This window comes from Esox lucius, chromosome 3 (genome assembly GCF_011004845.1).
Source record: "Esox lucius isolate fEsoLuc1 chromosome 3, fEsoLuc1.pri, whole genome shotgun sequence".
NCBI classification, from domain to species: Eukaryota; Metazoa; Chordata; class Actinopteri; order Esociformes; family Esocidae; genus Esox; species Esox lucius.
Genome location: NC_047571.1, coordinates 1,758,880 through 1,830,968, shown reverse-complemented (window position 1 = coordinate 1,830,968; position 72,089 = coordinate 1,758,880). Strand labels below are relative to the sequence as shown.

The following is a 72,089-nucleotide window of genomic DNA, read 5'->3' as shown; positions in this document are numbered from 1 at the left end:
TCCAGATGCAAGGCTTGTTAACCAAGCTTAGTAGCCCCCATTTTTCATAACATCTAGTTGACTTTCCTTCGAGCTCTCTGATGCAAACTCAGTGCAGTGATGGCGTGCAGTGATGAGTTATACAACGTAATGCGTTTGACAATGTTGAATTACGACAGTTGATAAATTTACAAAATACTGGTGAAGTTGGTGATTTTGGCACATTCTATGCATGTATTATGGCAGGCTTGGATACTTTGATTGTTAGAGCTTTAGACTTTGTACATGGGCCTGGTGATCGTCTGCAGATTGAGTTGATTGGTGAATCTCTGATATCCCCCGTACATGTGACCATGAGAGCGAATGAATATAATGAACACACGTTTGGTAGTTTACTTTAAAGTGTTATGCCGAGTAATGCTGAGATTATGATTGATGAATCACTAGAACTGGTGGTACAAATTGTCAAAAACCGTGAGGGTGGTGCCCCGAGACGTAAAGCTCAAACACTGTTGATAGAGCAGATTATCATTTAAAAAAAGAAGGCATTTATATGTGGCTGTGAATAACGATTCTACATGTTTTTCTGTTTGTTTGATGTTGAACCCACAGTACACACATCCTGAGTCCCTGGTTTGTGGTTGTGAGTTACATACGGATGCTGGTTTAGCGTTCGATGATTGTGTGGCATTCACAGATATTGTTCGGTTTGAACAAATGACAGGGTGTAAAATTGTTGTCTTTCACCGGACACGGGATGGTCACTTTACCAAGTTTCAAAACAGCGAGGACACCCACCCTAGAATCGTCTTCATGTACTTACACGATAAACATTTCTACGGCCTCATGAGTTGAAATATTCACACAACTGTAACCTGAGTGCAATTTACCTTGTCCAAAACATGTTTGTTAAAGGCAAATCTAGTAGAACTATTAGCTTGAACACAAACTACCTCATCTTGTTTAAAACCCCCCTTGACAATCAGCAGATTAGCATTTTAGACTGGGGTATATCTGTCTGCCTTTCTCGATTCTTCATGGAGAGTTTTAAAGATGCAACACATCCGCATTTTGGTTATTTACTTATTGACTTTAAAGCTACAACACCAGAAGACTACTGTCTGAGAACGGGGTTATTTTCAGGGGATTGGCCTGTCTTGTACGTTCCTAAGAAAGTTTGATCATGTCTAGACGCATTTGTAGAAAGTTACCACTTTTGAAGATGATATTTAAGGCACCGGCAAGTCAACAAAGTCATTTTAGAATCAGCATCCACCGACCTCATTCTATCACTATGAAATAGCGCTTAATCTAAGGCGTGGGAATATACCCTTAAAGCAGGGGTGTCAAACTGGTTCCACGGAGGGCCGAGTGTCTGCAGGTCTTTGGGTTTTCCTTTAAATTGGTTCCCAGGTCAGACCTGAACAACCAGGTGGGGGTAGAAATTAACCAATTAGTGAACTAATTAATCAATCAGGTACAAGGTGAGAGCGAAAACCTGCAGACACTCGGCCCTCCGTGGAACCGGTTTGACACCTGTGCCTTAAAGGAATCGCAGCTCCGAAAAGTAAAGAGACAAAAAGACAATTATATACATGTCTAGAAAGAACACTTCAGTCGCAAGGAAAATAAAAACCATTGACCAATCTGGAGGTTTTTTACTGCCGTTACTAAGCGTTCCAGTTCCCTTCTTAACCAGTCTAATTGCATCGAGACAGGGTTAAACAACATGGATCATGCTCAGAACATTTTTCTGATGCCACAACATCAGTTAGAAAAACTGCGAGAATCCAAAATGACTAGCACCGATGTAAGACAATCTGTAGAAAATTATCGATTTGCAGTATAGTGTTGATGCCTGATATGGATTTACATGATAAAGCTATAAGATACTCTGCCATTTTACTAAGATTTTGACAGGGATCTTGATACAAACACACTGACTTTAAGTCTACCTGGTACTGAGCCTGGGTCTGATGTATTAAACGTGACTGAGACTAAGCAAACTGTTGACCGAAATGCTGATCTTGTTAAAGACATTTTGGATAATGTGCCTGCGAGGCATAAAAAGAATGTTGAATATATTCATAATAGAATGCACCGGTCTAAAGATTTGACTTCATGGAATTTAAGTGGTGAATTTGTTTTCAAAGGAGCGATAATCAAGGGCTCGCACCTGTTGCATCTTGTTAAAAGTGTGACAGCAACCAATAAAACTGGAGTTTTTAGAGGCCATGGCATGTCTCAACATGCCTTTTACAACTATTCCAAATGCGCTTGTAAGACGTAAAATCAATTTGTATGAACAAACGTCTGGTGACACAATGGATGATTTAGCCACACCCCCAGAAACTGGTTTTCAACCAACCAAAGCTTTCTTTGAACCCCCTACCACGAACCCCACAAAATGGCTTCCATTTTAATGTGTCTTTATTTCATGCTTTTTTATCATTTGTGATCCATTGTCAAAGTGTATGTTTTACCTTGAATAAATGTTGTATGATAAATACTATGTAAACATTGATGTGGTTTTACAAATATTTTTATTTTTGAATAATAAAGTTTACATACACGTAAACTATTTACATTTCTTCAACAACTATGGCACAAATTAAACGGTTCACAAGATTGAGCATGTTGTATGCAATTAAACATTTTCTTATCACGCTTACTCAGGTACATCTTCGCTACAAACTTCGAGACTAGGGCATCATTTTCTCGTAAATCATCAACATAAAAAGTCACAACATCTTTATAACTCAGACCTTTTGTCATTAGATAAAGAACACACATTGTTGTCCACACGTGGTTGAAACCAGGTCCTGTACTTGTTTTGAACTGTATTCCACATTCTCACAGGTTTTCAGAAAGGCTTTGATTGACTTGGGAGAATATGCAAAATCCAGGGGGTTTCCAAAACTGTCATAAAACCTTCCAATGCCATCGTCCGTTATGTAAATAGCCAGCCAGTGCTCCCCGGGTTGAATGCTTGGGTATTAACAATCATCACTGATGCAACATCTCGGGCTGGCCCCCTAGGTAGTTGGTCGCTTGCCAGCACACCATAGAAATGGGTCCTAGATGAAAATTGGTTCACCACATCGGTCAACTCTGCGGTATTCATTTCCACACCGTTTTCCTAAGAGTAGTCAACCATGACTTGTTGCCGGTTTGACCCTTCGATAATGGAGTCAAAGACTGAATAAACGACCAAATTAATTGTGTGGGGTAGTGGTTGTCTGAACCTCATCTCAAGTCATACATTCCCTGACTTGATCAAGGATAGGTACTGACCGCATTCCTCGTCTGGCTTGCATAAAGGGCATAGCCGTGTAAGAAGTCCGACCTGTCAATAGCCAAGGCTTGGTCCTTTAGGTGTTTTCCTGAAGCTAAGGCCAATTGGTAAAATTCACACACTGCTGACCCTGTTGCGTAATTTGGTTGGAATGGTTTGCTAGGAAATTGCTGACCATCTACATACATAGCCATAAACTCCAAATTATAATGTTTGAAATTAACTTCCGGTAAAACTGTCATTGTCCACCAATCCGATTACAATACATTTTGGCAGAGGTCCTAAAAATAGATTTTCCTGGTTGCAAACGCGACCCCCAGCCGGTAAACTACATGTCTTCATACACACTCTATCAATTGGGTACTTGGCATTGGTTGAGAGTAACACTTGAGCGTGTCCAAGTTTCACGGCTGGCAAAACAGACACTTTCTTGACAAATAGTGATGCTGATAATATATGCAAACGATAACGCACATCCCCGGCCCCATAAGGCAGAACTCATCTTTACCGCACACCATCCTAACCTTTATGTGAACACCGTTTAACATGAGTTTCTCTTGAAAGAAGATATCGCTATGAACAGGGCCAATCATTTCAAATGTTGTGCTATCCGCTGAATAGGCAGCCCTTTTCGTAAGTCCTTTTCGTAAGCCTGCAGGGTCCGTAACATCCATGTGACCTGCGGCATCCTTGTAAAACAAATCTGCTGAAAACTGTCTTTAATGCATCAGATCCATAATTCAGAATGCTCTCTATAACGGCTCTGTAGGGGTATGTGTTGCTACTCTGACTAATTAAACGATCACCCATGGCTATCGGATAGTTGATAACCTCAATACTTGCTCCAGCATCAATATTAGTTCCGTCCGGTTTAGTGACTTTTACACGTAGGTACAACAAAGTATTGTTTAGATCAACGTAGTCGTCGCCATTCCCGGCAATAAAGAACTACAGAGGGGCTGCGTCTGATATTGCTGATACATTGAAATACCGAACCTATGTATTTTTCTCAATAGATGTCTGTGTGAAGGGAACTTTGAATAAATCCAACTCTGTTTTCATACATTCACCAGACATACGGTGTAGGAGTGCCATCTTTCTAAAATATATTCTTAATCAGCTTTGCTGTGTTCCCTTTGAGTGTCCTCTGGGGTGTATGTCCTCTTTTAACCGCAGCTCTTGTTTTTGTCTCATTCTTGCGTTTTTTACTCTTGGGTAGGCTCCTCCTACCAGGTGGTCTCTTTCTAACACCTCGAGTCATAACCATCCATCCAGAACCGTCCTGCTGTTTTGTTTGTCATGACATAAAACTGTTGACAACATCGCCAACTATATTCCTAGCCGCATTCTTCAGATGTGGTTTTGCTATTGAGAATCTGCGCTTCAACAAAGGTATTGCCATCCGGAAAAGCCCTCAGAAAAGGCCCCCTAGATCAGCCCCATACATTGCACCGCTACCATGATACCCTGGCAAACCGTTACGGCCTGTGTTTGAGGATCTTTGAGGATCATCGTAGAGTTTCTAAGGCTACATCTTAAATTCTAAAAGATTGTTTGACTGGTCTGAAGTGTAATTTTGCAATCATCTTCCCCACTAAGAATAAAACCAGCTGGTTTTGATCAGATTTTACTTCAATACAGATCTCATCAAATTGACTCTTACTAAGAGGTACGTAGTGTGGCTTGTCGTACGTCACTGTGAAAACTTCATTCTTTTTCCCTGCAATATGTATAGTTCGCAGCAGTGGGACATGACTGTCACCAACATGTTGATAATCAATTATATCTGTGTCGATGTATAGGGTGTTAAACCCAGCCAGAATATCTGTGGGGAATGTTCCATACCATGGGTGTTGTGGAAATTTCTCTAACCAATTTATTCTCACTGATTAAAGGACTGAGAGCCCCTTATTGAAATTAGAAAAGGAATGTGGGGGATCTGGTATTTGCCTAGGGGGCATCGATTGTCTGTCCAGATGCTGTAAGAATTCTTAGAATTGAAGAAGTTGCATACCACCGCTCGCCTGGTTTTAAGTCCAATATCTGTTCTAGTTTTATACTAAATTTCTAACTAAAATGGGGCTCACCTTTTAGGAACATTCTATTTTCATCATACCCCGCCCATACACGATGTGGTTTTATATAACTGTTGAGCTCTGTCACTAGTTTTACTATGCTGTTGTAATAACCGGTGTTGAGTATTTCCAAGTTTTGTCGTTATTCAAGTCATGTAGTTCAAATGCGTTTTCACCCTATGTAAAAGTCTTCCACGTATGCGGGTATTGGAACTCTCTCTAAGATACTTCCCAATCACCTTTCAAATCTATACTTTGGCATAGTTTATGGTATAGCACAAACTCGTATTGCTTGGATAGACATGTCTCAATGAGTTACTGGGCAGCGTTATGTAGAAGCCACCGTCACCCATGCTGATCACAGTCAATGTAAATGATGTGATCCTGTAAATCCTGGAGTTTTATCCAGTTTCTAGGTCAAGCACTTGTTCCAGTGGTATCCAGCTGTTGAATTTCTCAGGCCAACCAAGTAATTTCACAAGACACATTTTCTTCCCTTTCTGTACGTTCTCATCCAAAACTGCTTCCACTTTAAAAGTTTTATCCTTAGCCACGATTATTTTCAGCAATTCCTGTACATAAAAGGTCCCAACTATCACATCACCATCGTAATCTTTTATTCTTTATACAGGAGGTACCCGTGGAATGCATTCTGTTATTGTAAAATATTCATCTGTGTACCCTTTTTCATAGCTCTTTGTAAACGCACCTCTCAGCTTTGAGAGTCTCACAGTATCCCCAACCTGGAACTTGTAGCTTTGATTACCATTTCTCATTATTGCTGTACCATACAGGTTCTTGAGAACTAATCTAACATTTTCTTCACAAACGTCAGCAGGCTTCATCTTAATAGACCAATGGTTGCTATGGTTGTGTCCGTGAACTAAATCTTGAATAACTTCAACATAGCGATGAGTGTTGGCAGCTGTGAGATACCTACACATTCGTGACTTAATTGTTTTATTAAATCTCTCAACGGTACACACTTTGACAATTTCCTGTAGCAAAATGTTTTATGTTGTACTTCTTCATTAACATCTCAAAGTGTGAATTAAAAAACTCCTTTGCCTTGTCCGTTTGGACTTTTTGTGGTGTTCTTCCTTCTTTTAATATGTCTTCAAATGCTCGCTTTACCTCGATAGCGCTTTTATTTCTCAGCACGCGAATCCATGCGTATTTGCTTAATACATCTATGCATGTTAACATAAATTTCATGTTATCGTTTTCCACACTGTAAGCACTCATGTCAACCAAATCCAGCTGAAATTGTGAATTTATATCATGAACAATAACTCTATTTCTTTTAAAATGTATAGCTACCGGCCGGTGTAGCGTGTATGCATCCTGGGCGAGCAGCCAGTCATCGGCCTCGCCATTTTTGAGGATCTCCCTGGTTTTCTCCAAGTATGCTCTTTTCAAATTCTCTCTACCCACATAAGCACCAGGGTTTGCCGGGTCGTAGTAAATACTTTTCATAATCTGTTCAGACATCGTAGAGCATTCGAGCAATAATGAGAATTAATACATGTTTAACATCGTTTTATTTGATTTTTCAAAATTACACAACCAAGATATTCTGAGAAGTTACACAAACATTCAGATTTCTCATAATGTTTGTTTATATACACTCACCTAAAGGATTATTAGGAACACCTGTTCAATTTCTCATTAATGCAATTATCTAATCAACCAATAACATGGCAGTTGCTTCAATGCATTTAGGGGTGTGGTCCTGGTCAGGACAATCTCCTGAACTCAAAAGTGAATGTCAGAATGGGAAAGAAAGGTGATTTAAGCAATTTTGAGGCATGGTTGTTGGTGCCAGACAGGCCGGTCTGAGTATTTCACAATCTGCTCAGTTACTGGGATTTTCACGCACAACCATTTCTAGGGTTTACAAAGAATGGTGTGAAAAGGGAAAAACATCCAGTATGCGGCAGTCCTGTGGGCGAAAATGCCTTGTTGATGCTAGTGGTCAGAGGAGAATGGGCCGACTGATTCAAGCTGATAGAAGAGCAACTTTGACTGAAATAACCACTCGTTACAACCGAGGTATGCAGCAAAGCATTTGTGGAGCCACAACACACACAACCTTGAGGCGGATGGGCTACAACAGCAGAAGACCCCACCGGGTACCACTCATCTCCACTACAAATAGGAAAAAGAGGCTACAATTTGCACGAGCTCACCAAAATTGGACAGTTGAAGACTGGAAGAATGTTGCCTGGTCTGATGAGTCTCGATTTCTGTTGAGACATTCAGATGGTAGAGTCAGAATTTGGGGTAAACAGAATGAGAACATGGATCCATCATGCCTTGTTACCACTGTGCAGGCTGGTGGTGGTGGTGTAGTAATGGTGTGGGGGATGTTTTCTTGGCACACTTTAGGCCCCTTAGTGCCAATTGGGCATCGTTTAAATGCCACGGCCTACCTGAGCATTGTTTCTGACCATGTCCATCCCTTTATGACCACCATGTAAAAATCCTCTGATGGCTACTTTCAGCAGGATAATGCACCATGTCACAAAGCTTGAATCATTTCAAATTGGTTTCTTGAACATGACAATGAGTTCACTGTACTGAAATGGCTCCCACAGTCACCAGATCTCAACCCAATAGAGCATCTTTGGGATGTGGTGGAACGGGAGCTTCGTGCCCTGGATGTGCATCCCACAAATCTCCATCAACTGCAAGATGCTATCCTATCAATATGGGCCAACATTTCTAAAGAATGCTTTCAGCACCTTGTTGAATCAATGCCACGTAGAATTAAGGCAGTTCTGAACGCGAAAGGGGGTCAAACACAGTATTAGTATGGCGTTCCTAATAATCCTTTAGGTGAGTGTACATGTTAACATGAGAACTGAAATTACCCAGCCTTAGATAACAGACTGTTTGCTTTCGTCGCACCACGACACCACTGCGTCGCATACAGCATCCTCATTAAATTTGTCCATGTATTCATCCCTGTTCTCACTCAGTCTCTGTGTCATGTTCGGCTCCAACTTGAGCTCATGCAGACTTGAGCTCATGCAAGTTCTCAGTCATCGGTGCGTGAAAACCCGATGCGTTCAAAGCCTTGACCAACACATGTTTCAGTCGCGGTGTTAAAACTGTCTCCACAATATCTCAATAATGGGTCTCAAAAAAAGAATCAAGCGGTTCGCGACAAGTCTGGCTCGGGTGGTCCAGTTCACATTCAATGCATGCTTTGTGTAGAAAAGCCCCAACAACGTTTTCCAGAATCACTCATTGTTGCTTTGATGATCTTTAAAACTTTTGGTGCAAGGTGTTTGTCCATTTTGTGATAACTCTTGTTAGTATTTGAAAGGTATGACAGATTAAGAGGACCTAGCTGATCACCAATCCGGTCAATCCAGTGGTAGTTTCTTGCTGGGTATGCCGGTGGAATCGAGCTGTCGGGGTCAGGGGTTCCGTAGAAGGCTTCAGCATTGTCATCCCAGGCGTCACACAGCCAGTCCTCGGCCTTGGGTTCTTCAATCACCGTTTGGTTGTAATCTTGAGACGTTTCGTAAATTCTTCCGATTGCTTGATAGTCACAGGCGGTCTGTCTGTTTTTATGCTGTGTTGAGGACGGTGTTAACGTAAGGCGGGACTTCAGGGTCTTACGTCAGTAGAACTGTCTGCAGTCACAATCAACCCCGCTGACATTTTCCGGAAATAGTTCCAATCTAACAGAGTCATACTCTTTCAGCCCCTCGACAACTTTAAACAGTACATCTACTGTATTATGTGGGCCTTGTTTTGGACTTTTCGAAAGGTGCCTGTGGAATCTGAGCATTAACAATAGATTCTGTGCACCAGCGTAGTGGCGAACTTCCGCTTTTGTCTAGAAGTCGGTATTGCAGTTTCCGGTTTACTTACTAATACTCATCCCCATTAGTAAACACCTAAACTAACAACAAGATGAGTGATGCTGTTGTATGAAAAAAAAAAATGTATGTAATGTACGTGACTCATTTAAGTTTCAAGGTACAAGTGGGGCATCATTTTAATCAGGAGAATGTCCTCTTTTTAATAAAAGATGGCTTGCACCATTCAATGACTTCAAACACTAGACTAGAAATAGTCAGAAAAGGCAAATTCTTTTTTTGTATATACTTCCACATAACGCAGGTTTAAGCGCAATTCATACCATATAGGACCAGATGTTTACTTCCTATGCCAGTTATTTTTCAGTTTCGTTGTGAAGTGAGGTTACAGTAGTAAAATAAAAGAGGAGACCTGTTTTGGTGCTTTTTTGAGGCTATGGAATTTTAAGCTTCATTCACGTTAGAAGAGGCTGAACGAAGGTTTGTTTCAATTCACATGCTATGGGGACGCGCTAGCATTCCAGCTCAGCCAGCGTTCTTTTGCAGTTTTTGAGGCAAGGGTGAATTTATATGCGTTCTATTGTCCTGCCTAATACTACACTAAAAATGAACACATCGCTAACTAGCTTACACCACAGTAAACTACTTACCCTTGTAGTTGTGCAGATAACTCGATACGTAGAGTTTAAATCCCTTATTCAGCTTGCTTGTTGGAGCAGGGGACCAGGCATCAACAATTCGATGGACATCACTAATGCTTATTTTAGGCAGGTCTTGGAGACATCTCCTAAAAACTGAAATTTTGGGCTACGCGGGTGATCGCCTTCAGTAAACCGGAAAATGATATGCCGACATCTGGCTAAAGCGGAAGTTCGTCCATACGCTTGTGCACAGAGCCTATTACAATATGAATGTACGTTTCATTGGAAGTGCATGTGCCTAATAATGAGAACAACAGAAACATCTGTGTTTAGATTATCTCTCTGTAGGTTGTGCTCTAATGACCATAGGAATGTTTACGATGGCCATATGGCATGGGGGTTGACTTCTAAAAACATGGTCTTTGCTAGTTATAAACGCCCTTAATGTATAGGCTAGCTTGTAACCAACTTTACAGTGAGAAGATAATGGAATGTTCACCGAATGACATCTGTGCTGCAATTTTCCAATAAACGTGAGTGAACTTCTCCCTCGATTTGATATGGGTTCTACATTATTTGACCACTATACGAAACCGCCGATTTCTAACATGCCCCATAATCCGGCATTAAAAACCATTTGATCAGTCACACCAGCCTTAAACACACAGCCTTCAGGTAATTCATAAAATGCCACCTTCGGTAGCTCTGAAATTCGGTAGCGCTGCCCTTTGTCGCCGGTTCTGTTCGTAATTTTTATGGACAGAATTTCTAGGCGCAGCCAGGGGCCGGAGGGTGTCAGGTTTGGGGACCACACAATTTCGTTTCTGCTCTTTATGGATGATGTTGTTGTGTTGGCCCCTTCAAACCAGGACCTTCAGCATGCACTGGGACGGTTTGCAGCCGAGTGTGAAGCGGTGGGGATGAAAATCGGTACCTCCAAATCCGAGGCCATGGTCCTCAGTCGGAAAAGGGTGGCTTGCCCACTTCAGGTTGGTGGAGAGTGCCTGCCTCAAGTGGAGGAGTTTAAGTATCTAGGGGTCTTGTTCACGAGTGAGGGAAGGATGGAACGGGAGATTGACAGACGGATTGGTGCAGCTTCTGCAGTAATGTGGTCGATGTATCGGTCTGTCGTGGTGAAGCAAGAGCTGAGCCACAAGGCGAAGCTCTCGATTTACCGGTCAATCTACGTTCCTACTCTCACCTATGGTCATGAGCTTTGGGTCATGACCGAAAGGACAAGATCCCGGATACAGGCGGCCGAAATGAGCTTTCTCCGCAGGGTGGCTGGGCGATCCCTTAGAGATAGGGTGAGAAGCTTGGTCACCCGGGAGGAGCTCAGAGTAGAGCTGCTGCTCCTCCACATCGAGAGGGATCAGCTGAGGTGGCTTGGGCATCTGTTTCGGATGCCTCCGGAAAGCATTCCTGGGAAGGTGTTCCAGTCCCGTCCCACCGGGAGGAGACCCCGGGGAAGACCTAGGACACGCTGGAGGGACTCCCGGCTGGCCTAGGAACGCCTTGGTGTCCCCCAGGAAGAGCTAGAGGAAGTGTCTGGGGAGAGGGAAGTCTGGGCATCCCTGCTTAGACTGCTGCCCCCGCGACCCGGCCCCGGATAAGCGGAAGATGATTTAAAATGAGAGGTTCAAAATAAACCTAAGATGGAAATGTATAAAAAAACTAAATCTAGGAGAATGTGAGGCAATGTGAGGTACAGACGCGTGTCAGCAGAGCTCCCGACTGTTTCTGATAAAGTACACTTTAATAGCAGACTTTAAGCAGTCAAAACCGTTTTGATAAGCGTTGAAGTGGTCTTTACGACAATCATACTGATACAGCAAGATGAGTAAGACCAAAACGACAGCAAATGCCCCACCAACAACGAGAACCAGTTTAGCTAGCAAATTAGCCACGATGGCTAGCGCAGAAAAGTCTGAAGAAACTCTTCCAGATAATGACGGGGTCTCCATGAGCCAGCTAGTAACGGAGCTAACAAAGCAACAAGCTTCGATAAAGGAGGACATTTCAGCTCTGATCCAAGAATCGATGACGCCGCTTCAGGCGTCGGTGAATGCTTTAACGGACACTTTGTCAGGTTTCCAACTTCGCTGCGCTTGCTGTGGCCGAAACAACTATCAAAACCCTGAAAGAGCAAAACGCGACACTTCTGGATCGAGTGGATGACTTGGAAAATCGGTCGCGGAGAGCAAATCTCAGGATCTTAAACGTCCCGTAAAACAGTGAGAAAGACCAATCCACAATCAAGTTCGTGTCCGAGATGTTAATGGAAGTCATGGGTCCCGAAGTTTTTGAAAAACCTCCTGAATTGGAACGAGCACATCGATCTTTGGGGCCAAAACCACAGGAAGGACGCCCTCCCCGTCCACTGGTTGTATGCTTTCACAGATTCCAGGAGAAAGAAAAAGCGCTAAGATGGGCCAGACAACACGAGGCAAAGTATAAGGACTCTACTTTGAGGATCTATCCTGACATCTCCGCTGATCTAGTCAGAAAACGTGCCGCTTTTAAAAACGTCAAACAGATGCTGTATCAGAAGGATGTACAATTCCAGTTGCTTCATCCAGCACGACTACGAGTTCGTTTTGAAGACGAGACACTGCTTTTCAATACGCCTGATGAAGCTCAACAGTTCTACGAGCAGCGGATTGCCAGACGTGAATAAACTCTGATATGGCTGCAATATTGCGAATGTTTATTGGGTAGGTCTAAAATACTACAACAACTGGTACACCTATACAAGCACAGTCTTTCTAAAATGCATTTTTGTTTTCCAAGCACAGTCTTTCTAAAGTGCATTTTTGTTCTAAGGTGGTTTATGTTCTCCTCGGAGTTGAAAGTTTCAATGTCTTCTTTTTCACATTTAATATACCTAAATCATAGATCCTACATTCAATACTAGTTTTAAAACGCCTCAAGTGGTAGGTTTGTTTTAGGTCTATTACATAATGCACTTTATTTAACTGTGCTAACTACCAGGTTATTTAGTAGTAATGATGATGAATAACTTTATCGTTGATTGGCCCTGAAAAAAAAAAAAAGAGAAAAAAATAAAATATATGTATATTATTATTTTTTATTATTTAAATTTTTTTAAATTAATGCAGCACTGTGTTTGGTAGCGGGTCTGTGATCCCCTTATACACTTATTGGTAGGCTGTACTTTGCATGTTATGCTTACGTTTTTCTGGTTAGCTACATTATGTCGGGAGCTCTGGGGAAAAACGGGAAAAATGGACTTGGACCATCGGGAGTTGAGAGATAGTTGTGACCTGCGGTTTGTCTTCGTTCAACAGACGAATCTAGAATGTATTATAGGTAGGTTGGGTTTGTTAAAATGTATCTTTTGCCGTATGTTTTTTTTTTTTTTTTCTCCTTGTGGGGCTTTCTCACTCAGCCGAAGACAGAAGTTACATCTATGTGGGGGTATACGATATTGGGGTACACACAGCCAACTATTGATAAATAATGGTAGACACTAGTAATAAAATGGCAAGTACTGGAGGGTCATCTGTGCGCTTTGTTAGTTGGAATGTTAGATGTTTAAACGGGCCAGTGAAAAGAACTTGCATATTTACGCATTTGAAGAGATTGAATACTGAAATAGCCTTTCTACAGGAAACACATCTGCGTACTGAAGATCATAACCGACTGAGGAAAGCTTGGGTCGGCCAGGTCTACCACTCTAGTTTTAACCATAGAGCTAGGGGTGCAGCAATCATTATTCACAAAAGAATTTTTTGTGAACATGGAGAAAAGGCAGGTCGCCTCCTTGCCCAACAGTTAAAAACTAAATCAGCATCCCAGCTTATTCCCAAGATTAGGAAAACATGTCAAGAAATTACGGTGGATTCCCAAGAAATTAATTCTACATTTCAAAAATTCTATTCAGATTTGTATACTTCGGAATTTCCACATGATGACACTCTTATGTCAAAATTTCTGGATAATGTAAACCTACCCTTAGTTAAACAAGATCAAAAGAGTAATCTAGATAAACCTTTACAACTTCAAGTAATAGAAGATTCAATTAAAGCCATGCAGAGCGGGAAGCCCCGGGTCCAGACGGATTTCCCGTCGAGTTTTATAAAAAAATATCTTCAAAGCTGTCTCCCTTACTTCTAAGTATGTTCAATAATTCTCTCGAACAGTCGACATTGCCATCAAGTCTCACACAGGCTCATATTACAGTTCTCCTGAAGCCAGATAAAGACCCCCTGGATTGTTGTTCCTATAGACCGATTTCTTTATTAAATGTGGATGTAAAAATTGTATCTAAAGCATTGGCCTCTTTGAATAGAACATGTCATTCCAGATGTTATTTATTATATATTATATATAACTAAACCACTGTCATGTGCATCTCAGATTGCGAAGATATTTAAAGACTACGGATCCTTTTCAGGTTATAAACTAAATTTTTCTAAAAGTATATGGTTCCCTATAAACCATATGGCAGAGCAAATTATGGATACAGACTTGCCCTTTTGCATATCAAAAGCAGGATTTAAATACTTAGGAATTAATAACACTCATACACTGGTCTGTTTAAAGCAAATTACAGCCCCATACTTAAAAAACTTGAATCTGACTTCCAACGATGGAGTGTTATATATTTATCTCTAGCTGGTAAAATCAACTGCGTTAAAATGAATGTGCTACCCAGATTACTGTATTTGTTTCAGAGTCTTCCAATTTTCCTGCCAAAGTCCTTTTTTCAGTCAACTAATAGGTTGCTGTCCTCCTTTATTTTGTGGTGGCAAAAAACCCAGAATGCGTAGAGTGCTTCTTGAGAGACCAAAAAAAGACGGAGGATTGGCTCTCCCGAATTTGTTAAATTACTATTGGGCAGGATATTTACAAAAAGTCGTTTATTGGTTTCAGTCTCCAGATACAGACTGGTGTGCAGCGGAAGCTAAATCATGCAAGTCAACATCTCTTGCGGTGCTGATTACAATGAAGTCACCATTCACACCATCACAATTCTCCTCAAGTCCAGTTGTAATTTCAACTCTCAAAGTATATAACCAGTTTAGACAAGCATTTAAACTCACAGATTTTTCCCTGGAAAGCCCCATATGCAATAATCATCTTTTCCCGGCTGCCAAGCTAGACTCTACTTTCAAACAATGGCAGCACCTAGGCCTGGTTAAATGTAGCAACTTTTTTATTGATAATGTTTTCGCTAATTACAATGATCTTGTTACAAATTTAGTCTTCAAAACACTGATTTTTTTCGATTTCTTCAGGTTCGTCACTTTATCTAGGCTCACTGTTCTGTGTTTCCACAACTGCCCTCTGAGTCATATCTAGATTCAGTTTTGAGGGTCCCTTCACACCTTAAGGGATTTATTTCAAAAATATACAACCTAATCATGTCATATCAAAATGTATCAATAGAAAAGATCAAAACAGGATGGATAGGAGAGCTGGGAATTTACATATCTGAAGACACCTGGAATAGAGCTGTTGATCGAGTAAATGGGACTTCATCTTGTGCAAGACTTAATCTGATTCAGTTGAAAGTTCTCTACCGTATTCATTAATGTAAAACAAAGTTGGCTAAACTGTACCCAAATATAAATGATACGTGTGACCGCTGCAATGCATCTAAGGGAGATCTAACCCATATGTTTTGGTCATGTCCCAAACTGAGGCAATATTGGTTTTCAGTCTTTGAGATTTTAAACTCAGCTTTTGGATTAAGAATTCACCCCAACCCAATAATGGCTCTGTTTGGAGTCAGTGATGATGACTCCCAAATACCTAAAAATAAAGAGAATGCCCTGGCCTTTACCACATTAATAGGTAGAAGAAGAATTCTCCTAGAGTGGAAATCACACAACCCGCCTAGTATGTCATCATGGCTTAGTGATCTAATGATGTTTCTGAAAACTGAAAAAATCTAATATTTTCTCAGAGGATCAACCAAAACATTTTATAAAACATGGGACCCTTTAATAAACTATTTTGAGAAGAACATACCCCTCCCTCTTTAAAGTAAGTTGAGAGACCTCCCCTCCCTTTATTTATTTATTATATACATATATACCTTTTTTTTTATTATTATTATTTTTTTATTTCTTTTTTTTCTTTTTTTTTTATGTGAGGGTGTTATGTTGGGATGGGAATCTGTATGTGGAAAATTTGAAAATCAAAGCCTTTAATAGTGTTTGTCACTGAATACTTTCAATGCACCTTGTTCTGATAAAAATAATAAAAAAAACTAAATCTAGATATCTGCACCATTTGGACAGATATTATGACTTTTAAAAAACATCTGTCAATTATAAACATTTTATTAAAACAAATCAAAACCAACAATCAAATACTAATACAAACAACTACTGTACCACCACTGCTACCTGATCCTTCGGTTTTTAAATATATTTACATTATATTACATATATTTATTATAAATTGTAAGCAATTCGGAGTTCATCTGTATATCCAAAAGGTTGGTTTGCTGGTCCGATGTACTGTCCATGTACGCCATTTGAAATTCTGTGTAAGCACACAGCCTCTATCCGGCTTGGTATATAGGGGGAGTCCCAAAGTCTTCCCTCTTAGAAGAGATCTCGCCCTGTATAGAGAAGTTCAGTAAAAAAATAAATGTACTATACCATTACTGGACTTCGTCACTGGCAATAACAAAACAACTGTGAGCAATAATTTTTTTATAATTTACCATTGTCTGCCCAAATTTTACTTAAATTATATTTTACACATCCCATTATGATGACACCCGTGTGTACAGATGTTTTAAAGAACACTTTTTACATCTTGTTGAGTACATAAAAGAGAGACCTGTAATTTTCTCATGTTGTGTTGATCTTACAGAGGGCTGGATTCAAACCCACGCCGAAAATAATGTGACTCGAGTGTGTATGGCCCCCAGGTGCCTGTATGCGCTCCTGGCAACGTCTGGGCATGCTCCTGATGAGACAGCGGAGGGTGTCCTGGGGGATATCCTCCCAGGCCTGAATCAAGACATCACCGGGGCTTCTGGACAGTCTGTGGTGCTACTTGGCGGCATCAGATGCACCGATACATAACATCCCAGAAGTTCACAATTGGATTCAGGTCTGGAGCACGAGAGGGCCAGTCCATGCCTTCCTCATCCAGGAACTGCCTACACTCATGTTGGCCTCATGTAACCAATGAATCATAATTATATGACCAATAACCTTGATTAACCTTAATTATAATTCCGCGAGCGAACTTGCAATAAAATTTTTAGTAAAGTCACATTTAAATGGTAAATTCACAAGCATGAATAAGAATGACAATAATATACTTTCAAATTTGCTTTTTTAGAACCTGTCTGTTTACTAAGTAGTTTTGGAGTAGTATCGTTCTTCGTTCATATAAGTACACGTAACATCTACATTGTTCCTACATAACTACCCATTCTTACCACGGACTTACATTCTTGTTACTTCTTAGTTACGTGGGGACTACCCTGTAAGTAACAGGCTGTAATTTCATATTTTAAAAATAAATTGATGAATCCTGTATGATGTTATTCTTATATGTGTAAAAACGCCAGGAACACTTGCAGTTACATTGTGCCTCTTGATTTTCCAGCCTATTTTGAATCTACACACTCTCCTGAACATTTCCTACATAGATATCTCTGTGGCACATACAATAGATTTTGAGCTATGAGGCAATATGTATTCCATATTCAGTTATTCGCATTTTGACCTTGGAATATGTTTAAATACAAATTTTCTATTGAAATTACTCTTAAATATGATCAAATATTAATTGTTGTCTATGTTTTGAGAGGTACATTTTCTTAAAAAATGAATACATTAATTTTGTCTGTTTTGAAATAATACGTTGACCTCTTTTATTTTGAAATCTTCATGACCCGGAATTGTTTTTTATTGTTGGTCACGAGTCACTGGTGACGCTGATGCATTTCCTTAAATTGCGGTGTCGTGCCCTAAAGTATGTAACGAGAAGATGCTGTGGAGTTAATAGTGTTTTTATTTTATAATATAAATACGGTGTTCTAACATGTTTAAAGAAACTGCAAAACGTTTTAAGGCCACAGCGCCTTTACTTTTGCAAAGTGCGCTATTTAGGCAGGCAAGAATCAGCACTATACGTGTTGGGAACAGTGTACATGGGCACCGATATTTCAATGTCAGCTGCATTTTAAATGCGAAGGTACTGCCGAGGAAGAAGCCACGGGTCAAGGTGGACATTCCCGGACTTGAGCGCATTACCTATGCGGATAGAATGCACTTCGTCCCCGGGTTGGCAAAGCCTTTTTTTCCTGTCTGGGAACGAGACTGGAACGACCCCTCTCACTTCTATTCGTCGAAATTAGAGGAGATGCCACTTCATAAAGAGAAGCAATGTTTCATATTTAGCCAATCGACCAATCCACTTGAAGGTTTTTTTTTGTGTTAATACTTCTGGTCCCTGTTATAAACCTGTCTTTAAGATGAAGGGCTGTACGCTGGCATTTTTTAAGGAGCACCAAATGTTTGATCATTATAGGGGGACAGATTCGTTTAGGAGATCAATTATATTGTTGAGGTAGAGTTTTAATTGTCTCTAGTGCTGGTAGAAATAACCGCAATAATGATGGACAATATCAGAGAGCTGAAAACATACTGTATATAAAATGGTTTATCCTCTCCTTAAAAATATAACTGTTGTTTTCTGCAGTTTCTGACAGTGCATATGAGTGTAAATACAGCAATTCAACACAAATCATTAATGTTCATGCATTTATTTTTTCCAATTACCGTAGACTCATTCTGTCAGAATTCTAAGCAGAATTTATTGCAAAGCTTCACATTTTCGTTCACCTGAGGTAGGTCCAACATCTGACCTAACTGGGCTATTTATGACTAGTTAAGTTGTGCTGTGCGTTATGGAATTTGTAGTTATTTCCAACAATGAAACTAAAAAGCAGAATCACTACAACCATGGGAGAGTTTGTTTTTCAGGCAGTAATTAATTGGCACTCTCACTTTCTCAAATTAGTTTTTAGTTGCTTATGTAAGTGAGATTGCCTGTAGATTCATGAGATGAACGAAACAAATCAGTCACAACAAAAGTTGACTGTCTTTGACAGGAGGCTTTTAATCAATATATCAACATTGTGTATTTACTTTAATTTTAGTTCTTATGTTTCAGGTGTCAGGCAAGCACTGTGGCTAACGAAATCCAACCTTACAAAGGGACTTCCAGACCAGGTGCTGTCTTTAGTCAATAACAAAGCCAATCAGATGGAAAACTTGGATGACAGAGTTCAGAATGCAATCAGGCATGCTTGCTTGTGGGACACCACAGAGGAAGAACCATCCAGAGAAAAGTATTGGTAAGTCAAGCCGACCACTACTCACTAACCACTAGGGCTGTCCCTAGCTAAGATTTTTGTTTGGGTCGACCAAGTTTCGATAGATTTTTCTGATTAATCTAAATCTTAATTTTTCCATTGGTCCATGAGCCATCTATGGAAGACATGTTAGAAAAGCTCACCTTTAAAACAAGAACTGACATTTATAAAGTAAAATGTATATGGTTGATTAGGGTTCCCAAATTTAGTGTTTTAGTTAATCTTTTTAACGAAGACAATCGTTATTTCAATCAAGTAATTCTAGTTGGGGGAAAGCAATAACCAGATTAATTATTTCAAGCAATTTATGAACTTTGACACTCTTTTTATATTTGTCTTTTCTCCCCTTTAATAAAACCAAGTTATTTGATGCGTTAAGGTACCATTTGATTAAATAATGAGAAACATAAGTAACTAAAAAGGGATACTCACAACATAACCAAAAATATGTTTTAAATTCCTGACCTGACTCACTGCAGCTGGTGGTCTTCCCAGATTCAGCCGCTATAATGTCCTCATGTTTGTCCTTATGTTACTGATTGTGTATTACCATGTTGTAACAATTTCAGATGTTAAATCCAAGTACCAATTAAAAAATATTGTTTAACTTGCACAACAGCAGAGCGCGTCAATTAAACAGGGCATACTGTAGACAATTATTTCAGAACCATAGACAGTGACCAATATCCATTACAGAAATATTTGTCTACTGAAGTTCAACATGTAGGAGAACACGTCCGTGCCACTACTGCCAGACAATTCAGGAAACACATTTGTTAGAAAATAATATACATTTTTATTAGCGTCACACTACATTTTCTATGTGTCCCCATTTTTCGTACATTATATAACCATATAGAATTTCAGTAGCACATAGACTTTTTTAATGGATGGATTACACCCTAAGCCATGGACTGGTACAGGTGGGAATTAGGTGTCACGTGGCCATGTGACTCCTCGACTAAAAAACATCTTTGTTGAACAACATCATACTGACCAAACATTTGACTAGTCGACTTTATAGGGTCCCCCTTACAAAACGCACATTGGTCTACTGACCAACTTAAACTGACTTTTTCTTGACCCATTACCTTACAGATTTTCATTGCTCCGGAGTTATCAGTCAGATGCGCTGTTAAATGATGATGCTGTTCCCAGTCATTTGGACCAGTTGTAAACTGTGGCACAATGGTTAACTCCTACTACTAACTCTTCTGGCGCTTCTGTTCTGCTAGTGTTATAAAATAATAATTTTTTACATTTCCATAGTAGGTTAAATGATTCAAAATTAATATATTTTCCTATTACTGTTTCATAAAAACAAATTCACCTTTGTTTCACAGAAATGATGTGGTACCTTATTGCAAATCATAACATTTCCCATCATCCTGGGGCTCAACTAACATAGCCCTTTACACTGAAGGGCCACATACTGTTAATACTTAAATCACACATCACACTGGAATACTTAAATCACACATCAGGTATCGATGAACAAAATATATTAAAGATGTGTAAGTCAGAGTACCGTTGGCTAGCATTAGGAGGTCTGAGTAACCCTCCAAGGATATGCCTCCCCAGAACATCACTGACCCACTGCCAAACTGGTCATGCTGATTGGTGTTGCGGCAGTGTAATGTTCACCCAGGGTTGGGTAGGTTACTTTTTAAATGTATTTTGTTACAGTTACCTGTCCACATTTGTAATCAGTAAATAAACTTTTTAATTACTCAACCTGATTACTTTGAATTACTTCCATAATGAGAGGCATTAGAGGACACATAGGAATAGCCTATAAACAATTGAACACCTTTTGCGAGATCAATCAATGTTAGAGTTTACATAGCTGGCCAAAAAATGAAATTTGCATTTTACCTTATGTGATTTCGGAAAGGGTTTCTAAACCATTGCTTTCTAATTCATTATGATTGGGCTACACACTAAAGGTCTGTCAAAAATTCAGTCATTACAATTAATCCAATAACCCTTGATCTTTCACAATCTGACTTTTTATCTGAACATAACCCCAAATCTAAGGATGTGTTAGTCTACTCTGTTTATTCATGTTTTTTATTACTTCAATACATTGTTGAAAAATAAATGGCAATTTCTCGAAAAGGGCATTGACATTATTGTATATAAAAATCAAGATATCAGTAGTTTTTCGCAAGTACACTAAATCTGCCGTATGTGTCGTCAGTGTCGTCTGCAGCCAATGATAAACAATGAACGCAAATATTCTGAGATGCAAAGCAAGCAGAAACAAATGGCCTGCCTGTATGGAGTTGTGGTGACTGCATCAAATGCAAATCATTCATCCTTGGTTGCATACATCCCGACACACCTTTTCTCCTCACATATCGTGCTAAATTCCAAATAATGTTATATCTTGAAGGCAGCGCCATATTACAGCTCTCTAACAAATTGTTGCCTGATCTTCTAAACAATTCCTGTCCGAAAAAAGATACAGCACCAGGTTGGCTAGGCCCATCGCCTGTCATTGTTCTGAGGAAGATGCATCAATTGTAGGTAACTACATCACATTTTATATGGGTTGGCTAATATTATCGTAGATATACAGTTTTTTTCTAGCGGTAAAAATTAAACTAGTGCTTCATCAGTCACTAATCAGGTTATGCGTGCCGACATTACTCAATGCTTCATAACTATTTCACGCACCTATTCTTTTTCAATTGAAGTAATCCATTTTTCTGTAATCCTATTACAATATTTTAACAGTTACAGTTCTTTTGTAATCCATTACTCCCCAACACGGCGTCTCCAGAGACTTTCACATCTATCACATGCACTCAGTGTGAATTTGCTCATCATCTGTGAAGAGAACAGGGCGCCAATGGTGGACCTGCCAATTCTGGTGTTCTCTGGTGAATGCCAATTGAGCTGCATGGTGGATTAAGTTGGGGCTCTGACTAGGCCACTGAAGGACATTCACCTTGTTCTTCAGCATCTGTACATTTGCTTTGGTGGTGTGATTCATAGACAATTTGAATATGAACCATTGATGAAATTCACAAAGTTGGAACAGCTTTTGATTTCAATTGTTTACTTTGATTTTCAGTGTGAGATTGAACCCAGCCCTCAATCGGTTAGTGATTTTGGGTTCCATTGTTCTCAACAAATTACACAATGTACAGTGAAGATTGATCTTTAATACATTTCCTTAATCGAGACCCGATGTGTGATTTAAGTGTTCCCTTAATTTTTTTGAGCAGTGTATTTTGACATGCTTGGTTGTAAAAGAAAAATAGGGTCCACTTGTTTCTCCAACGTTTACCCACCTCTGTGATGTCAGGACCGGTATGCAGGATTGACAGATTGACAGAACTGCTAAATCAATCACATTAAAAATAGCCCAATTGTGTGATAAAACCTCACAATCTGGCAACACCACTTCTTACGGTCACATTTGCTGGAGTATTTCGCTGGTATTTTATGAGCGCAAAGTCATATTTTACCATGCTGACACAGAGGTGGTGCAAGATTTTGGGAAGGTCTTTGCCTTCCTATCAATGTAGGAGAAACTGAGAAAAAAATATATTTGTTGTTGTTCCCCATTTTTTTTTAAATAGGCTGCAATAAGTTGGTATTATTCTTAAAAGATTGTAGTCACTGACTATTAAAAATTCAAATTTGTCTTGTCTTACTAGTGGTACTCTGGTGAGGAACTTGCTTCATCTGTGTGGAAGCCTGCAGGCCACACACCCTGGGCTTGGCAGGAGGATCTTTGCAGAGAAATACAGTCTGGCTGCCACTTGGAGCAGAGGTAGGCCTGTGACCCTTGACCTTAGACAATGACTTCAAAGCAAGAATTGGCCTAAATACTGTGATATACTGGACGTTGAATGTATTGTGTTTTGAGTGCTTCTGAACTACTCAAAGTAACTTGCAAAGCCAACAACTATGCAGACTTCCAGACAGTCAGAATTAACTAATTGTTGTCATATTTTTATGCCTTTGTGAATTGTTGGCTATCTACATTGAGTTGAATTGTGGCCATGGTTAATGATTGACCATTGATCGGTGGCTTAGCCATTATGTATCTCACCTGTTATTGGTTTCATATTCCCTGCCAGGTGATGAATTGTTCCAGGTGAGAGGAAAGAATGGGCTTCTGCTTAACAGCATGGATCCTCTCCCAGTGGTTGCTGGGAAAGAGGAGATCCAGAATACGGCTGACCACATCCTGGAGACATTCTATCCGATCTCTCCCACCATCGACCTGCAGCGTGTCCATGTGTACAAAGAACTCAGTCATACAGGTAATATTACTATAGTGGGTATAGAAAGTCTCCATCCCTTTCAAAATGTTCACATTCTGTTGCCTTACATCCTGAAATGAAAACACAAATCTGACTTTTCCGGCATTATTTACACACAGATACCCGCAATACCCAAGCGAAAAAATCTAAAGATTTCTGTAAATTACAATTATATGAAATACCCTATTTGGAAAAGTGAACAATCCCTTAGTATTGCTATTGTTAATTTGCTGATGTATAACCAAAAAACTTCCAAATAAATCAAGCTTCCATCTTTTGATAAGTTCAGAATGAGTGACTTTGATAAGTTCAGAATAAAAGCAGTTCTTCATAAAGGACACCACTGCTTAGTATTGCAATTCACAATGGGTGGAAAGGTATTTTCAAAATTTCGAAGAAGTGAAGATGCGGGAAGGCAGAAAATGAGGGGATGGGTATTGAATTATTTCAAAGGGTTTGTCTATCCATTGGAGCGCTATGAAGACCATTATTAAGTGGAAAGCATATGGCACCACCCAGACCTTCCATAGAGGTCAGATATTTGATGCACTTGTGATATTGTGGTCACACAAACCTTGACTAGTCTTTGTCATGAAGCCTTGAAGCTCCTTTGTAGCCTCTTTGATCAGTCTCTGATCAAAAAAGGCAACACCAAGTCTTATTTGAGCTCTGCCAAAAAGCACATTGTTGATTCCAAGGCGAAAGGGTAAAAGATGCTGTGATCAGATGAGGCCAAACTTTAACTTTGGCCTGAACTAAATGTCTGGCAATAACCCAATACATCTTTCCACAAAAAGACCACCATTCCTACAGTACAGCACGGCGGTGGAGGCATCCTGTGGTTGGGGTGTTTCTCTTCTGCAGGGACTGGAGCACTTGTCAGGATAGAGGGGAATCTTGACAGTGCTAAATTCCGACAAATAGCCCTTTGCCAGGAAGTTGAAAATGGTAAGATGGTTCATGTTTCAAAACATCAATGACCCAAAGCACAGTGCCAAAGCAAACGTACATTGGCAGAAGGAAAACAAGGTGAACGTCCTTAAGCAGACTAGTCAGAGCCCCAATCTTAGTCCCATTGAGAATCTGTGGAATGATTTGAAGAGTGAAATCCATAAGCGGTCACTGTGCAGTTCCATTGAGCTTGAATAATTATAAAAGGAAGAATTGGCCAACACTGCTTAGTGTAGGTGTGCCAAGTTAGTAGAGACATTTAAAGAGACTCCTTGATGTCATTCTAGCAAAAGGGGGTTCAACCAAGTATTGACTTCGGGGGGTGTTCACTTACCCAAATAGTATTTTTTTCTATTTACACTTAGAGATCTAGAGTGTCTTTAAACACTATGCCACAGCATTACACGTTTCAGCAGTTGCTTGACTCCATTGAGCATTAAACTGACTAACGTTTCTTATGAAGTTTACCTCCACCATAGCGTCTATGAACTGTATTGCTTTTGCCAGTAATAGGCTTACTAGTATCTACTTACTTCCTAGGAATAATCATAAGAATTGACCAATTGCTAGCGATACTGAAGATGAACTTTTCCATGCCAGAAACAGTCACAATATAACCGTATACAGTTTCAATAAAGGCTTACTGTAACGTAACTACTTTATGTTAATTCAGCAAATGTGTTTGTCTATCCTGACCCAAAACGCATGCACTGATGCATACTTCGAAAATCCACCAGAAACAGTCGCAATATAATTGTAATTTATTTTAATTTCAGGATAACTATAATGTAGATCCTAATGGTTTTAGCCAGCAAAGTTTTCATCTATTTGGAATAGTCAGTCACTCACTCACTCATTAAGAGACATTCGCTCATCTTGGCCGGCTCCGCTTATATGTTCCGACAATAAAATCTATATTCCATTGTTCTCCAACCAGAAGGCTTGAATGTGAAGCGTGTTGTCTGGCCAAAACAAAGGACCACTCATCACCTTGCTGGTACCATTCCTAATGTGAAGCATGGTGGTGGGAATAATATGCCATGGGGGATGCTTCTCAGCGAAATGGACTAGGAGGGCTGGTCAGGATTGAGGGAAGGGTGAACAGTGCAAATTCCGGAGAGGTCCTTAAAGAAAACCAGATGAATGCGCACAGGACTTTTATTTTTGCCAGACTTTGGCAAAAATGAATCTTTCAGAACAACTCCCCAAAGGAGTCAGCCAAAACTCTGCTGGAGGGGCTTCTGTGAATCTCCTAGAGTGGCTGTGCCAATGCCCAGATTTGAACCCGATTCATACTGTGTATACTGTGGGGCAAAAAAGTATTTAGTCAGCCACCAATTGTGCTAGTTCTCCCACTTAAAAAGATGAAAGAGGCCTGTAATTTTCATCATAGGTACACTTCAACTATGAGAGACAAAATGAAAAATAAATTCCAGAAAATCACATTGTAGGATTTGTTATGAATTTATTGGTAAATTCCTCGGTAAAATAAGTATTTGGTCACCTACAAACAAGCAAGATTTCTGGCTCTCACAGACCTGTAACTTCTTTAAGATGCTACTCTGTCCTCCACTCGTTACCTGTATTAATGGCACCTGTTTGAACTTGTTATCAGTATGAAAGACACCTGTCCACAACCTCAAGCAGTCACACTCCAAACTCCACTATGGCCAAGACCAAAGAGCTGTCAAAGGACACCAGAAACAAAATTGTAGACTTGCACCAGCCTGGGAAGACTGAATCTGCAATAGGTAAGCAGCTTGGTGCGAAGAAATCAACTGTGGGAGCAATTATAAGAAAATGGATGACATACAAGACCATTGATAATCTCCCTTGATCCGGGGATCCACGCAAGATCTCACCCCGTGGGGTCAAAATGATCACAAGAACGGTGAGCAAAAATCCCAGAACCACATGGGGGGACCTAGTGAATGACCTGCAGAGAGTTGGGACCAAAGTAACATAGGCTACCATCAGTAACACACTACGCCGCCAGGGACTTAAATCCTGAAGTGCCAGACGTGTCCCCCTGTTTAAGCCAGTACATGTCCAGGCCTGTCTGAGGTTTGCTAGAGAGCATTTGGATGGTCATGTTTGGAGGAGAAAGAATGCTGAGTTGCATCCAAAGAACACCATACCTACTGTGAAGCATGGGGTGGAAACATCATGCTTTGGGGCTGTTTTTCTGCAAAGGGACCAGGATGACTGATCCGTGTAAAGCAAAGAATGAATGGGACCATATATCGTGAGATTTTGATTGAAAACCACCTTCCATCAGCAAGGGCATTGAAAATTAAACGTGGCTGGGTCTTTCAGCATGACAATGATCCCAAACACACCGCCCGGGCAACGAAGTAGTGGCTTTGTAAGAAGCATTTCAAGGTCCTGGAGTGGCCTAGCCAGTCACCAGATCTCAACCCCATAGAAAATCTTTGGAGGGAGTTGAAAGTCTGTGTTGCCCCGCGACAGCCCCAAAACATCACTGCTCTAGAGGAGATCTGCTTGGAGGAATGGGCCAAAATACCAGCAACAGTGTGTGAAAACCTTGTGAAGACTTACAGAAAGCGTTTGACCTCTGTCATTGCCAACAAAGGGTATATAACTAAGTATTGAGATTAACTTTTGTTATTGACCATATACACTCACCTAAAGGATTATTAGGAATACCATACTAATACTGTGTTTGACCCCCTTTCTTTGGAAATGTTGGCCCATATTGTTGGCATCTTGCAGTTGATGGAGATTTGTGGGATGCACATCCAGGGCACGAAGCTCCCGTTCCACCACATCCCAAAGATGCTCTATTGGGTTGAGATCTGGTGACTGTGGGGGCCATTTCAGTACAGTGAACTCATTGTAATGGTCAAGAAACCAATTTGAAATGATTCAAGCTTTGTGACATGGTGCATTATCCTGCTGGAAGTAGCCATCAGAGGATGGGTACATGGTGGTCATAAAGGGATGGACTTGGTCAGAAACAATGCTCAGGTAGGCCGTGGCATTTAAACAATGCCCAATTGGCACTAAGGGGCCTAAAGTGTGCCAAGAAAACATCCCCCACACCATTACACCACAACAAGGCATGATGGATCCATGTTCTCATTCTGTTTACGCCAAATTCTGATTCTACCATCTGAATGTCTCAACAGAAATCGAGACTCATCAGACCAGGCAACATTCTTCCAGTCTTCAACTGTCCAATTTTGGTGAGCTTGTGCAAATTGTAGCCTCTTTTTCCTATTTGTAATGGAGATGAGGGGTACCCGGTGGGGTCTTCTGCTGTTGTAGCCCATCCGCCTCAAGGTTGTGCGTGTTGTGGCTTCACAAATGCTTTGCTGCATACCTCGGTTGTAACGAGTGGTTATTTCAGTCAAAGTTGCTCTTCTATCAGCTTGAATCAGTCGGCCAATTCTCCTCTGACCTCTAGCATCAACAAGGCATTTTCGCCCACAAGACTGCCGCATACTGGATGTTTTTCCCTTTTCACACCATTCTTTGTAAACCCTAGAAATGGTTGTGCGTGAAAATCCCAGTAACTGAGCAGATTGTGAAATACTCAGACCGGCCCGTCTGGCACCAACAACCATGCCACGCTCAAAATTGCTTAAATCACCTTTCTTTCCCATTCTGACATTCACTTTGGAGTTCAGGAGATTGTCTTGACCAGGACCACACCCCTAAATGCATCGAAGCAACTGCCATGTGATTGGTTGATTTAGATAATTGCATTAATGAGAAATTGAACAGGTGTTCCTAATAATCCTTTAGGTGAGTGTACTTATTTTCCACCGTCATTTACCAATAAATTCATAAAAAAATGTGTCTCTCATAGTTGAAGTGTACCTATGATGAAAATTACAGGCCTCATCTTTTTAGTGGGAGAACTTGCACAATTGTTAGCTGACTAAATACTTTTTGCCCCACTGTATATGGGAACAAGCATCATGTCAAAAAGAGCACAAGTACAGAGACCAACACAGAGTGGTGTCATGTCAGTTCTCATTTTACATTGCTGGGATTCAATCTAGTATTGTTTCCTAGTTGTACAGGTGACGACATCAGCACTTGCAAAAGTTTACATGTACAAAGAATTGTTGTTGCCATGATGTAGCCTAGAGAATGCAAGGTTGCATACAGACATAGACCCAGGAGACATAGGTAATCATGTGGGTTGCCCAGACAACTTGGTGAAACCTCAAACACGACAGCAGGGACATGTTACTAGTGGTGGTTTTGCTAACTCAGCTCTCCCCATAATGAATGGAGTCCTGTTTACCTCTATAATACAAGGAGACTTCTTCTAGTGGTTTCTGCTAGGCCCGAGGCCTAGTCTACCACACATAGATGTAGACTAGTAGCATTACTCAGCCAACATTCCATTCATTACTGCCCCTGAACACAGATAGAGACATCATGAGTTGTTGACGGGGAGAGACAAGTTGTTGAGTATACTTTGTTTCAAGCATACAAAATGCCTTCAAACTGACATTTCTTTACAATTTTCTACAACCACACTCCTCATCCAATCTGACAGCACTTGAAATAATATACAAGAAAGAATGTGATAAACTGTCCAAATCCAGGAATTCTAAGATTGTTGAAAGTCTGAGACCAATAGTTGGGAAGGCGAGTCAAAAACCAAGTTGAAATTTGAGATTACAGTCCTACATCACTGCTATTTAGTAATGAAGAGTAACCTGATCTTTTGCACTTAAAGAACAACCTTGTGTATTTACCCCATGAGTGCCTCTCTAACAATATTTGATCTATTCTTCAGGCTTCAAAGATGACTACCCGTACCCCCATGCTCACACCCTCTTCATCCTGAGGGCCGGAGACACCCTAGTCAACCTCCCTCCAGAGCAGCTACGTGCCAAGATGATTATGTTTGCTTTTGGGAACGCCCTGACTCGTGCGCAAACACTCCATGGGGTAAATGCTGTTTACATACATATTGACCATTATTTTAGTCTACATAATCTGTATAATTGTATTACAAATGTAGTAGTTATACATTTGTAATCATACCCACAAAGGAAAAAACTTTTCATATAATGGGATTACATTGGATAGAACAAGGCTCTCCAACACTTTTCTTGGAGTGCTGCTCTTTACTTTTGCCTCATACAGTGTGTTTTTGCCTCATTCATCTTTTAATTGTATTTTTATATGGCTTGAGTGAATAGCAAAAATAGCAATGTTGGCTTTACTCCTTTATGGAGGTCACTGTTTTGTTTGTTGTTGGACAGGCCCATATTCCCCATTTTGGCTTTGCGTTGGTTAATCTGGCCACACTTGCCTTTGGAGGAGTGAGGGAAGATGAAGTGAGCGCTCCAAGCATGCCCACCTCACAACCCACAATGGCTGTACCACTGTTAGGTTGTCTGTGGCTGGGATTTGCGTGGTGGCAGTAAACACTGTTGAGTAGTTCTACTACCTTTGTCACCAACCCTGGCCTTGCTCCTTTGGGACTTTTGCCTTGAGGGGATAGATGGCCTGATAGCTTTGCCCATCAGGGCCTATTTTTACTTTCCGCTTCTTTCCTGCACATGTTGCCTTGGCGCCAAACATCAGTGTTCTGCCGCTCCAGCTTGGCAGCACTGTTTATTATCCCTTACAGTGGGGAGAACAAGTATTACTACTTACAAAGCATGTATAGGTCTGTAATTTTTACACTTCAACTGTGAGAAACGGAATCTAAAACAAAAATCCAGAAAATCACATTGTATGATTTTTAAATAATTAATTTGCATTTTATTGCATGACATAAGTATTTGATCACCTACCAACCGTAAGAATTCTGGCTCTCACAGACCTGGGATATCAGGGATAAAATTGTAGACCTGCACAAGGCTGGGACAATAGGCAAGCAGCTTGGTGAGAAGGCAACAACTGTTGGCGCAATTATTAGAAAATGGAAGAAGTTCAAGATGATGGTCAATCTCCCTCGTTCTGGGGCTCCATGCAAGATCTCACTTCGTGGGGCATCAATGATCAGGACGAAGGTGAGGGATCAGCCCAGAACTACACGACAGGACCTGGTCAATGACCTGAAGAGAGCTGGGACCACAGTCTCAAAGAAAACCATTAGTAACACACTACGCCGTCATGGATTTAAAATCCTGCAGCGCACGCAAGGTCCCCCTGCTCAAGCCAGCGCATGTCCAGCCAGTTTGAAGTTTGCCAGTGACCATCTGGATGATCCAGAGGAGGAATGGGAGAAGGTCATGTGGTCTGATGAGACAAAAATAGAGCTTTTTGGTCTAAACTCCACTCGCCGTGTTTGGAGGAAGAAGAAGGATGAGTACAACCCCAAGAACACCATCCCAACTGTGAACCATGGAGGTGGAAACATCATTCTTTGGGGATGCTTTTCTGCAAAGGGGACAGGACGACTGCACCGTATTGAGGGGAGGATGGATGGGGCCATGTATTGCGAGACCTTGGCCAACAATCTCCTTCCCTCAGTAAGAGCATTGAAGATGGGTCGTGGCTGCCTCTTCCAGCATGACAACAACCCGAAACACACAGCCAGGGCAACTAAGGAGTGGCTCAGTAAGAAGTACCTCAAGGTCCTGGAGTGGCCTAGCCAGTCTCCAGACCTGAACCCAATAGAAAATCTTTGGAGGGAGCTGAAAGTATTGCCCAGCGACAGCTGACGGATCTGGAGAAGGTCTGTATGGGGGAGTGGGCCAAACAGTGTGTGCAAACCGGATCAAGAAATAAAGGAAACTTATGATCTCTGTAATTGCAAACAAAGGTTTCTGTACCAAATATTAAGTTCTGCTTTTCTGATGTATCAAATACTTATGTCATGCAATAAAATGCTAATTAATTACTTAAAAATTATACAATGTGATTTTCTGGCTTTTTGTTTTAGATTCCATCACTCACAGTTGAAGAGTACCTATGATAAAAAGTACAGACTTCTACATGCTTTGTAAGTGGGAAAATCTGCAAAATCAGCAGTGTATCAAATACTTGATCTCCCCACTGTAAGTGGCATTGAAATGACCAACCGAAAGGGACCTTGGGTTGTTTATATAATATTTAATTCATTCCAGCCCTCAGGGAACAAAGTTTATATACATCCTAAGAATTTAGAATATATTGCGCTAGATTAAATGCACCTTCTGTATGGTAGCTCCAAGAACAAAGTTGGAGAGCTCTGTGATGGAAATTTGATCAGGTCCTCTTGGCCTGAGGTGCTGATGATTGCAATTTCAGTGTGTTCCAGTGGAGACTGGTGTTCCTTTTAAACTGAGAAAGGTTTACTCCGGGCTTGTTTGAATATACAGTGGTTATGTTAACCAGTTACATATTGTTTGGGAAAATATTTGCAAGAAAAAGACATTTGTAATACAGTAATGCATTTTGATGTAATTAATGGAAGTAGTTGGAATAGAGCAAATGCTGGACATGTGTCCTCCAACGATAAATAAAAAAGTTATAGGAAGAAATTACCTTATCACTGATGTGGATGTAGTTCAAGTGTTTTCTCCCACACCCTCAGACTAAAGCCGGAGTCCTTGAGGAGCCCATTGTGGTCCAGTCGGTGGCCACTGATGGGCAGATGTTCCAGTTTGTGGTGTTCCAACTTAATACCACAGACCTGCAGCCTGATGAGGGTGTCAAAAACATGGTCTGGATAGATGAGGACCAGCTGTTGTATGATTCTGCAATTGTCTGTCCAGTTCTGAAAAGAAAGGTGGTCCATGTAAGAACTTATTTGTTTATTGCTTTATTTGTCAGTATTAGTTTGGTCACAAAAAATATGTTAAAGTTCTGTTATTGGCCCACACCCTAGATCGAATACTCATGCACTGCTGATGTAAAAAGGGATTTATAAAATACACTACTGTTCGAAGGTGTGTACATTAAAATCACAGCAAATTAATCAGCAATTCAGTGTAAACATTGTAGCAAGAAATGGCTGATTTTCAATGGAATATACATACATTCTCAAACTACTGTAGACTCTCTAATGTAGACATTAAGAGACCTCCCACTCCTCATATTCTGGTTAGAGACGGTTTGCGCTGTTCTGTGAGGGGGGTACGAGATCTTTAGTTTCTTGACATTTTCTCATATGGACTAGCCTTAAATTCTCTGAACAATAATAGACTGATGAATTTCAGAAGAAAGTTTTTTGTTTTTGGCCATTTTGAACCTGTAATTGGACCCACGAGCGCTGACGATGAAGATGCTGAACTAGTCTAAAGGCCAGTTTTATTGCTTCTTTAATCAGCACATCGGTTTTCAGCGGTTGATTATACAAGTCCTACTTTAAAGCCCAAGTCAAGTTGTTCTACAATAAAAACATATTGTATAAATATGTAGATAAATTGTCATGTATATAACATGACCATTGGCACATGATTTACAGTCATGGCCAAAAGTGTTGGCACCCCTGAAATTTGTCCAGAAAATCTAGTATTTCTCACAGTAAAGTATTGCATTAACACATGTTTTGCTATACACATGTTTATTCCCTTTGTGTGTATTGGAACAAAACAAAAAAAAGAAGGAAAAAAAGCTAATTGGACATAATTGCACACAAAACCCCAAAAATGGGCTGAAAGAAATTCTTGGCACCCTTAACTTAATATTTGGTTGCACACCCTTTGGAAAAAATTACTGAAATCAATCGCTTCCTATAACCATCAGTAAGCTTCTTACACCTCTCACCCAGAATTTTAGACCACACTTCCTTTGCAAACTGCTCCAGGTCTCTCATATTGGAAGGGCGCCTTTTCCCAACAGCAATTTTAAGATTTCTCCACAGGTGTTCAATGGGATTTAGATCTGGACTCATTGTTGGCCACTTCAGAACTCTCCAGTGCTTTGTTGCCATTCATTTCTGTGTGCTTTTTGAAGTGTGTTTGGGGTCATTGTCCTGCTGGAAGACCCACGATCTCGGATGCAAACCCAGCTTTTTGACAATGGGCCCTACATTGCGACCCAAAATCCTTTGGTAATCATCAGATTTCATGATGCCTTGCACACAGTCAAGGCACCAAGTGTCAGAGGCAGCAACACAACCCCAAAACATATTTGAACCTCCACCATATTTGACTGTAGGTACTGTGTTCTTTTCTTTGTAGGCCTCATTCCGTTTTCAGCAAATAGTAGAATGATTTTGGCTTACTCAAGTACATTTTGGCAAACTGTAGTCTTGCTTTTTTATGTGTCAGCATTGGGGTCCTCCTGGGTCTCCTGCCATAGCGTTTCATTTCATTCAAATGTCGACAGATAGTTCGTGCTGACACTGATGCACCCTGAGCCTGCAGGACAGCTTGAATTTCTTTGGAACTTGTTTGGGGCTGCTTATCCACCATCCGGACTATCCTGCGTTGCAACCTTTCCTAAATTTTTCTCTTCGGTCCACTTCCAGGGAGATTAGCTACAGCGCCATGGGTTGCAAACTTCTTGATAATGCTGCGCACTGTGGACAAAGGAACATCTAGATCTCTGGAGATGGACTTGTACCGTTGAGATTGTTGATATTTTTCCACAATTTTGGTTCTCAAGTCCTCAGACAGTTCTCTTCTCCTCTTTCTGTTGTCCATGCTTAGTGTGGTACACACAATGCACAGACTAAGTCAACTTCTCTCCTTTTTATCTGCTTTCAGGTGTGATTTTTATATTGCCCACACCTGTTACTTGCCCCAGGTGAGTTTAAAAGAGCATCACATGCTTGAAACAATCTTATTTATCCACAATTCTGAAAGGGTGCCAAGAATTTTCTCCAGACCATTTTGGGGGTTTTGTGTGCAATTATGTCCAATTTGCTTTTTTTTTTGTTTTGTTCCAGTACACACAAAGGGAATAAACATGTGTATAGCAAAACATGTGTTAATGCAATACTTTTCTGTGAGAAATACTAGATTTTCTGGACAAATTTCAGGGGTGCCAACACTTTTGGCCATGACTGTATTTTCTAGTTTTATAGTTCAATTGAACTTTGCATACTGTGATTGGTCAGGAACGGTTTTACTCCTGCTCTTTCCCCCCGTCTTTTTCTCAACGCAAAATTTGTTAGAACACCACTTTTGACTTTGTCAGAGAAATGTTTCAATGTGCCATGCGAGGTGTAGTGGGGCCTTAAGTATATTGACCAATATTTAGCAGTTTTTAGTCTTGGAAAATTGGTTTCCTTCAAGTTCTAAGAAAGGAAGGCACTTATTTTCAGAATGAAACCATTATAGGATAATTTTCAAGCCATTCCAAACATTTTTCATCTTTTCCCCTACAGATACCCGCAGGTCTGTCAGGATACAAGTCTGAAACATTTCAGAAGTTGATGGCCCTGTACCTACATGGAGCTGTATGAGCTATATAGCATCAAAATGATAAACATTCTTAACCATCACATTTGTAATGTCATTATTGTTATCTGAAAAATAAATTCTGTCTTTATTGCCCAAGTGTTCTTTTAGTTTCTCAATACTTGGCTCGTGATTTAGAATTATTTACATTGTTGTGAGTCTTCTGATGACAATTGTGATAAATCTATGTCCTTTTGTTGATGTAACTTCTTAAAACAATGGATACAGAATGTTACAGAATTAAGGTGAACTGCTTTTGTTCTCATGCTACAATTAATATGCCAGCGACCTTCGTGTTTGGGAGGGAGAGTTGTTGTTAATGAACCAGCATTGTGAAATCCGCTAACCCATCCAATTCTCACAAATGACTTCAAAATAAAAGTAAATGTTAGTATGTTTTGGCTGTTTGAAGTAACATTTTGTTCTTATGCTACTCTTATGTGTAGTTAGTATTTTTTTAGTTGTTGATGCTATTTGTGTATTAGGGCTTATTGTTTATGAGGCAATATTTAGAATATTGCCTCTAAAGTATTAGAAGACAGAATTTAAACAATAACACAACTTCTCTTCCTTTCTCAAATGAGATGGGAATAGGATTAGCTAGTCCAGAGTGCACTGCGTGCACAATTGTTAGGCAAATCCGATTTCTCAAGATTACATTTGTTGTTGAACAATCACAATGCTCTATGTCAGTCTAAAATATAATTGAACCTCTTACCTGAATTAACTAGTTTTGATCTTTCTCAAGTGAATATATATGTGCACAATTATGAGACAGCAATTGGTGTGCAGAATTATTTGGCAATTTAATAAAAATTAAAAAATCCCAACTCACTTGTTTATTCTGAATTTTTAAAGTAAGTGTAACAAATATGTAACAAAATGACAATAAATTAAAATGTGTGTCCTTTCAAAAAATATTCAGTGACCAATATAGCCACCCTTCTTTTCAATTACTGCCATGAGCCTTCCACTGTTATGGTAATTACATCGATAAGGACTCCTAATGGAAGTAAGTACAGAGACAAAATAATCTTGGCACAATTAGCGGATTCATTTACATGCAAGGAGAGAAGCTTCAAAAGCTTACAGAATAAACGTGAGGAAAACAGAACAGTCACAGTATTTATGCAGGTAAAAGGGTTATGGTAATCCTGCTCATTTGTTCCCTAATCCCTTCCTCTGTCCTGTACTGGGTGTTACCCAAATCACCTCCACGTCCCCCAAAGGGGTTAGGGGATCATCATAAAAGACAGTCCACATTCCTGAAGAATTGGTTTAGGCAGATTAACAGATGGTCAGAGGACCCAATGATCCACTGATATCATTCAGACATGTCACAAACAAAGACCAGAGTTACATAACAGGGAATAGAAAAGCAGACATTTCTAAAATGTACATTAATTCAAGAAATTCCATAACACTATCCATGGAGTCTCTCAGTTTCTTGATCTGTTCACAATCAAATTTTGGTGAAGCAACAACCATAGCCTCCCAAATGTTGTTCAAAGGTGTATTGTCTTCCCTGATTGTAAATCTCATGTTTGAGAAGGGCCCACAAATTCTCAGTAGAAGGCATCTTTGAGCCCCTTTCTTGCTAGCCAAATTGTGGTGTACTTGGATGCATGTGGTGGAACTACATTTTGACTCATTTTTGATTAATTCCAAATAGACAATGAATTAATGTAACAAATTAATTAAATGTATAAAGAAAGTATTACAATACAAATATCAAAGCTTTAGAGATCCAGAGATTTGAGGTGATTGCAAGAGCAGAGCAGCATGCAGAGTTCAGGAAAAAAATGCACAAAGACCGTTTTCCACCTTCACTCTGGTTATATCCTAAACTCAAGTAGTGGGGGTTGGTTAGCTGACCTAAGGAAAACAAAACAAGTTCTGTAGAATAGACCCCTTATCAATCAGTAACACCTTTCGATCTGTTTCCTGGGGCTCTTCCACAGGGGTGTTATCTCAAGGATCAAGCAAGCTAAGCAATTAAAAGCAAAAACAATTTCCCTGCGTTCCCACCTTACAGAAACATCTGTTAACCATAAACATTCCAATGGCAACCTACTAGGACAGAATACAAGAAACCAGAAAACATTTCTATATTAACTAAGAAATCATCATTTTACTTGTAACTAAATTGTGGACTTAAAATTTTTCGGTTCCTTCACGTGATGCGCCAGTCCTGCATCAAGATCATGGTCTTCTTGAATGTTGAGGACATCTTCCTTTACCACTGCTTAAAGATAGTATCTTCCAGAAACTAGCAGTAGGTATGGGAGTTGAGTTTCAGTCCATCTTCAACCCAAAAAGGTCCAACTACCTCATCCTTAATGATAGCAGCCCATACCAGTATCCCTCCTCCACCTTTCTGGTACCTGACTCAAAGTGGTGCCATGTCCATTAGTGATGCAGCCACACACCCATCCATCTGGTCCATCAAGAGTCACTCTCATTTCATCTGTCCATCAAACCTCTGAAAAATCTGTCTTCGGGTATTTCTTTGCCTAATCTATATGCTTTAACTTGGGAATCTTATTCAGTGGTGGTCTTCTCTCAGCCTTCTTGACCTTGGCCATCTCTGAGCACTTGACACCTTGTACTTCTGGACACTCCAGGTATGTTGCAGTTCTGAAGTATGGTGGCGCTGGAGGATAATGGGTTCCTGGTAGCCTCACGTTTAATTCTACTCATCTTTTGCAGTTGATTTGCGGCTTTTCTTCTCCATGCATTTTTGTGTCCAAGTTGACTACTCGCAACAAAAAATTTGATTGTCTGGTGGCCACACATCAATAGTTTAGCTATTTCAAGAGTTGCATCCATCTGAAAGGCATTTTCAGTGTCAGTTAAATCTTTTTTGTCCCATTTTACCTGTGGTCATGAAGCTGCCTAATAATTATGCACACATTGATATAAGGTGTTATTCACGTTCGCCACACCCTCCCTCATTACACATATACGTATCACCTGAATATTATTCAATCCTATGAGCATTCTAGTTTATATTATTTGGAGTTGGAAAATGTGCATAGGAATAATGATACGATCAGAATACTCACTTGCCCAATACTTGTGCATGCAGTGTAGGGTAGGGGGATAATGTTCAGTGTCTGAAGTGAGTATGAGGAGATTACACGTGAATGCAAACTGATAGAAGGACCGGCAAGAGCGTTTCTAAATGGGGAATAACTCAGACACTCAGCAATTTTGTCGAAAAAACATATTTGAAACATTAACTTAAAATATTAAAACAGTAAGTATGCCCTGGAGGGTCATCACAGCCATCCTGGAATGCGGTAACAAAAGCAGAGGTCACTGTCACGGAACCAGGCGCAGGCAGAGTGGCAGTCGATGTCGTTGTTTTAATAGAAAAGAGCACCGAGCACTGATACCACTAAACAAAACAAAGGTATACACCAAAATGAAAACACCACGTGAGACAAGGAACAATGACAGACAAGTGAGGGGAGCAGAGGAGAAACATTTAACACATACTAATGACTTGATTGAGACCTGGTGTGACCGACAATTGGAGACAAGAAGAATGAAGGAGCCCGGGATGAGTTAATGTACAACAGGAATCCGAGAAGAGCGGGAGATGACGGAGCTGTCAGTGTCACTCAGTTGTTGTGCCACCTTGCATCAACAACGGGTGTACTATTGTGCCGTACAGACATACAGTGGATATAAAAAGGCTACACACCCCTGTTAAAATGCTAGTTTCTTGTGATGTAAAAGAATGAGAAAAAGATAATTAATGTCAGAACGTTTTCCACCTTTAATATGACCTATAACGTGAACAATTCAATGGAAAAACAAATTTAAATCTTTATGGGGAAAAAAGAAAAAACTCAATAAATAAATAACCTGGTTGCGTAAGTGTGCACACCCTTAAACTAATACTTTGTTGAAGCACCTTTTGATTTTATTACAGCACTCAGTCTCTTTGGGTAGGAGTCTATTAGCAAGGCACATCTTGACGTGGCATTATTTGCCCACTCTTCTTTGTGAAAGCGCTCCAAATTTGTCAGATTGCGAGGATATCTCCTGTGCACAGCCCTTTTCTGATCATCCCACAGATGTTCACTTGGATTCATGTCTGGGCTCTGGCTGGGCCATTCCAAAAGTGTTGTGCCTAAATTGCCTGGTATTTGGAACTGTTCATATTTCCCTCCACCCTGACTAATGCCCCGGTTCCAGCTGAAGCAAAAACAGCCCCAAATCATGATGCTGCCACCACCATGCTTCACTGTGGGTATGGTGTTCTTTGGGTGATTGCGCCAAACATACCTTTTAGAATTATGTCCAAAAAGTTAAACCTTGGTTTCATCAGACCATAACACATTTTCACACATGCTTTTGGGGGACTTGATGTTTGTTTTTACAAACTTCAGCCGGGCTTGGATGTTTCTCTTTGTAAGAAAAGGCTTCCGTCTTGCCACCCTACCCCATAGCCCATTCATATGAAGCATACAGGAGATTGTTGTCACATGTAGTGCACAGACAGTACTTGCCAGAAATTCCTGCAGTTCCTTTAATGTTGCTGTAGGCCTCTTGGAAGCCCCCCTGACCAGTTTTCTTCTCGTCTTTTCATCAATTCTGGAGGGACTTCCAGTTCTTGGTAATGTCTCTGTTGTGCCACATTTTCTCCACTTGATGATGACTCTCTTCACTGTGTTCCATGGTATATCTTATGCTTTGGAAATTCTTTTGTACCCTTCTCCTGACTGATATCTTTTAACAATGAGATCCCTCTGATGCTTTCGAAGCTCTCTGCTGACCATGGCTTTTGCTCTGAGATGCAACTAAGAAAATGTCAGGAAAATCCTACAAGAACAGCTGAACTTTATTTGTGATTATTCAAAGTCACTTTAAACGATGGCAGGTGTGTAATGAGTTCTATTTAACATGAGTTTGAATGTGATTGGTTAATTCTGAACACAGCCACATCCCCAGTTAAAAGAGGGTGTGCACACTTATGCAACCAGGCTATTGTAAGGTTTTTATTTTTCATTTATCCCCCTCGAAGATTTTAGTTGTTTTTTTAATTTAATTGTTCACATTATAGGTCATATTAAAATGGAAAAAGTTCTTACATGATTTATCTTTGTCTCATTCATTTACATCACAAAAACCTGGCATTTTAACAAGGGTGTGTAGACATTTTACAGTTTTTTTCAGTCGCTAACAAGCGTTTGTCCAAACAGTAGTCACATTTTCAAAACTCTAAACACAATTAGCACAGCATCGGTCTTTTGTGGCCATACCATTCACACATTTAATGTCGTTTTCACACAATATGCAGTCAGTGAACACATTTCCACAATGCTTACATTTTCTTAACAGACAAGCTATACCTCCCAACAAAATTATGGATTGTTTTTGTAGTATTTACAAATGTTAACACACAACATCCCACAATAGCAAAAACAATATTCCAAACATTAAATACAGTATAAAAACCTCTGCTTCTGAAATGATATCAGTTCAAAAACAAAATATATCAAAAATATATCTCAGCTGATAATAAACAAACAATTGAATTATTGACACAGCTGATTTATGTTTGGTGAATTGGGCCAACCACAGCTGATTCCAGTCTGGCTTAGACTCAGTGGCAGGGGCTTATTTTTTCTATTACTATAAAAGGAGGACTTTAAGGAGTGATGTTTTTGGAAACAGTAACAGAAAAAGACAAACATTGTAATGTCTGGACGAGGAAGAGGAAGAGCAAGGGGCCCAGGGAGAAGACCAGGTCCAGTGAGAGATGCAGAAGGAGGTGCAGTGAGAGGTGGAGTTGCAGTAAGAGGTGCAGTGAGAGGAGCAGTAAGAGGTGCAGTGAGAGGTGGAGGTGCAGTGAGAGGAGCAGTAAGAGGTGCAGTGAGAGGTGGAGGTGCAGTGAGAGGAGCAGTAAGAGGTGCAGTGACAGGAGCAGTGAGAGGAGCAGTGAGAGGTGCAGGTGCAGGCCCAAGGAGAGGGCAAGGTAGAGGTGTAAGAATGCGTGGTGGTGGCATTCCAAGGGCTGCAAGAACAGTAGTCAGTGATGAAATTCGTGCCACTATCATTGACCATGTAATCAACCACGGTCTCTCACTAAGAGAGGCTGGTGAAAGAGTCCAACCCAATTTGAGTCGGTCAACGGTTGCCTCCATTATTCGCATCTTTCAACAAACCAACAGGTAAGTATTGCATTTTACATGGTTTGTTCCTATTCTCATTTGACATGTCAATAAGGTCATACAGTAATGCATATGTTGATATTTTTATTTTTCTCTACAGAATGCAACGTCTTCCACCCTCTGGGGGAAGAGGAAAGCTCCCCAATAATGATCAAGAGCTTGCCATTGTAGAAATGGTTGTTGCAAATAATGCAATTAAACTGCATGAAATCAAAACTAGAATTGTGGAGGACCATGAGATATTTGCCAATATAGAAAGCATCAGCATCAGTGGGAGAGTCAAGGAGCTACGACGACAATATGTCCAGGTATAGTGTATATTCAATTCAATGTCCAGTTATATAACCTTTGCACTTTGCAAGTAGGTTACCTACACAGTAATAGGTTACAGTACAGTATGGTAGACACAGTAATGACATGACTTAAACTTTGTTTCAGAGAGTTATGGAATTGGAAGCCAACCAGGCCCCTCATGAATTCATTTACATCGATGAGGCAGGATTCAATCTGTCCAAAAGGCGTCGACGTGGACGAAATATAATTGGAAAAAGGGCCACAGTTGATGTGCCAGGACAGAGAGGGGCAAACATTACTATGTGTGCAGCAATGGCAAATACAGGATTACTCCTTCACAGATGCCAGGTTGGACCTTATAATACTGAGCGCCTCCTTGTGTTTCTTAATGATCTCCACCAGCGCCTGGTACCAGAGCAGGGTCAGGAGGGTGAAAACATGAGGACCTTTGTAATTACCTGGGACAATGTTGCTTTCCATCATTCACAAGCAATAACAGCATGGTTTGAAGTCCACCCAGTACTGGTGAGTCTCTTCCTTCCACCATATTCACCTTTCCTCAACCCCATAGAGGAGTTCTTTTCTGCATGGAGGTGGAAGGTTTATGACCATCAGCCACATGACCAGATGTCCCTACTTGAAGCCATGGATGCTGGATGCAGGGATATCACAGTTCAAGATTGCCAAGGGTGGATCCGACATACCAAGCAGTTTTATCCCAGGTGCATCGCCTTAGATGATATCAGATGTGATATTGACGAAAACATGTGGCCTAACCCTGAAGATCGCAGGGATTAGATACATAAATTTTGTGCCATTTTTAGTTCCCCCCCTTTTTATTTGGGCTTTTTGTGTCACGGCTTCGGGGTTTGGATGGACAAGGAGGAGCAGGAGAAGGCGTGGTGGAAGGATCTTTTTAATGGTATCCTCACGAACCAATACAAGATATGTATATACAGGTGACGAAGCGTCGTACAGCTCTTTAGTAGTCAGAGACAATCACACACAAAGACAGGGGGAGCAGAGGGAACATATATACCGGGGGGAAACAGCGATGATGAGGAACAGGTGCATTAAACGAGACACAGGTGAAATGTATAATGAGACGGTGGTGTCAGAAAGCCGGTGACGTCGACCGCTGGGGCCCGCCCGCTGCAGGGGGAGGTGAACCAGCAGAGGTCGCAGTTGTCACAGTACCCCCCCTCTGACGCGCGGCCCCAGCCGCGCGACGACACCGGCCTCGGGGCCGACCCGGGGGGCGCGGAGCAGGGCGATCCGGCCGACGCTGATGGAAGTCGCGGATAAGGACGGGAGCCAGGACGTCCTTCACCGGAACCCAGCTCCGCTCCTCCGGGCCGTACCCCTCCCACTCCACGAGGTACTGGAGGCCCCCCGCCCGGCGCCTCGAGTCGATGATGGAGCGGACAGAGTACGCCGGGGCCCCCTCGATGTCCAGAGGGGGAGGGGGAACCTCCCGCACCTCACACCCCTGAAGGGGACCATCCACCACCGGCCTGAGGAGAGACACATGGAACGAGGGGTTAATACGGTAGTCGGGGGGAAGGCGTAACCGATATGTTACCTCGTTGACTCTCCTCAGGACTTTAAAGGGCCCCACAAACCGCGGGGCCAGCTTCCGGCAGGGCAGGCGGAGGGGCAGGTCCCTGGACGAGAGCCAGACCCGGTCGCCCGGCCGATACACTGGGGCCTCCCCGCGGTGGCGGTCCGCAGAGGTCTTTTGACGGCGGACAGCGAGCCGGAGGCGGGATTGTACTGCCTCCCATGTGCCCGCTGCCCGCCGGAACCAGTCGTCCACCGCAGGGGTACCGGTCTGGCTCGGCGTCCACGGCGCCAGGACCGGCTGGTAGCCCAGGACGCACTGGAAAGGCGTCACGCCCGTGGAGGAGTGGTGCAGAGAATTCAGTGCGTATTCCGCCCACGGCAGAAACTCTGCCCACTCCCCCGGCCGGTCCTGGCAGTAGGACCGGAGGAACCTACCCACTTCTTGATTGACCCGTTCCACCTGCCCGTTGGACTGGGGATGGTAGCCCGAGGTCAGGCTGACCGAGATCCCCAGGTGCTGCATAAATGCCTTCCACACCCTAGACGTGAATTGGGGACCCCGGTCAGACACGATGTCCTCGGGCACCCCATAGTGCCGGAAGACGTGTGTGAACAGGGCCTCCGCGGTCTGCAGGGCAGTAGGAAGGCCGGGCAGAGGCAAGAGGCGGCAGGACTTCGAGAACCGATCCACAACGACCAGGATGGTGGTATGGCCCTGGGAAGGGGGGAGATCCGTCAAGAAATCAACAGAAATGTGGGACCATGGTCGTTGTGGAATGGGCAAGGGGTGCAACTTGCCCACAGGTAGGTGCCGGGGTGCCTTACTCTGGGCACACACCGAGCAGGAAGAGACGTATACCCTCACGTCCTTGGCTAAAGTGGGCCACCAGTACTTACCGGCCAGGGCGCGCACTGTTGGCCCGATGCCAGGATGACCGGATGAGGGAGATGTATGCGCCCAGTAGATGAGGCGGTCGCGGACAGACGCCGGCACATACGTACGGCCCTCAGGGCATGTGGGCGGAGAGGGCTCGTCGCGCTGCGCTCCGGCGATGTCCGCGTCCAGTTCCCATACCACCGGTGCCACGATGCATGACTCCGGGAGCACGGGAGCATCATCCACTGGCCTCTCCTCCGTGTCATGCTGGCGGGACAGCGCGTCAGCCCCGACGTTCTTACTCCCCGGCCTGTAGGTGAGAGTAAACACAAACCGGGTGAAGAACATAGCCCACCTTGCCTGGCGAGGGGTCAGCCTCCTCGCTGCCCGCATGTACTCCAGGTTCCGGTGGTCAGTCCAGACGAGGAAAGGGTGTTTAGCCCCCTCTAACCAGTGCCTCCACGCCGACAGCGCTCGAACCACGGCCAGCAGCTCACGATCACCAATGTCGTAGTTCCGCTCCGCCGCACTGAGCTTCTGGGAGAAGAAGGCACAGGGACGGAGCGTGTTACGACACCCCGTCCGTTGGGAGAGGATGGCACCGAGCCCACAATCGGACGCGTCCACCTCCACGATGAACTGGAGCGACGGGTCGGGATGGGCCAGGACCGGAGCGGTGGTGAAACGGTGTTTCAGTTCCACAAACGCCCGCTCCGCGTCCACGGTCCACCGCAACCGGGTCGCCCCCCCCTTCAGAAGGGAGGTGATCGGAGCCGCGACCTGGCTAAAGCCCCGGATAAACCTCCTGTAGTAATTAGAGAAGCCTAAGAAACGTTGCACGTCCTTAACCGTGGATGGGGTCGGCCAATTACGCACGGCGTCAATGTGAGGCTCCTCCATAGCCACACCTGTGCTGGAAAAGCGATATCCCAGGAAGGACACAGACGACTGGAAAAACAGACACTTCTCGGCTTTCACGTACAGGTCATGCTCCAGCAGTCGAGCCAGCACTCTGCGCACTAACGAGACATGTTTAGCGCGGGTGGCAGTGAATATCAAGATGTCATCAATATACACTACCACTCCTTCGCACAACAAGTCCCGGAATACGTCGTTGACGAAGGACTGGAAGACTGAAGGAGCATTCATCAACCCGTACGGCATCACTAAATACTCGTAATGGCCAGACGTGGTACTAAAAGCGGTTTTCCACTCGTCTCCTTCCCGGATACGCACCAGGTTATAGGCACTCCTGAGGTCTAATTTAGTGAAAAAGCGGGCCCCGTGCATCCTCTCCACCTCCGCAGAGATCAAAGGGAGAGGGTAGCGGAACGGAATGGTGATCTTGTTCAGCGCCCGGTAATCGATGCACGGGCGCAAACCACCGTCCTTCTTTTTCACAAAAAAGAAACTCGAGGAGACCTGTGACTTGGAGGGCCTGATGTAGCCCTGTTCCAACGCTTCCTTAACGTAGGCGTTCATAGTCTCCGTTTCGGTGCGGGACAGTGGATACACGTGACCCTTCGGGAGTGCGGCTCCGTCAACGAGGTCTATCGCACAATCCCCCAGCCGGTGTGGTGGCAACACAGCAGCCTTGGCTTTGGAGAAAACCGTAGCCAAGTCCCTGTATTCGGGGGGAATGGGCACGGCGGGCGCACTGTCTGGACTCTCCACCGAGGTCGAGCCAACGGAAACACCCAAACACCTACCCTGGCACTTCCGCGACCACCCCGACAGACGTCGACTAGACCAGGAGGAGGGGAATAGTGCAACTCGTGACCAGACCTGACCCTAGTGGCCGGCTGTCTAGAGCTCTCATGGGCAGGGGGGTGTCGAGGGCCTGAAGGGGTATGCGTGACCGCAGGGCAAAAGACCTATCCATGAAATTTCCGGCTGCGCCTGAGTCTACCAGCGCCTTACACCGGGAAAGCAGCGGAAAGCCGGGGAACCTAACAGGGACAGTGCACATAGAGAGGGAAGAGGTTAGTGGCGAATGTGCATGTGCTACCTGGGGTGATGCGGAAGTGCCCTGCCTGTCACCTCTTGACTCGGGGAGGGAGGTGCGGTGCGGCGTGGTTGTACGGCCTCGTTTCCTCTTGGAGGCACTCCGCACCTCTCCTCCCCTACACCTGCCCGACAGCGCAGCCGCCCCCAGGTCCATGGGGACGGCGGCGTCTGGTTGGCAGGGTGGAACGGGCGGGCCTCTTCCGGGACGTCCTCGGGCAGCTAGCAGGTTGTCGAGACGGATGGACATGTCCGCCAGTTGGTCAAAGGAGAGGGACACGTCTCGACAAGCCAGCTCCCTCCGGACGTCCTCGCGAAGGCTACACCGGTAGTGGTCGATCTGAGCCCGCTCGTTCCACCCCGATCCCGCTGCCAGGGTCCGGAATTCCAGAGCGAACTCCTGCGCCGATCTCGTCTCCTGCCGTAAGTGGAACAGTCGTTCACCCGCCTCTCTCCCTTCGTGAGGATGGTCAAACACGACTCGGAAGCGGCGGGTGAACTCGGCGTAGCTGCCCTGGGTGGGCTGCTCGATGTTCCAAACGGCGGTGGCCCACTCCAGGGCTTTCCCAGACAGGCAGGAGACGAGTGAAGAGATCTTCTGGGCTTCGGTCGGCGCAGGATGCATCGCCTGGAGCGCGATGTCCAGTTGTAGCAGGAAACCCTGGCAGCGGTCCGCCGCCCCGTCGTAGGCCCTGGGCAGCGGAATGGGCATCGCTCCCATGCTGGGCGATGCGGCTTGGGGAGGTGGAGAGACGGCCGGTGCTGCGGGGTTCCACTGGCTCAGCTCTAGGCGCTGCACCGCTTTCAACACAGTGTCCATCGCGGCGCCTAGGCTGGCCAGCAAGGTTGAATGTACTTTTACCACCTCCGCAACACCGGCCTCGCCTGTGGCTCCTTGTTGCTCCATATCCTTGTTGTCGTCTTGGTGTGTGATTCTGTCACGGCTTCGGGGTTTGGATGGACAAGGAGGAGCAGGAGAAGGCGTGGTGGAAGGATCTTTTTAATGGTATCCTCACGAACCAATACAAGATATGTATATACAGGTGACGAAGCGTCGTACAGCTCTTTAGTAGTCAGAGACAATCACACACAAAGACAGGGGGAGCAGAGGGAACATATATACCGGGGGGAAACAGCGATGATGAGGAACAGGTGCATTAAACGAGACACAGGTGAAATGTATAATGAGACGGTGGTGTCAGAAAGCCGGTGACGTCGACCGCTGGGGCCCGCCCGCTGCAGGGGGAGGTGAACCAGCAGAGGTCGCAGTTGTCACATTTTGCTGTTTTTTTTTGGTCAGAATGCTCTTGTGTTTCATGGATATTTTGTAAATAAACCTTGAAAATAAAATAAACCTTGTCTGTTCTACTGTACCTTCTTTGGTAAACAGTTACTGTAAGAAATAACTGATTTGCTTTTTACTGGAATGCGTTTGAATGTGAACATTACTGTACATGTGCACATACAGTTCCAAACCAATAAATTTAGTGTAAACGGTGGATTGCATGTTACCTGAAACATAAAAATCTATGCAGTTTTTATAATTTTAACAATAGCCAGAATTTTGAAACCTGGTGTACTTCGTTTGACTGCATGTACCTTGTGAAGTGAAAACAAATGTTACTCTTTGACAGAATTATTTCATTTTGAGTCAGATTTCCAGTGTTTTGGTAAAGTTAGTGTGTGTAGAGAAAAACATGTTCTGTTTTGAAATTAAGAGTTAGTATATATTTAACAAAATGTGTTTTTGAGAAGAAAATGAACAATTTGGCCAATTGTGTTTTGTAGGTGTGAGTCTGTGTTAAGAGTTTAGAAAAATTATCTAAAGTATGGGCAAGCGCTTGTTAGCGATTGAAAAAAACTGTAAGTCCACTGTAGTTGTCGGGAGCCAAGTTACAATAATTTAATTGTTCAGGATGATGCTGTGTTGCTCGGTGCATTTGAAAAATAAACGTGGAAACTTATAACATCGCTTGGAATTCTAACTTAATTTTTCGCCAATGGGGGGGTGGCAACCCGTGATTATTTCAAGCGACTTAAAAATAAAAAATAAAAGCCCAATGTGACTTATTATAAGTGGACTTGGCAACTCTGGTGTTTTCAACTGATCATCTTAACTGCTCTAAAGACAGACAGTCTGCAACTATTATACTTGCTAAAATAACTGTGAAAAAAAACCTACCAAACCATGTTTACTATTATCTGAATTCAATTTCAATAAATGTACCAGAAGGCCATACAACGGATTGTGAAAACCACCCAGCACATCACTGGTATCCAGCTCCCAGCCATTGTAGACCTCCAGCTCAAGCGATGTCTGCGTAAGAGCGCGCAGCATCACCAGAGACCCTTCACATCCATGCCACAAACTTTTTGCCCTCCTACCATCAGGCAGGTGGTCTAGGTCTCTTTGTTCCCACAACAGCAGGCTCAGGAACCCGTTCTTTCTGTCTACTGCAACTCTGCTGAACTCTATGACCTACCACTAACCATACCCACCCGCCCACCACTTAGTACTGCCTCTCAGGGACGTTGGTGCACCACTACCTCTGTACTACTGGACTCTGACAATGCTTTGCAATGTCTGACAAGGAGGTTTGCAGTTTTTACATGTACATGTCTACCTCGGGAACCTCATTGCTGCATTTCAGTTGCACATGCTACCTTACACCTTCAATTTGCCTTGATTGCCATTTGTACTTTCATTTTCCTCGTTGCACATCTATTCCTCCCACTTGTGACGTACATTATACTTGTACATTTTCTTCCCTACTCTATTTGCGCTTGCTGCACATTTAAAATTGCCATTTGTACTGCATTTGCCTTCATTGCACATCTATTCATCTATACATCCCACTTGTAACATACATTATCCTAAACTAAATGTTCTGCCCTCTTCTATTTGCAGTTCTGGTTAGACCCTAACCGTGTTTCATTGTACTGTACTTGTACTTGTTCAATGATAAATGTGAATCTAATCTAATGCAGTGGAGGAAAACTGCCAAGGAAAATGAGATCAAGGCTGCTATGGCTGAGACACCGAAACATGCTCTGGAGAGAGCTGGAGGTGGAGGCCACAAAATAATTCCAAAATGAGCCCTGAATATGGTGTGCCCTGCAGCTTGATCAGTTCAGACTGGAACGTAATAGTGGAAATAATAGGCAAACTAATGTCTGGACAGTGACTGTAGGCCTCACCCGTAGACTTAAGTGTTTATTGCAGTAAAGATCTTAATTGAAATGTCGATTTTGTGTTGTAATGGGAACTAAAGTGGAGAAATATGATTATAATTCTTTCAGATGTTGTTTTATTGTAAACTACTCAAATCTGATGAAGTAGTAAATTAAGTTGTTAATGAAGCTTTTCTTTTTACTTTTAAACTGTTTAATTAAAATGTTAACCTAAAATTTTCTTTGGCATGTTCATGTTTTGTGACTTGATTATTGACCCATGTTTCATTGATGTAAATATGGTCAAATTGGACGTCTTTTCAATTTTCATTTTCAGCCTTCAGTAGATGCTACAGTGTCAACAAGAATGTGGAGACATCAGGACATCATTCCATGTTGTCTGAACTGCGAATTAAGTAGTTGTGCAACGTAGAGCTGAACCAGGAACAATTGTAATTATCATCTAGGCAAAGAAAGAAACAATAAAAGAGCTACAAGTGAAACTATCATAACATAGGGTGGCTGACTATTAGCCTCATTGGATTGTTTTTGCAAATCTAATGCGGAATGTTTGCATCAAAAGTCTGTAAACAAACAGGAACCAATCCACAAACACAGTTTGCTACCCACAAATACGATACATTCCACAAACTCAAATGTCATTCACAAATACCTCTTCACCTTATGAAAATAGTTTGCATATTGTGAATTTTGACATATGGTAAAGTATTTGTATGTGAATTTTAAACTGAATTACATTTGTGGACCGCATTTCCTTTTTACAGATCATGATGTATTTGTTTACAGAATTTGTGCAATTGTCGATTTTATGTAGTATAAGACATTGCAAAACTTTACAAACAGATAGGAACCAATCCACAAATATAATGTTAAATAGTGAATTTGCTGTTCAAAGGTGTGAGGGATAATCGCAAATAATTTTTCATGTATTCAAATCCTTGCTTTGAGGTACAAGTAGAAAGGAGTTTATTTATGGGTAGTGAAATATATTTGTGGATCGTGTTTTGTATTTGCAGATCATGAGACATTTGTTTGTGGATGTTACATTCATTTGTAAATTGTATTTTCTGTTTACACAATGTAATATACATTTATAATTGTGATCTGCACATTTGCAATAATTTAGAATCAATTCTATACAATGCACTCACCAGAACTCAAATATATAAGGTCCCCATACCATGCCAGCTAAATATGGAATGCCATTTATGTCAATATTAAATAAATAAATAAATATGGCTATGAAATACATCCTGAAAAAAAAGAAATGAGGCAATAAATATAAGTATATAAATGAATTAATACATAAATAAATAGGTTTTTGTTTCAAAATTATATTTTCAAAGGATTACTTCTATTCATTTCAAGGTACTTTTATGATATAATACCACATATATTTACAAACCCGAATCCAAAAAAGTTGGAATACTGTACAAATTGTGAGTAAAAAAGGAATGGAATAATTTACAAATGTCATAAACTTATATTTAATTCACAATAGAATATAGATAACATATAGAATGTTGAAAGTGAGACATTTTGTAATGCCATGCCAAATATAGGCTCATTTTGGATTTCATGAGAGCTACACATTCCAAAAAAGTTGGGACAGGTAGCAATAAGAGGCCGGAAAAGTTAAATGTACAGATAAGGGACAGCTGGAGGACCAATTTGCAACTTATTATGTCAATTGTCAACATGATTGGGTATAAAAAGAGCCTCTCAGAGTGGCAGTGTCTCTAAGAAGTCAAGATGGGCAGAGGATCACCAATTCCCCCAATGCTGCGGCAAAAAATAGTGCAGCAATATCAGAAAGGAGTTTTTTTAGAGAAAAATTGCAAAGAGTTTGAAGTTATCATCATCTACAGTGCATAATATCATCCAAAGATTCAGAGAATCTGGAACAATCTCTGTGAGTAAGGGTCAAGGCCGGAAAACCATATTGGATGCCTGTGATTTTCGGGCCCTCAGACAGCACTGCTTCACATACAGGAATGATACTGTAATGGAAATCACAACATGGGCTCAGGAATACTTCCAGAAAACATTGTCGGTGAACACAATTCACCATGCCATTCGCCTTTGCCGGCTAAAACTCTATAGGTTAAAAAAGAAGCCAAATCTAAACAGGATCCAGAAGCGCAGGCGTTTTCTCTGGGCAAAGGATCATTTAAAATGGACTGTGGCAGAGTGGAAAAGTGTTCTGTGGTCAGACAAATCAAAATTTGAAGTTCATTTTGGAAAACTGGGACGCCATGTCATCCGGATTAAAGAGGACAAGGACAACCCAAGTTGTTATCAGCGCTCAGTTCAGAAGCCTGCATCTCTGATGGTATGGGGTTGTATGAGTGCGTGTGGCATGGGCAGCCAACACATCTGGAAAGGCACCATCAATGCTGACAGTTATATCCAAGTTGTAGAACAACATATGCTCCCATCCAGATGTTGTCTCTTTCATGGAAGACCTTGCAATTTCCAACATGACAATGCCAGACCACATACTGCATCAATTACAATGTCATGGCTGCATAGAAGAAGGATCCCGGTACTGAAATGGCCAGTCTGCAGTCCAGATCTTTCACCCATAGAAAACATTTGGCGCATCATAAAGAGGAAGGTTCGACAAAGAAGACCTAAGACAGTTGAGCAACTAGAAGCCTGTATTAGACAAGAATGGGACAACATTCCTATTCACAAACTTGAGCAACTTGTCTCCTCAGTCCCCAGACATTTGCAGTCTGTTATAAAAAGAAGAGGGGATGCCACACAGTGGTAAACATGGCCTTGTCCCAACTTTTTTGAGATGTGTTGATGCCATGAAATTCAAAATCAACTTATCTTTTCCTTAAAGTGATACATTTTCTTAGTTTAGACATTTGATATGTCATCTATGTTGTATTCTGAATCAAATATAGAAATTTGAAACTTCCACATCATTGCATTCAGTTTTTTTTCACAATTGTACAGTGTCCCAACTTTTTTGGAATCGGGTTTGTATCATAGGCGGTTCTGGGGGTCCCTGTGACAACAAGCTTGGACCCCCTTGTGGCCCCCCTAAATGTAGAGTGTGAATTTTTTTTCTCCAAATTTTGTTTGTCGCGATCGTTTTTTACATCCGTTATTAGACCTATTAGACTGTGGCAACGTGGAACAGAAATGTCACCCACACATTTTCTAGAGGGGCTGTTTAAAGCAGAACACAACAGTGCGTATAACATGCATCAGGTTTGTGCTATTGAATACATATGTAAAGCAGTGCAATAAGTCAGGTTATATGGTGTATAGAAATTAATCAATTTGTGATTTAAATTAATTCTTATTTAACATGCTATGAGCTATTGTGATATCAGGAGGATTTCAGAAGTTGCCTGATATTAATTGTATATCTAAAATTTGCCAAATATTTTTTAGGATTTTTTTTACATTATACATTCAGGTTAAGAAGAAAAAAAACAGTAAACAAATAAATAAACTGGCATAAGTAATCATAACAGTAGTAATAACAACAAAAATACATGACAGAGTAAAAATTAAGTGGGAAAAATAAATATATAAATAGATTCTCATCAGCAAATAATGAAAATCTGAAAAATACTTAGTTAGACAAACAAAGTAATAAGTGCACTTAATTCCCAATATTTATGTAAATGAAAACTATTTGCTGAAAAGGGTATACATACTTCTATAACATATATTTTTTTTCTTTGGCAGATATCAGCAAATCCCGGGAAGAACCACCGGTGCAGCCAATGATGAACATATACCCAAGAACTCTGATGGGGGACCGGAGGAGGAGCTTAAAGGCAGCCTGGTACCAAATCCACCCTTGAATATTCCATACAATCAGACTCTGTGTTTTGTTATGCCTGCAGGCATTTTAGCCCTCCCAAAGTCTCAGAAACGGTATTTGATTCAAAATTGGGGTTTAACAATTGGAAGAAGGCAACTTACAAACAGGGGGGATTTGCAATTCATACAAGGTCTGAGCGGCACAAACAAGCAATGATTACATGGAGAGACTATCAGAAAGCTATAAAAAGTAATGCAACACTGGTAAATGCTCTAAACAAGGAACACAACAAACAGGTTCAAGAAAATCAGGACTATATTAAAACAATAGGAGAAATACTACTACTTACAGCCACACAAAATATTGCACAAAGAAGACACGATGAGTCTGTAGAGTCAGATAATAAAGGGAACTTCATGGCAATCTTAGAAACAATAGCTAAGCATGATAAAACTGTGCAAAAAAGGTTGACTTCCATTCATAATGCAAAATATATCAGAATGATGTTCTGAGTTATTTGGCAGACATGGTTCGAAGTAAAATTATAGAAGAAGTGAAAGACAGTGAGGTCTATAGCATAATGGCAAATGAAACAAAAGATGTAAAAAAAAGGAGCCGATATCTCTAGTACTCAGGTACTATTTCAGTGGAGCTGTCCATGAGAGCTTTCTCCACTTTGAATCGGCTGATCGACTGGATGCAGCAGGGCTTACTGACAAAATCATACACATATTAGAAAGTCATGGTCTTGAATACAAAAACAACCTAGTAGACCAAGCATATGACGGTGCTTCAGTTATGAGTGGGAAGCATTCAGGTGTCCAGGCACGCATTAAAGAACAAGCAAAGCATGCTTTTTACATCCACTGCAATGCACACTGTCTGAATTTAGTTTTAGTGGATACAGTCAAAGCTATCCCTGAGGTAGGAGAGTTCTTTTCCTTACTAGAAAGACTGTAAGTCTTCACATCTGGGTCATATGTGAATCAAAAATGGCTTAGCATACAGAAAGAAATGTACCCAGGTGCACCGGCTTCAGAGGCTAAGTGACACTCGCTGGGCATGTCGATATATGGCTCTACATACTATTAGGGATAGATTGCCTGCCATTAAGCGAGTCTTGCAAGACATAGTCCAAGAACACAGTGGTGACAGATCTGTTGAGGCTAGAGGTCTGCTTGCACAGATAGATTTACAGTTCATTGTGTGCCTTGTTACCCTCCATAAAGTGTTTGTCGAAGCAACATTTCTCTCAGATATGCTACAGTCTTCATCACTTGACATATCAAAGGCTGTTGATTTAGTTGAAGCCTTAGTTCAGACTTTGAATGACTACAGGGATGAGTGTTGAACACAGCTAAGCAATATGATACTGCAATACAGCCCCCTGCAAAACGACCAAAAAAGCTGAGCTCTCAATTGTACTGTGTACTCAGTACAGTGGGTCAGAGTTCAGATTCAGAATGAGAAAAAGACAGTTTTCGTTCAACCCTTTTCTACCCTGTTTTAGATCAGATGCTCAATGAGCTTAACAGAAAGTTTTCTAGCAAAAACTGTGAAATAATGACTGGCATCCAAACTCTAAACCCTACAAGTGATGTGTTTCTCAAAGAAAACTCCCTGTTTCCATTTGCTAGAATGTATGAATCAAATATTGAGGACTTGGGGTAAGAACTACATCAGTTCAGAAGAATTTTAGAAAGGAAAATACAGAGTGGCATGCAGAAGCCCTCCAGTGTAGTAGAGCTGGCATTATTCATTGAACCTTATAAAGAAGTTTTCTTTGAGCTCTTTAAACTATGCAAGATAGCTGTTTCAATCCCTGTTAGTACTGCATCTTGTGAACTGAGTTTTTCTGCACTAAAGCTGGTGAAAATCTATCTCAGGTCCACAATGTCAGATGAAGCAATTTAGGTGTTCTAAGTATTTAGTCAAGGAGGGCAAAGGCCTTAAATCTAGATGAATTTGCTGATCTTTTTGCAAAAAAACACAAAAATCGTAGAATACAGTTAATGTGACTGAATATGTAATGCAAATGTAAAAATAATTTAAATGCAAGTTACTGTGACTGATACTGAATATGTAATGCAAATGTAAAAATATAATGGAAATGCAATTACAGTTACTGTGACTAATACTGAATATGTAATGCAAAATGTAAAAATAATTAAAATGCAAATAGTTACTGTGACTGATACTGAATATGTAATGCAAATGTAAAAATATATTGTAAATGCAATTACAGTTACTGTGACTAATACTGAATATGTAATGCAAATGTAAAAAATGTAATGGAAATGCAAATTCATTGTTGAATGATTATATCCATGGTATTTTGCCTGTTAATGCCTGCAGTGCAGAAAATGATATGACAAAAATAAGGTCTAAATGTAACTGGCCCCTCTTACAGTACACCTGGCCCCAGCCTGGCCCCCCCAGTTGAAATGGTCTAGAACCGCCACTGGTTTGTATTTCAAGTGACTGGTATTTCATCATGAGACATTTCCATTTGGTATATATTCAAATGAATGGGTCGTGATTATCTCACAGTTTCAGACCAAAGCAACAGAAGCACTGAATTTGAATATACGAGAAGGGAGTGAACATTTCTGGTGGATGAAAAGGACAGTAGGCTACAAAAGAAATCATCACTGTTGCTCATTGTTCAGATGCGTGTGATATCTGATTCCCAAAAAAGTTTCTCAAAATTATTGAGAGAGGCTGCCAACCGCCTTGGTGATGCCGTATGGACTCATCCAGGACAGCCTGGCTTGCACATCCATTTGACTCAGGTAAGAGCTTTAGGTCAAGTTGAACATCATTACTTTTATATTATGTACAGTGGGGAGAATAAGTATTTGATACACTGCCCATTTTTCAGGTTTTTCCACTTACAAAGCATGTAGAAGTCTGTAATTGTTATCATAGGTACTCTTCAAATGTGAGTGACGGAATCTAAAACATGATTTGTAAGTAATTAATTAGCATTTTATTGCATGACATAAGTATTTGATACATCAGAAAAGCAGAACTTAATGTTTGGTACAGAAACCTATGTTTGCAATTACAGAGATAATATGTTTCCTGTAGTTCTTGACCAGGGTTGCACACTCTGCAACAGGGATTTTGGCCCACTCTTCCAGACAGACCTTCTCCAGATCCTTCAGGTTTCGTGGCTGTCGCTGGGCAATACAGACTTTCAGCTCCCTCCAAAGATTTTCTATTGGGTTCAGGTCTGGAGATTGGCTAGGCCACTCCAGGACCTTGAGATGCTTCTTACGGAGCCACTCCTTAGTTGCCCTGGCTGTGTGTTTCGGGTTGTCCATCTTCAATGCTCTTACTGAGGGAAGGAGGTTGTTGGCCAATATCTCGTGATACATGGCCCCATCCATCCTCTCCTCAATACGGTGCAGTCGTCCTGTCCCCTTTGCAGAAAAGCATCCCCAAGGAATGATGTTTCCACCTCCATGCTTCATGGTTGCGATGGTGTTCTTGGGGTTGTAGTCATCCTTCTTCCTCCAAACACGGCGAGTGGAGTTTAGACCAAGAAGCTCTATTTTTGTCTCATCAGACCACATGACCTTCTCCCATTCCTCCTCTGGATCATCCAGATGGTCATTGGCAAACTTCAGATGGGCCTGGACATGCACTGGCTTGAGCAAGGGGACCTTGCGTGCGCTGCAGGATTTTAATCCATGACGGCGTAGTGTTTTACTAATGGTTTTCTCTGAGACTGTGGTCCCAGTGCTCTTCAGGTCATTGACCAGGTCCTGCCATTTAGTTCTAGGCTGATCCCTCACCTTCCTCATGATCATTGATACACCACGAGGTGAGAGCTTTCATGGAGCCCCAGACCAAGGGAGTTTGACCGTCATCTTGAACTTCTTCCATTTTCTAATAATTGCGCCAACAGTTGTTGCCTTCTCACCAAGCTACTTGCCTATTGTCCTGTAGCCCATCCTAGCCTTGTGCAGGTCTACAATTGTGTCCCTGATGTCTTTACACAGCCCTCTGGTCTTGGCCATTGTGGAGAAGTTGGAGTCTGTTTGATTGAATGTGTGGACAGGTGTCTTTTATACAGGTAACGAGTTCAAACAGGTGCAGGTAATAAAGTTAAATGAAATGTTAGCTACAGTAGCTAGCTACAGTCCCAATGTAGCTACTACTTGTGTGTTGTTGGCATTTGTTTTTGCTAAATAACAGTAAAGTAACCTCATGTTTGCTAAGTTAGTCTCATACCTAATCATTTGTAATAATAAATGCTACCAGTAACGTGTATCTTGTTAGTTAATCAAGGTAAACAAGTGCAACAGGTCCGTAGCTACCAATAAATCACGTATTTGTTAAATTCCGTCCATACGATAGTTGCTTGCAATACTGATATAGCCTAAATTGATATAGCCAATTGCATGCTGACTAGTTCACAGATTACTCAGTTTTTTTATGTTCACCACTAGGATATGCAGTACCGGCCAAAGGTTTGGACACACCTTCTCATTCAATGCGTTTCCTTTATTTTCATCACTATTTACATTGTAGATTCTCACTGAAGGCATCAAAACTATGAATGAACACGTGGAATTATGTACTTAACAAAAAAGTGTGAAATAACTGAAAACGTGTCTTATATTCTAGTTTCTTCAAAGTAGTCACCCTTTGCTCTGATTTGCACACTCTTAGCATTATCTTGATGAGCTTCAAGAGGTAGTCACCTGAAATGGTTTTCAAACAGTCTTGAAGGAGTTTTTGCCTTCATTCTGCGGTCCAACTCACCCCAAACCATCTTGATTGGGTTCAGGTCCGGTGACTGTGGACTCCAGATCATCTGGCGCAGCAATCCATCACTCTCCTTCTTGGTCAAATAGCCCTTACACAGCCTGGAGGTGTGTTTGGGGTCATTGCCCTGTTAAAAAAAAAATGATGGAAAAAAAAAATGATGGTCCAACTAAACGCAAACCGGATGGGATGGCATGTTGCTGCAGGATGCTGTGGTAGCCATGCTGGTTCAGTATGCTTTCAATTTTGAATAAATCCCCAACAGTGTCACCAGCAAAGCACCCCCACACCATCACACCTCCTCCTCCATGCTTCACGGTGGGAACCAGGCATGTAGAATCCATCCGCTTACCTTTTCTGCGTCACACAAAGAGATACAAAAATATCTCAAATTTGGACTCATCAGACCAAAGCACAGATTTCCACTGGTCTAATGTCCATTCCTTGTGTTTCTTGGCCCAAAAAAATCTCTTCTGCTTGTTGCCTCTCCTTAGCAGTGGATTCCTAGCGGCTACTTGACCATGAAACTCCTGATTCGCGCAGTCTCCTCTTAACAGTTTTTCTAGAGATGTGTCCTGCTGCTAGAACTCTGTGTGGCATTCAGCTGGTCTCTAATCTGAGCTGCTGTTAACCTGCGATTTCTGAGGCTGGTGACTTGGATGAACTTATCCTCAGCAGCAGAGGTGACTCTTGGTCTTCCTTTCTTGGGGCGGTCCTCATGAAAGCCAGTTTCGTTGTGGCGCTTGATGGTTTTTGCGACTGCACTTGGGGACACATTCAAAGTTAGCAACATTTTCCGGACTGACTGATCTTCTTTTGTTAAAGTAATGATGGCCACTTGTTTCTCTTTACTTAGCTGATTGGTTCTTGCCATAATATGAATTCTAACAGTTGTCCAATAGGGCTGTCGGCTGTGTATCAACCTGACTTCTGCACAACACAACTGATGGTCCCAACCCCATTAATAAGGGAAAAAATTCCACTAATTAACCCTGACAAAGCACACCTGTGAAGTGAAAACCATTTCAGGTGACTACCTAATGAAGCTCATTGAGAGAACACCAAGGGTTTGCAGCGCTATCAAAAAACAAAGGGTGGCTACTTTGAGGAATCTAAAATATAAGACATGTTTTCAGTTATTTCACACTTTTTTGTTAAGTATTCCATATGTGTTCATTCATAGTTTTGATGCCTTCAGTGAGAATCTACAATGTAAATAGTCATGAAAATAAAGATAACGCATTGAATGAGAAGGTGTGTCCAAACTTTTGGCCTTTACTAGATGTACCAGGCTAAGTGAAGAAAAAGCGTTTCCCACTAACTGTTGATCATCCTGTAGCTCAGGGGTGTCAAACTCATTTTAGCTCAGGGGCCACATGGAGGAAAATCTATTCCCAAATGGGCCGGACCAGTAAAATCATGGTATATATATATAACTTAAAAACAACAACTTCAGATTGTTTTCTTTGTTTTAATACGATCAACATAAAACATAAAGCTGGAGCCTGAGGACAGTGTGTCCAAAATAGTACAAGCACAACATCACTATTAATCATAAAACACCAAGTTATTTGAAAATTCTGAGGACAAAGAACACACAAACACACAATGCCTCAGTGATTCACAGAAATATATCACAGATCACAGAACTATATCAGGGTGTCTCATGCAGCACTTTAAGTGGGGTTGCATATTTTATTTGACTCCTGATACCTGGCATCTTTTAGCTTTCACCAGCGCATCAATATCAGGTGTCAAATCCTGAGTGGCAGCCAAGCGCAGCTTTGTTTTATTTATGCTCATTACAGAGAAAACTTGCTCACAAAGATATGTGGTTCCAAACATGCCGAACAGTTTTGCAGCGAGGGCTGTCAATTTGGGGTAACCTGGCAAGATATTCTGATATAATGTGTCCAAGACAGCTGTGGCAAATTTGCCCTTCAAATCCGAATCACACTACAAGTCTATTAGTTCAAGTTGGATGTTGACGGGCAGATCAGAGGGATTCACGGTGAATGGCGAGCAAAAAACGTTGTCTTTCTCCAGTTCACCAAAAATCTGAAAGCGTTGCTCAAATTCCTGTAACAGTCCCATTATTTTTTTCTTTGAACCGCTTCCTGTCTGCCACATGTTGGGTCACGCACACATTTTTCAGACAGGGGAAGTGAGCTGCATCACCACCGGCAAGTTGGGGCAACCCACAATGACAGCTTCAACTTGAAAGAACGTATGCTGTCATATTACTGCTTGACAACTTTTTTGCGCCCTTGCAGCTGTTTGTTCAAGTTATTCAGGTGCTCTGTAACATCCACCATAAATGTAAGGTCCTGCATCCATTCTGCAGAATGAAATTCTAACACTGGTTTGCCCTTTTCTTCCATGAACTGTTCAATTTCTTCTCGTAAATCAAAGAAACGCCTCAGCACAGCACCTCGGCTTACCCATCTTACCTCAGTGTGCTATGGCAGGCCATAGATGTGGTCTTTCTCTCTGAGAAGGCTGTCAAACTGACGGTGATTCAGGCTTTTGGATAGGATGAAATTAACAGTTTGGATGACTACCTTCATGATGTTATCCATCTTTAATTACTTGCAACACAAATCCTCCTAGTGCAAAATACAGTGAAATGTCCAAAAATCACGTCCTCCATTTGCAGATTGCACTCTCTCTCTGAACTTTGTCACAACGCCTGCTATTTTCCCGATCATTGAGGGCGCAACATCTGTAGCCAGGCTGACAATGCGGGACCAGTCCACTCCGACCCTGTCCAGCGCGCTGACGAGTGCGGTGAAAATATCAGCTGCTGTTGTTGTATCTATCATTGGCACCAACTCCACGAACTCCTCGGTGACGGTCAATGTGTCATCAACTCCGCAGATGAAAATGCCCAGTTGTGCAACATCTGTAATGTCCAAATCCACTGAAAGATCGGAAATCCTGTCTGCAACTGTGTTTCTTGTCAGGCTGATAGTTGCAAAAGCCTGGCGCTTTTCAGGGCACACAATCTCTGCTGCCTTCATCATGCATATTTTTACAAATTCACCCTCACTAAATGGTTTTGAAGCCATTGCGATTTCATTAGCAATGAGGTAGCTAGCTTTCACTGCAGCGTCACTGATGTCTTGGCTTTGTGTAAACACAGACTGCTGTTTCTTCAGACCCGCCAACAGTTAATTCACCTTTCTACTCTGCTGTCCTTGAAAGTTGTCATATTTGTCGGCATGAAGACTGACATAGTGGTGACGAAGGTTATATTCTTTCAGCACTGCAACATGCTGTGAACACACCAAACATACAGCTTTCCCATTCAGTTCTGTGAATAAATAGGAGGATGACCATTTTTCTTGGAACACTCTGCACTCTGCGTCCACATTTCTCTTTTTTGACAGAGACATATTGGGGCAATGAGGGTGTCAAAGCAAATAATGTTAAAAGTAGAAGCCGTAATAAATATTGTGGGCAAAACAAAGTAGCTCATCCGGACTGGCTGCACTTGCTTGACCTACTTGCTCTGCCTCGGAATAAACAGTTTGCTTACTTAACACAATTGCCATTGACATCCAGTGGACGCAATTGGAACAGCAGTTTCTCTTATTTAAAAATTGCAGCTAATTTTTATACTTTACAAAATCATCTTGCGGGCCGGATTAAACCCGTTTCCGGGCCTGATCCGGCCCGCAGGCCGTACGTTTGACCACAGTGTAGCTGGTCAATCGGCACCATTGGAGGTGTGACAGGCAATAATATTCAGCATGGCAGGTAGCCTAACCACCAACCCTTCTGTATAAGGAATGGAGGCTGACGGTGAAAGCTTAGTTTACACAACATGCATGTACTGCTTTTATTATAAAGGTTGCCTTGTGGGAAAGATCAGGATATCAGGCCAGACTCCAATTTCTCTTACTACAAGTGTGTTTGAAAGACAGAAGTAAAGAAGGGGATTGACTTGGATTCTCCTTTACCTATAACTGTAGAGCATATGATTAGTTGAATATTAGTGAGAAACTGAAGAACTACTGTCTATATGTCTATGGAAGTTCTCTGCATCCCACTGCTGGCTTTTGCCTCTGAAGCTAAGCAAGGTCAGGCCTGGTCGGCCCTGGGATGGGAGACTACATGTTGCTTAAGTGTCCTGCACAGGGTGCTGTGATTTGGATTGGATGTTAAATGGGTGTCCAGACTGTTTGTGGTCACCATAGGTCCCATGTCACTGTAAGAGAAGCAGGGTTTACCAGTGTGATGGCAAAATGTCATCTCATAACAGCATGGCCAACTAACCATCCCCAGCTTCCAATTGGTCCATCTTCTCTCCTTAACCTGTAACTATTTCCCAGGTTGATTCTCTAAATTATAATTTGTTCTCAGGCAACTTGTGGTACAATAACAGGCAGATAAAATAAAAAACTGACCTACTTATCAAAACATCTTTAATTCATCTGTCTAAATCGCTCTATATCTCTTTACTGTGTCTTTCCATCCCGTCAGTCACCACAACTGTCATATCTTGTTTTTTTCAGGACTCTGATGTTGCTGACCACCAAAGGACAGACAAGGCCAATTGCAACGGTACTGGCACTGAAAGATATTAACAAAGCAATATCTCCGCTCACATCACCCAGTATTTGGAGGAAACAGGAGAGAGTAGGCTGGGTTTTAGAGTTGTTTTCTAGTTAAGATTCTCCATGTATCATGGTATACATATCACTGCCTTTAAGCAAGGTACCTAATCTTAAATACTACTGTAAATTGCTCTGTATAATAGTGTCTGGTAAAATACTCAAATTTTTATATTTGTACAGATTAACAGTGGGTGGGATGATGAATGCCAAATAAAAAGGGCCTTGCTGCTTATGGAAATTTGGTAATCACCAGACAAACAAGTAATAACCAGACAAACTGTACAGTATCAGTTTTGTTGTCACTCACCTGACTCAATGTTTGCCATTCTTTAGCTCAACGTCTTTCCAGGTTGGCCTCGAGCCCCACCCGCTGTCCCCAATTCTGGCCATCATTGTTCTGGATCATGATGTTTCACTCTGGGCCCAGACTGCTGAGAACACTACTGGGCTAAACATCTTCAAAAAAGCATGCCACTTATCCTTCTACTAATGCCAAACATGCATCTGAGTATTTAAATATTCTATAACATTACTTGGATACTGCATACCACATAGTCTCCAACCCCCCCATTTCAGTCCTTAATTTTTATGATGCAATAGTTTTTGCTGGGGGACAAGGGTCAGTCAGAATTCTGAGGTATCCTTTTCAATCTAAGGAACGGTAATAACTGTGGTGTTCTGTTGAATCTTAAGAGAACCTAAGTCCTTGGACTGTGTTTTAGGATTGCCTGGCCTGATGTCTCCTAGCTGTCCCTGCTCAAAGTCTACCTGGTCGTGTTTCAGATCTACCCAGTGATGATTGGCCACCTAGTAACCCCTGTCTTCGTCCACCTGGTTGTGCAGCTGATCTGGATTCTCACTAAAGACTCAGCACACCTGTATTTACTGACCAGCCAGTAATCGGACCATGCAAAAATATTGGCCCTAAAAGGTCATATATTCTTATAAATATCCCCCAGCACAGCCGAAGTGTACCCCTTAAAGTCTGGCTGCTCTCTAAGTATGTTCCTAGGTCTCATTCCCACTAGCGTTTTTAAATTGTCACTGTGCACCAATTACTTTTGTGTATATGGACTTTGTGACAACTGGCAATGCAAAAAGGGTTTTATAAAATTAATCTGATGAACAGATAACACCAGTGGATGAGTGGAACAACATATAACCCACCGAAAATACAGTCTTTATTCCAGAAATAAATCCTCATGCTTTGATTTGTATTAAACACTGATACAACCTTACAGCATGAATATTTACAGATGACAAAGGAGAATCACTTGATAATACACACAGAAACTACAGCAAAATCAATGTTCAATTTGAAATCAGTGCTGACAATCTTTCAAGCAGTAGATGAACACAATTTACCAGGAATGCATTGGGTGGACAGCTTGGCAGAATTTCTGATGAAACAGAAGACCAGCCTGACCCTCATCAAACAGTAAAATGTTTTATGTTGTAGTCATGTTGCAGTTTTTTATATATATATGACAATCACATGAATACCTGGACCTGTATAGCGCACACACTTTTTGGGGTCATGATTTGTCCTTAGAATCTAACATCAGCAACATTGCCAGACTAAAAACATAAAATAGAAAATAAGAATGGCCACCAGGAGGAATCTGTGAGAATGTCAACACCTGCCTGAAACTGCAGTGGCCCGAATAAAACAAAAAATCTGAGGAATATTGTCTACTACCATGTTGCTGTGTTGCTTTGCTTGATTAACTGTTATTTCTGAGAACTGAGAATGTATATTTAATTATAGGTCTACACACATTAATCTCTCTTTTTGTAAATTGTAATTATTTTAACTGAAATACAAACATAGCAGTTGATTACAACAATTAAGTTAACATTTATGTTGGCTAATTGCAGACTTTTACCAAGCCAACATTACCTATTGCGTCATTGATGCTACTTTTCTGCCTGAATATTTCCTTAAGACTGCATCTGTTTTTATCAATAAAATCTTCTTAAAATAAAAAAAGAAATTACTTTTACCACTGGATTTCTTTCATAAATTACAATATGCCACACTACACATACAATTCAAGTGTTTAACATTGCATGTTTACACGAAAGACATTTAGTTTGTTTAATTGGCAATAGGCTACACATTAAACCCATGATTGTTTCATAAAAATATTCAGAGGTCAATAACGATTGATTTTTCTAGTTTCAAATTAAATGGCATTTGATCAGACCTTGTAATTTTTTTATTTCCTGTATGGGCTTAAGTCGACAAATTACTGTGAATTACTCCACATTAACGCTAGGAGAAAGAAGGGACAAACTGAGACAAAGCGCCTGTTAAAATATTTGCATTGTCACATGCCCAATCAGTTATTAGGAATAGGAAGTAAAAAAATTATAATTAGTCTCCAAATAGTTTTTAATTCCAATAACAGAACAATGTAAAATGCTACACCTATTTATGAAAAGTCATGAAAGGAGGGTGTAGCTTTCAAAATGGAATTTTCCAAATCAATTGCATTGACAAATAAATAAAAGTTAGACTACAACAGTCAGGTAAAGCAGGCCTGACAATTTAGTTTTGATGAAATAATGACAAAAAAGCAATCTAGCAATCTACATTTTTTTAAATAATGCCCCATAATGTACCCTAATTTCACAACATTATTATTTAAAAGACAAGCGTGTTTCAGTCACTTATGTCTTATCAAGTCGGCCAATATGGCCGTTAAAATTCCAGAGTTCTGGACATATGTTTTAAATAGCCATACTGTGTAATACTGTACATTTCAATAAAACACAAACTCTATGATCTAACAAATATGTTTAATTTAAATTAGCAGAATTACCTCCCCAGAGGCATTGCTAGGAAAACAATACATTCCGGGCTTAGAACCCCAACCCACCATATGGCCTAAGATTGTTGTGATGCTATATTATAGGCTTAGATAATTTACTGAACCTCGTTTGCTGGCCTCAGTAGCACCATCACTGTAATTTTTTTGAACCGTCCGGGTTGTGTCTGCTTCGCGTTGGACATTTCGGAGTCGCATGTAAGAGTTGCTGCTTTTGGTTCTCGCGCCAACCTGAGTCACATGACTCAGTAATGTCTTATTGTGAGTGTGAGCAGAGGCTCGCTGTTTTCTTGTGATACTGTAGTGAGCAGAGGCTCATTGTTTTCGTGGCAAGAGATCAGGCTATTTAATATGCTATTGATATATTTACTTACACGCCCAAACGGTTTTTCCACTTCTTGGAGCAGGTAAGCCGGTAGGTACGGGGCTGCAGCACCATCTTCCCCACCAACCTTGAGCCTTTCATACTCTCCCTGCTCACCGACTGGGCACTCGAGTGGGCAGGGAAAATATGGGAGAGAGGGGACCTCCCTTGTGGTTCCGCGGAGGTGTTCCTCAGGCTTCTGCAAGGGGAATTTGGCATGACTGCGCCCCCCTGCTGCCCAGTGTTCGCCGCAGCCGCCAGCTCCCCCTGCTGCCCAATGTTCGCCACAGCCGCCAGCTCCCCCTGTTGCCCAGTGTTCGCCGCAGCCGCCAGCTCCCCCTTCTGCCCAGTGTTGTCGCAGCCACCAGCTCCCCCTGCTGCCCAGTGTTCGCCGCAGCCGCCAGCTCCCCCTGCTGCTCAGTTTATGCCTGCATTTGCAATGCATTTCCATGCGGCAGTGTGTTTTGGGTCATTGTCTGAATTCGAAGAAAATATATTGAAATATATGTTAGCGTACTTATGTTAGCGTACTGTAAGTCAGTGTAAAATAATACATATGAAGAGGTGTAGACATAACATAATATGGGTGTTATAGCCTATATGCCTATACCTTGAAAGAAACTATGTTGTCCCAGAAAAACATCTCTGATGTAGGGTCCAACACATCCCTTGTTGGACCCTTCTTTCTTCTTCAAAAAACTCTTGAGCCATAACGAGTGTACATTATTGTTATTAATTTAGAACAATTTTAGTCTAAAAATGTGGGCAAAAATATATAATTTAGCATTTAATTAGCTGTAGCCTTAATTAAACGTACCTACGAAAATCACATACAGTCGAGAAATTACCGCCCACACAGTTTGAGTGGATGCTTGAGAGACGGCTTGTTTGGTCTTCTACCATGTTTTCTAGAGCAATTTTTTGCAAATTGCTCAAGGGCAACTGTGGTTTCATCGGTAAAGATGACATAATTGAATTTCTCATGACTTTCGATCCATGCCTGGGTCTGCAGGACACAAAGTTGTTTGTTTTACGAATCACTGGATCAAAATTGCAGCCTTAATCTGTTCAATTAACTCAATCGAAATCAAGGTCATGGTGCAAAGTAGCCAAAAGTGCAATGTTTAAGACTCTAAAAGGCTGAGGGGAATACTGTATTTATGGCATATTCAAACTTTTGAACCCTCTCCTTCTACCCAAAACCCCACCTCAACACAATTTAATTCATAAAAGGGGGTGTTTAAGTTTAGAGGTAAAAAGGCACTTTTCCTTCTGCATGTGATCAATATTGATCAACAGTGGGGTCGTTAGTCCTGGGCGTTCGGGGCTATAGCCCCGGATCTCACATTAAATTAATTCACATTTAACCACAAAAAGCATGGCTTGACGGTGATGCTGCTGAGGAACATGCAAATTGGTATGCTAATTATGCCAAACGGCATTCAGCTCTGGTGGACAATGGGGGTAAAAAAAGTATTGGCGGTTCTAGTGTTAATCCGCCAACAGTCCATGGCACTACTCAGGCAGCTGCTAATGGTACCCATATGCTAATGACCCCTCACTGAATGCATGAGGTCAATGGATGAATGTGTGATACACCCATGTGAATGATAGAGCTTTGATTGAATTAACTTACAAATGAAATGCAAGATTTCCAGATGTCACAAACTAATGTAGGCCTACTATAAAAAAAAACCTTAAGGCTGTGGTTAGAACAGCACATATTTCAGCACAAAGGACACTTGGTTAGGTAAAGTGGGACACTAAATTATGATTAAAATGAACTATTAGACACATGAGAAAAGTAGATTTTTTTTTTAACTGAATTCATGTGTACAATAAATATAATTACATACAGATATCATATAATCAAAATATAATGTATTAAACGTTTTGGGTTTGTGAGTACCATAAAGGCAAAATGTATTAAAATGAAACTAAACCTGGGCCCGGTTTCCCGATAGCGTAGGACTTAGGATGGTTTAACATAAAATAATAGTAGCAGTACGATGCAGGCTTTCAGACTCGTGAACGGTTAATTTATAACACTTTCTTAATTAACCTATTTCTTGTTTTACGTACTTCACAAAAACAGTGAAGTGCCTGTTAAGATTGGTTAATATGGACTAACGAGTGGTCTGGAGCACTAATTAACGAGCAGTGTTACGTGCCTCTTAAGTTACGATGCTTTCGGGAAATGCACTGATAAAATAACGAGGCACTTATGTACATCTTACGATCATCTTTGTGCTTTGGGAAACCAAGCCCTGATCAAATGAGTTAGTTCTACTGTTTGGCCGAACGCTCTGAAGTCCTGTTGAAATTAACATAATGCTCCCTGCGAACATTGTACTCCCTGCGGTTGAATGCGAATTAACATAACAATGAGAATGAAGTGTAATGTTAGTTGATCAATGTTGAACACATGCAGGTGGACAAAATCAGTTTTACCTCTAAACTTTGTATTGCAAACTTATTCATGAAATACATTAAGGGCTTAGCACCCGCTGTTGAGATAAATGTAGTTTAAATAATGCTGATTTAATAACCATGTATTCTTATGTTTTTGTTTTATTAAATTGTATGCTGCAGCCAGGTTAGGGAAAATGATTGAATACAATAACCATAAAAAGTTTAGAACTCCATACATTACACTTAGCCACACTCACTCAGACTTTACACCTGGCTCAGATAGAGAGACAGGATTAAAACCCCACAATTAACATACAAATGAAACTGCCGCACAACTATACAGCACAAAGAGACCTTCTGTCTCCAGCCCCCTGATGATCTAGTCTAGGTTAGGACAATAGAATGTAAATTACTGTAACCTGGTTAAGATTTCACACCTGTATGCAAATAACCTGTTGATCTATGACCGAGAGTAAGAGGATGGCCTTCTTCATGGTACAGCGAAAGTAAAGAGATTCGTCCAACATGTCACCATGCCAACAAAGAACCAATAAGGATGGGTTTTACTCACGAGAGTGAATAGTAACCGCCCCTGTGGCGGGAGTATTAAAACCAATGTTCGATCTTGATTCGGGGCGAATATTTTGTGGAAGCTCGAGGGTTGAGCAAATATTTGACCGCTGCAGTGTATTTCATGTATTTTGACTTATCAATTCATATTAATAAATCTTTGTGCTAAATTTCCATTTGGACCGGAGCCTCGTCCTTCTTCAGAAATTCTGGTACACGAAAAATTCTGGTACACCGCCCAACCCCCTTTCCCCAGGGGAGACTTCTTTGCCACGTGTTTTTCAGGGATTTGTTGTGATGCTGTGTGTTATTCTAACCACCCTCTTACTTTTTTTTAATATTAGGCTTACATTAGTTTGGGACATCTCTCTGGAACCTGAAATATTCCCAAACAACAGAAGATTATTTATTTTCGGCACCAAATCAACCCAAGTCTCTCTCATTGTCCTCTGGGTACATTTTCTTATTTGATCCTCTTCCTCTCCTTAACAGCAAGCCCTACTCCGCACTATTCTTTCGCAGTGGGCTCCATGTCGCATCTTCATGTTTCTGACTGGTTAATTTGATGTTCAGAGTACCAGCACAGCTAGTATCTTTCCCAGACCCGCGCATGTTGTTACTTTATTGGGTTGTGGACATTTCGTTAGTTATAGCCATCACGGAATTGGGATGTTTTAAGAAAACTCACTTTAACTCACTTCTGATAAACTGAGTGAGGCATGAACAGAACAATGTTCAGAAAAATTGCTTGTTGTTGAGAAGAGGAGTTGAAGCAACAAATAAACAACTGACACATTTGTCTTTTACAGTTTTTTACAATCGCTATGACAGTTTTTTCAATACATTTAACAAGTTTCCTAAACTCTTAACACGGCTAGCACAACATCCATCTTTGTAGGCTATACATTTAACACATTTCTTGTTGCTTTGACACAAAATGCATACAGTTAACACAAATTCAAAATGCTTGAACTTCTTTTACACACAAGCTCAACCAAGACCAAAACAATGTAATTTTACAGTCAAATTTACAAATGCTTTCACACTGTATGTCAGAACAGATAACACCATGTTCTAAACCTAACCTTACAGGCTAAAGTCAAGGTAAACAGCTGTGTATATTGTGAATTGAAACACAAATATATTCCCTGTATCTTATTCCATTGCTAATGAGAAACAGCTAATTCCATTGCTAATGAGAAATTTTTTGTATTGAAGTTATGCAAATATATAAATCACAGCTGATTCCCATCTAGGAAGCACACTCAGGTGTTGAGGTTCTTTCAATCGCATGATCATATGTTCTAAAAGAGTACTCTTTGGGCTGATATTGTGTGGAAAAGGAACAATATGGAGCAACACAAAGAAAGAAAGAAAGAAAGAAAGAAAGAAAGAAAAAAATGCCTGCACGACGGAGAGGAAGACAAGTACCAGGACAAGGGAGAGGAGTGGGACAAGGACAAGGACAAGGGAGAGGAGTGGGACAAGGACAAGGACAAGGGAGAGGAGTGGGACAAGGACAAGGACAAGGGAGAGGAGTGGGACAAGGACAAGGGAGAGGAGTGGGACAAGGACAAGGACAAGGGAGAGGAGTGGGGCAAGGACAAGGGAGAGGAGTGGGGCAAGGACAAGGGAGAGGAGTGGGGCAAGGCCAAGGGAGAGGAGTGGGGCAAAGACAAGGGAGAGGAGTGGGACAAGGACAAGGGAGAGGAGTGGGACAAGGACAAGGACAAGGGAGAGGAGTGGGGCAAGGCCAAGGGAGAGGAGTGGGGCAAAGACAAGGGAGAGGAGTGGGGCAAGGTAGAGGATGAGAACATGTGGCCAAATGCAGAAGACCGGGCAGATTAGAAGATTACTTTGTTTTTGTTATTATTATTCCAGTGCTTTTTCTGTTTGTATATCTTGCAGCAATGTCCTTTTACAAATAAAGTCTTTACTGCAGCAATTCTGTCTCTGTCTTTTTTTTTCTCATAAACTGTACATTCTATAAAGCTACTCTAAGATGGTCATTAATTTTTTGTATTGAATTTCTGCAGCAAAAGAAACAAAATGCATGCATTTACTAAACCCAACAAAACAAAAATGTAGAGAGGCATCAAAAGAAACTGCAGTGCAAAACACAATCTATGATCAATACAATATACTGTCTATTGTATAAGGGCAGACCTGATACATAAAATAATGCAGTTTCTGTAATTTCAGCTGATGATAGTGTTTTTTTTGTCATTGTGTTATGATTGACTAAATGTTCCTGTTGGAAGATAACATGTGTTAGTGTTTTGAATAATTATTTGATTTTGAAACATGTTTGCAGTGTTTTGTTAGACATAGTGTATTGTGTTAGTGTATTGTATTTTGTAAATTAGTTTTGGAGTTTAGTTTACAATGTGTGATTTTGAGCATGAAATTAACCGTTTTGCCAATTGTGTGTTTTAGGTGTGTTGGTGCGTTAAGAGTTTAGGAAACTTGTTAAATGCATTGAAAAAACTGTCATAGTGATTGTAAAAAACTGTAAATACAGTATTAGAGTAAACTCTGACAGCCTAAACTCTGACAGCCAACTATCATAAGATGTGTTTTTCTACCATGCCATACTTCAAAACTATGATCGTAACAAATAATTCTGCTTGGTATTTTATTATTTTTTAAGATATGCTTAAAAAAATGCTTAAAAAATTGTCTTTACTTCTGTGTAGGCTATTGGTGCATTTCTTTATTACAACATATCAGTGATGAAGTTGCAACTAGAAACATTTCGCTTTTAAAATCATTATAACCTGTTATGTTAGGAGAACATTCTGAACACTGTGTGTACTGCCATTTAGAAAACGATTTTCAAGAACAAATAGCATGTTCAGCGTTCTAGCTCCCCCATAGTGCAATCACAGTTTGACGCAATCTACCTGATCTTACCGCGGTAAAAAAACAAATGAGTGACATCTGTAAATCACCTGAGTAGTAGAATAGAATTATAAACTGGGTTGTTCTAAGACTATGTTGATTAGCTGTAAGATCTGGTACAAGTTAGTAAAAGTTTATAATAGTAACACAGGACATTTCAGGTGTTTTGTCAATATACAATGTAAAGAACTGTATCTAGGTGTTCTCTATCACATTGTGTCTGATCAGACCTTAGTTGAAGTATATTGGTCATATAGTACACCCCTTACGAATTTACTCTGTTGGCAATGCGGTGCCAACAAGTCTCCCTGTTGATCACCACTGTGTTAGATTTAGCTGTTAACCTGGCTTTAAACTCCTCATATCTTGACATTATAAAAATGCATTCTTCCAGGGAAGAATATGGAGCATGAGCCATTGTGCAAAAACTCAGCCTGCGTTACCAAATGCACCCCTTTTATGCAACTCCAATTACGTTAACACTGAGTCAACTAACATCTGTCACGGTTGTAGTGGTGGAGAGGAGGAACCAGGTGCAGGCAGAGTGGCATTCAATGTTGTAAGTTAATTGGAACAAACACCAAGCACAAAATAAACTGAAGGAAAACAAAGGGCTGAAATAAAATGAAACACGCACCGCTTACATGTGACATACAGAAACAATAACCATCAGGTGAGGGGAGCAGAGGAGAAACATTTAAACACATACTAATGACTTAATTGGGACCTGGTGTGCGTGATAATTGGAGACAAGACAATGAATGAGTCTGGGATGAGTTTGTGAAGTGACGGGAACCGGGAGTGCATGGCACGATGCTGCTGGTCAACACTGTATTGTGACAAACCCTGACTTTCCTTGATAAAAGTGGTTAACTCTGAGTAGGTTGAACCCCCTTCGTAGTATACCCCTCTGATCTAATTAGATTAACATTGCCAAAGTTAGAAATCAACAATCA

The 72,089-nt window shown here is 41.3% G+C and overlaps 2 protein-coding genes across 4 annotated transcripts; both read left to right on the top strand.

The window, feature by feature from the left end:
- Positions 1-17,747: 17,747 nt before the first annotated feature.
- mrpl37 (mitochondrial ribosomal protein L37) lies at positions 17,748-35,154 on the top strand. Of its 3 annotated transcripts, XM_010869070.5 has the most exons (8): positions 17,748-18,242; positions 18,995-19,178; positions 22,865-22,980; positions 23,291-23,476; positions 29,205-29,359; positions 31,941-32,144; positions 34,060-34,099; positions 34,683-35,154. In XM_010869070.5, exons 1-7 carry the CDS (start codon positions 17,861-17,863, stop codon positions 34,063-34,065), a joined length of 1,233 nt encoding a protein of 410 aa, XP_010867372.1. In that variant the 5' UTR covers positions 17,748-17,860; the 3' UTR covers positions 34,066-34,099; positions 34,683-35,154. The 3 variants fall into 3 exon arrangements, with proteins under 3 accessions (XP_010867372.1, XP_010867371.1, XP_019900421.1); XM_010869069.4 differs by lacking the exon at positions 34,060-34,099; XM_020044862.3 differs by lacking the exon at positions 34,060-34,099 and having other exon boundaries at positions 18,154-18,388.
- Positions 35,155-40,695: 5,541 nt separating this feature from the next.
- LOC117594260 lies at positions 40,696-46,997 on the top strand. Its single transcript, XM_034291512.1, has 4 exons — positions 40,696-40,940; positions 41,041-41,248; positions 41,379-42,082; positions 46,957-46,997. Exons 1-3 carry the CDS (start codon positions 40,759-40,761, stop codon positions 42,030-42,032), a joined length of 1,044 nt encoding a protein of 347 aa, XP_034147403.1. The 5' UTR covers positions 40,696-40,758; the 3' UTR covers positions 42,033-42,082; positions 46,957-46,997.
- The last annotated feature ends 25,092 nt before the right edge of the window (positions 46,998-72,089 follow it).

What these genes read in the sequence shown, in the direction of transcription:
- mrpl37 (XM_010869069.4), top strand. Translation starts at nt 17,861, where the DNA reads ATGTTTAAAGAAACTGCAAAACGTTTTAAGGCCACAGCGCCTTTACTT. An exon ending in CAAAGAACTCAGTCATACAG is followed by an intron (nt 23,477 to 29,204) that starts GTAATATTACTA and finishes TCTATTCTTCAG; the next exon opens with GCTTCAAAGATGACTACCCG. An exon ending in TGAAAAGAAAGGTGGTCCAT is followed by an intron (nt 32,145 to 34,682) that starts GTAAGAACTTAT and finishes TTTCCCCTACAG; the next exon opens with ATACCCGCAGGTCTGTCAGG.
- LOC117594260 (XM_034291512.1), top strand. Translation starts at nt 40,759, where the DNA reads ATGCGTGGTGGTGGCATTCCAAGGGCTGCAAGAACAGTAGTCAGTGAT. An exon ending in ATCTTTCAACAAACCAACAG is followed by an intron (nt 40,941 to 41,040) that starts GTAAGTATTGCA and finishes TTTTCTCTACAG; the next exon opens with AATGCAACGTCTTCCACCCT. An exon ending in TACGACGACAATATGTCCAG is followed by an intron (nt 41,249 to 41,378) that starts GTATAGTGTATA and finishes ACTTTGTTTCAG; the next exon opens with AGAGTTATGGAATTGGAAGC.